The sequence below is a fragment of the Protopterus annectens genome, chromosome 3.part1 (assembly GCF_019279795.1).
Source record: "Protopterus annectens isolate FY-2018-M chromosome 3.part1, PAN1.0, whole genome shotgun sequence".
Lineage (NCBI taxonomy): Eukaryota > Metazoa > Chordata > Ceratodontiformes > Protopteridae > Protopterus > Protopterus annectens.
Genome location: NC_056732.1, coordinates 516,339,592 through 516,411,680, shown reverse-complemented (window position 1 = coordinate 516,411,680; position 72,089 = coordinate 516,339,592).

Genomic DNA, 72,089 nt, shown 5'->3' with positions numbered 1-72,089 from the left:
CAAGTTCTGGGGCCAAAAGGTGTGGAATGAGTTATAGTCTGGTAGTGCAGGGGAGCTTTCTGCTGCCTTGAATCAGGTCTCTGTTATGGCACAAATGTCGCTGTTCTCCATTTTAAGGAGTACTTCAAGTGAGTGCATTTTGAGATTTAGATTTCTAGTGTTAAGCAGCATGACCCTCAGATTACATTTGTTTGTAGCTGTTACGGTGGTAATTTTGTCTTTAGAACACCACCTAAAAAAGGCACTATAGGGGTGGCAAGAGCCTTGGCCAGTATGCAGAAGCCCAGGGGTGACAGATGCAGGCCATCTCTGGCAAAGCATCGAGGTCTGTCACTCATGTCATCACAGGCAAACAGATGCTGGACCCCCTTAGAATGACACCAGAAACTTAACCAATTGTTGAAATCAATCATTTTCTGCTTGTAATGTGGTATCATTCTAGGTGATGGTAGGATGCTACTCAGGGCTAAGGTCATACCCTCTCTCCATGTATCTTTTCATGTAGTCCAGGGAGGTATGTCTCAGGTCATTCACGCCCACATGTACAATGACAGAGTCATATTTGTACCTGTTGCTGAGGGACCTGAGTATGTGCGTTATGTGGTGGATCTTGGCACCTGACAGAGAGCTGACTGTTACTTTTTCCTTATTCAGCCTAGAGAGTGGGACATCAGTGTGCCTCACTACTGAGTCACCTATGACCAGTGTGTTGGGCATGCTGTGTTGCCTTAGGGGCTTTGGTTGAGTGGCACACTGTTTAGGAGAGTTATGTGTCTTGTGATTAGTGTTGTGTTGTGGTGGTCGAATGCGTTTCTGCCTTGCAGGTCTTTGCTGTTTGGGTAGATTTTTATTGACAGCATACACAAAGGTGGGTGTGTGGTTTATGCTTTTATGTAAAGGCAGTGCTGGTGTGTGTTTTGGAAGGCTATGTGTTCCATATGGTGTGGTGCAAGTGTTGACCTTTTCCTCTTGACCTGTTATTTTGGTCTTGGCTGGACAGTGCGTGGCTTCCAGTTTGGATATATAAGTGCATCTCTCACAAGTCTGAATGTTGGGAGGTAAGAGGAGAGGGTTGTCAGTGTACATGAGGCAGTTGCTACTTTGCAGTGTACATTGTAATGGATGACCCCAATGTTTTGGGAGAAGGAGCCTGTGGTGACACTGTGGTTGGTGCAGTCTGAGGCAGTAAGTCCTGAATCCATTGAACAGCATCCTGCACTGGCTGAAAATGTTTCTTTATTATTTTTAACACCAAGTCCCCAAGCCCATGGTCTGTGCAACTTGCCAGGCTGCCTCATGCCAGGGTGCCTACAGGACCAGTGCCACTTCCCTGGCATGGTGAGGACATCCCTGGACATGGAAGGAAAGTAGTTAGGCTGCTCCTAGTGATTCTGGACATCTAGAAAAAATAACAAAAATCAGAGATAAAGGAAAAAAGAAGACAAAGTAATGCACTATTAAAAAACAGAAAAAGAGGGAAGGTGGAGAGACAAACAAGAAATGCAGACAATGAACAGACTCATTATGTAATATATCAGTGGATTCTTTATTAACAGTGATTTCTTACTTTTATTAAAACTGTCTTCAGATAAGATAAATCTGGGAAATGGTACTTGGAACATGGGTACAACAATGGTACTTGGAACATGGGTACAGGAATGGTACTTGGAACATGGGTACAGCAATATATTGTTATGGTGTGGTCATGATTTTTGCATTCTCACAGTAATTTGATATAGTCGCATAACATAAGGAGTGGTTATACATTTGAAACTGCTGGCTGTAATAGACTGTGCTGCAATTGCTACTGAATGCACTTTAGCTCTTTTATTATTTTTGTGCATGAATTAGTTCAGCATTTATACTTACAAAATAAGTAAAATATAGAAACAATGTTATTTATTATTTAACTGTTTTAATGGAAATATTTTTGTTTTCATACTCACAAATATCCTCAGTCAGCTTCTTTAATTTCCTTTCCTTCTGGTTCTACTGTAAGATATCTTCTCTTCCACTGCATAGAGAATACATAGAGGATGGTTACTTAACTATCTCAGATGTATGTTTAAATCTTTCTTACAGTTCTGTTTATCAAGGCACTGGATTTTTTTTGGCACTTACATAATATCTGTGCCTATCTCTGTACAAATTTCTCTTGAGTCTTGATATACATTTTCTTTTATTAGGCAGAAGAACAGCAAAGCACAGATTGTCATGCATTCATTGTACCTTAGCTATCTGTCCTAATGCTTATTTCTTCTTCACTGCAATTTGAACTAGGACAGCATGATTTCCTTTCAATTGTGACATTGTTATGTCTATGTATAGCTTGTGTCTTTGGGGATGGGTATTTTCTGCAACCTCCGCATACATTCCTGTTGCTTTTCACTATGTCTTGAATACTTTACTTACAGTTTTAAGTAACATAATATTAATTTGTTCTAAGCAACACACTTTTGCCTTCCCCTCAAAACTGTACACAAGCTGTACACACATAAAAATGTAACAATTGAAAGGAAATTAGAACATCCTTCCAGTCCAACTTGTATTAAACAAAACATATTTGCTGTCACTGATGGATGCACTAGAAATATTTCATGGCAATGTGTGCTTTGATAATGTGCTGCTTAATAAATGTCATCATATAAGGGAATTAAGTTAAAATGTATACAGAAGTAATCAAACACTGAACTTCTTATTCTCTGTGCTGGTCATTCATTCACTTGTCCTCCATTCCCCATTTCTACCCTGCCTAGGGTATGGTGGTTAACTGAGTTCAGCCATCTTATACATGTAGTTAATATTTTGGAAGAAATGAATGTCTTATAAAATTATCATATTAAAATATTCTGTGGCCTAAACAAACTAAATATATTTTTTGTCCTAAAAATGATCTGTTTGTAGTACAAGCAATTATTAACCTAATACCTACACTATATTACATTATGTGGCAAAACAAATATGTTATTTTTCCTGTCTGCCTGCACACTTTGTGTGTGTGTGTGTGTGTGTGTGTGTGTGTGTGTGTGTGTGTGTGTGTGTGTGTGTGTGTGTGTGTGTGTGTGTGTGTGGACAGATGTATAGCTATAATTGTATAAATATGTGTAAGTTTATGTATGTTTCTGCATATTTACACGTTTATATGTGTCTTTTGCAGTTTTATTTATTTAGACGTACATATTATTTTACTGATACATATATGTTTGTCTTTATACACAAAAGCATGCCAGCACATAAACATGCCATATAGATAAATAAATATATATATATATATATATATATATATATATATATATATATATATATATATATATATAGAGAGAGAGAGAGATATGGTTCTGTTTACAGATATGCTTATACCTCCTCATACCTTTGGATTACATACAGATACCTATTTCCACTTATACATGCATTTCTTCTTGTATTTACCTGCATTTATGCATTATTTATATTAAGTTTTTTCAGTATTTTTGATAAGATTTAAAAAAAAAATCTGGCTGAGTGGGTAAAGCAGATGATGATGAGAAGGCCTGATTTCTATGGTAAGTATTTCAACATTTTGTAGGTCATTGTACCTGTGGCTGTAGTAAGGGCCAGAGAGGGTTAACTGTGACATGAATGACAGGTATTAATCCAACTCTTGCCGGATGTCAATTTTTGTTCTACCCTGTGCCACATACAGATGACTTGGTTTATTTCAGGTACGAATCCTTAAGAGGTAGGCAATAACTTTGGCCTCCTTGTCAGACCAGCTTGGATCTCGATCTCATGCCTCCATAGGTGCTGCCACTACCAAATTGAATAATGCAAGTGCTTTTTAAGTTGCTTATATGTGTTTTTGCTTCTTTTATATAATGTTATCTTTATTTGAACAATAATCCTGAAGGTAATGCATTAATAATTTCTTTAAGCATGCCTTTTCAGTTATGTATCAGTAAATTTTATTTTTCCTTTTTTTGTGCTTTACTGTATAAATAAATCTTCCTGTATATGCCATTAGCATGTCATATAAACAATAAAGTGATTTGAGGTGATAAAATGTGTCACATGATGTAGGATGGGCATGGATTAAGTATCACAATTATGCAAACTCATCTGAATTTGACTCCATTTTCCTTTTTCTATGCATAGGGACATTTGAGATATATTAGGCTTGTTCATGCATTCCCAAGAACAGCTTGGCTAAGTGCCTCTGTGTGTGGCTGGTCCATCACTGCCTGAGGACTACTTATATGAATTTCTTGACATACACATTCATGTATTATTATGAGTCATAGAAACAAGTGTAACCTAAGCCTAATTTCCATACAAAATGTATAAATGATCCTGAATTTACATGAATAGCTTTAATACTATCATATTAAGTTGCAATTACCAAAGATAGGCAACAAATAGTTTAGGAAAGTGAAACATTTTCAATTACAATAAAATAGCAATAATATTAGAAATTATTGGGAAGCAGTTCATTTTGATATTAGATAACAATGACTAGCAGGAGAATTTTGTGTTTCATTGATCTTAATGCTGGATGCAGATGATTCATGTCAATTTTGATGACATGACTGCCATTTACATATGGGAATCCATGACAACAACACTGGAAATGTATGGGGAAATAGTCATAATGGAAATATCTTTATGCTGGCATTTATAAATCTGTGCAACACAGGATATAAGTACACAATTTGAAGTGAGTAAAGTCTGATTTTTTGCATTTTCACCACTGTATTATGCTGTCAGGATACATGCTGCTTTACTGTGAGATTTGTTACTGATACTTATAAATGAAAACTGGCAGTATAAACAAGTCTGTTAGCAATGGCATAAGATGGCAGTGTAATGATAAGTGCTTTCAGTACTGTTATATATTTGTTGATGATGCTGTACTGGTTAATATAAGACAATTGTAACTGGCTGAAGTAGGACTTGCAGTGTGTGTGCATGCATGTGTATGAATACAGATGTTGTGTCACCATAAATGTTTTGTACTTAGAACTTTGATTTATTGATGATGAAAGCAGGAATGCTTTCATTGCTCTTTGGCTGATGAGTGGATCGAGTGCAGGATACTACTCTACTGACATTGACAAAGTCAAGGAAAGGGCATATGGTAGGACATGCCAGAACAAAGGCAAAGACAAGGCAGAATGCAATTTCCCATGACCTCACTGGGGTGAGGCGGGGCTCAAACACTTATTCCTTAACAACTAATGAGGAGTACCTTCTGTCTATTTATGGGAATGTCTATAAAGCAAATGACTGTGGTACTGTTATAATCAGAAGTGGTATATACACTGGCTAATACTCAAATCTGCAATATTAACAGTCAACTTGCTCAGGAAAAATGGCTTGACCATTATAACATATTTATATATAGAAATGAATGCTCAAGATTTCATGTAACACATGATGATTACTCTTAAGCGGTAAACCCTCCACTTCTGCATATAATAACATTCAACAGAATGTACATGTAGAGTCATCCATATCTCCTTACACAGCATGCATCAGTGTACGCCAGTACTTGAAAAGTAACATGTTTCAATTGATTCTTTAGAAGGTCAGCAGCATAAACAGTTCCACTATAGCACTAAATTTAGTAGACATCTGCAGTAGAATGACTGATGAGAAGTAATATATATTCAATTGATTCTTTATAGGGTCAGTGGCAGAAAAAAAAGTTCCACTATGCCACTAAATTTAGAGGATATCTGCAGCAGAATGACTGATTAATGAAACAGCCTGAAGAAAGTGATACATAGTCACCAAGTTTAGTGGCAGGATCACACACCTCACAACATGTTAGTAACTCTGCAGGAAGTGACACTAACTCACAAAGTCAAATACATGGTGACATTACATTACAGGTTATAAACAGAGAAAACCTATGCACCTCTACACCAGTATCTCCAGATCCAGCATAACACATTTTGGATGATAGCAGAAATTCAGGGGTTACAGTGTCCACAGTGACACCTTTTCAAAAGGTTGCAAAGCACAAGAGTATGTCACATTATATTGGGGGGGGGGGGTAGCATAATGATTAAGGTGTTTGCCTCACAAACACAAGGTACAGGGCTTGATTCTCACTTTTGTGGAAATTGGCTAGGCATAAAATGGCCCACAAGAGCAGTTAACTCAGTATGATTTATGAATCGACCTATCTATCTATCTATCTATCTATCTATCTATCTATCTATCTATCTATCTATATATATTGCAATAGATGGAGTACCCTCAACACTGGCAGACTAAATAACCCTGGTGTATGCAAAATTTAACTTTTAAAAATTTTAGAAAAACATTGTTTTTTGAAGGAAGGCAAGTACTTGAGACAAAAAAAAACATACAAGGTGAATTAGTGCAGTGAATCATTTTTGGTGCACTGTATATGGCGTTTTTTTTTTCTTTTCTCAATAGCAGGATGGGCATGGATTAAGTATAACAATTATGCTTGCCCTCCTTCAAAAAACAATGTTTTTCTTAGACTTTTAAAAGTTAAATTTTGCTTACACCGGGGTTATTTAGTGTGCCAATGTTGGGGGTATTCCATGTATTGGAAATAAGGGGGCAAAGTCCCACATTGGGGGGGGGGGTGCAGGAACGCTATTTTATGTTGTATTTTCTTATGTTGAATATTTTTAATAATTTGGGATTCAGTGAAATGGGCTTCAGTCAAATGGATTTTCAGTCAATTGCTTTTCGGTGAGATGGGCTTTCAGTCAATTAGTCTTCAGTCAAATTCTTTCAAAATTTTCATTTTCAGCTAAGTAGTGTTCAATCAAATGATAGTAAAGTGATAAAAGATATGTGATGAAAGAAATGTATGGGCTAGGGGTTGAGAAGTTTGGATAACAATGGATGTTAAGGATAGAAAAATGAGTGTATTTCAAATATAATAACTGTGAATGATAAGAAAGGATTTGTGAGGTACTGGAGCAAACCCAAAGTATGTTATTTCTGTTGGGATGAAAATAATTTAGCACAAGATCGTAATAAACAAATCTGTGGCCAATGTAGGGAGAGGGGGACAGACAACAATAAACTATAATCCTTTTTTTAATAAAATGTAAGGAACTTGGGCATTTCTGGTTTGACTGTCCCATATTAGAAAAGTAAAGAGTAGAGGAAGAAGAAAGCTTAGAAGAAAGACAAACAGTAGAAAATATTATTACAGAAGATGTTAAAAAACATTGTTGGTGTGGGGAAGGGAATGTTGAAGAAAGGTTAAATAATGAGGAAGTAGAGGTGATAAAAGAAGGTAAGCATAAATCTGCACCAGTATTAGATGCTATAAGTTATCTGTATTATAAGGAATGAATAAAGGAATGGTAAAAAATACTTTTTTTTATTTTAAATGAATGGACGAAGGAAGGTATAGTAGAAGAAGACATCTGTGATGGAGTAATACAATTTATATGGAAAAAAAATGCAAGAAAATTATAAAAATGGAGGCCTTTAACACAAAAGTATACTAACTGTAAAATATTTCTGAAAATACTACAAAAAATATGGTGAAAGTATTTGATGAGGTAATAGGAAAAAAGATTTATGGTATTAAAGAAGAGAAGCGAACAAAAAAGTAGACGAGATGATACTGAAAGAAAATAAAGTAAGACTGATAGCATGTGATGTAGCTAAAGCATTTGACTAAATCAATCATAGAGCAATGTGGCTGATTTTAGAGACCTATGGCATAAGAGAATAAAGGAAATGTTATGAAAATTCATGGATATAAAAATTTTGATAAATACAGAGATGGGAAAATTATTAACAGAGGAGTAAAGCAAGGTTTCCAGGTGAATGTGTACTTTGTTGTATTAGTAATGAATGCAGTGGTACAGTCATGTATGTATAAAATGAGAGAAGCAACATGGGATATGGAAGGAAATGTTATAATACCAGTATGTATGGCAAATATAAATTTAGTTAAAAAAAAAACAAACAAAAAAAAAACAAGAGATGGATAATTGAGGCTTAAATAAGAAATGAAAAGCTGTTAAAAAAGTTTGTTCAGTTCAATAAATGAAGTAAAGGGTTTGATGAGGTAAAAAAATAAATGGAATATATTTCACAAGAAAGTAAGTAAAGATTTTACGAGTAGTATTTGGTGATTATGAAAGTGTAATATGTCAAAAGAGAGAGATACTAGAACAAATAAAAATGTTAGCTTGCTCAACGTTTTTAGTTATCAGTTTAGGAAAAGACATATATGCTGAATATCTTTCATTTTAGGGAAAGTAGCATAGTTAGGGGAAATATATATATATATATATATATATATATATATATATATATATATATGTATCTCAAATGAAAAAAGAGTTATTAGAGTTTTTTGAACTTGGTAAGAAGAGAGATAAATTATAGTAAAAAGGTAAAAAGAAGAAGGTGTTTTGAATTAAAAAAAAGTCAGTGTTGCACTAAACATATAAAAATTTATTTTCAGCAAGACATTTGCTTTTGAGAAGAAAAATAGAAAAAAAAAGAAAAAAAGACAAAATGGAAGAAAAAGAATATGACAAAATGAAATTATGGAAGTTAAAAGTAAGTTAAGTTGATGGGAAAAGAAAATGGTATAATATGATTTTTAGAAAAAAACTGGGTAGTGTACATATGGAAGGAATTAAAACAAAATGAAAAAAAAAAAAAAGAAGAAAAAGTTTTGAAAGTTTTTATGAACCAGTGGACTTTTTTGTGGAGAATTTAATTAGACAAGTTTCTGGTGTGAGGGAATTTGATATATAAGGTGATGGAGAAAAGAAAATGCGTTGACTGTCATGGAAAAGAAACAACAAAACATTCCCCTGGATTTACGAAGCCCTTTATAGCATGCAGGATTAGTTTAAGAGCTATTTTCAGCAATATGGCCAATGTGCGATCCAGGAACGAGCTCCCGGGACGTGCACATGAGCTCTTAGGCTAATCCTGCATGGGCTGAGCTCCTGTATGCAAATTACCCTCATTTGAAGATGAAAACCATGCAAATGAGGGTAATTTGTGATCCAGGAAGCTGTCAGTGCAGGACGAGTGCAGTCTGCAGAAATGTACTCGGTTAGTAACCGAGTACATTTCTGCAAACCAGAACACGGAGCTATGACAGCTCCATATAAAGGCTGCATATTACTGAGGAAGCATGCCAATGGCCAAGTAGAAGGCTATTGGCATTGCAAAATGTTTAATAAATAAAAAAAACAACTTTTAATTTTTTTTCGCCAATCTCGCCTGGTTAAGTATAGGGCAAAAACGAGCAAACGGGATCGGGGGGAATCAATAAAATAAACCTAAAAATAAGCATTCTAACTAAAATCAGTATTCTGCCATGCAAGTCAATGGCAGTCAGAAGACAACCTGGCCAGTGCGTAATGGTTGCCAAGGGGGGGAGGCTCAGTGTGGGACATGTAGCTATGGATTAGCAGGCAATCCGATGCAAATGATGGAAGGGTTAGTGAATCTCAGATTTTCCCTGGGTGTGAGGCAGGTCCCAAGAGTGTAAGAGTATAAATAGCTGGGTGCAAGACTAGGATATAGGTGACATCATGGGAGGTATGTCAGGCATACTGTAAGTGGATTGAAGACCTGTGGCTTGGGATTGCTCCTAGTGTAGCACAGCTAAGCTAGGGGTATGTCTAAACCTGCCTAGCACTCTCTGGATTGTACAGGAAGAAAAAGGAAGTTAAACCAGGAAAAAGCAGCCCTTTGCACATTTGAGCACTCTGTTTGCATGGCACACACACGGGCCTAAACAGGGAGACAATAGGAAGGGAAAACAGCTGTATGAAGGTAATCAAGGAGACCTAGTTGAGCTTCCAGGTGAAATGTATCAGAATCAGCTAATCACACTGGAAGCAGACAAGCCCAGCTCAGAAGAGCACTATAAACCAAGCAAACACCTACCCCCTGTTTTTTTCCACACTCTACACCACCGGTGTATACAAGCGAGGAAATTATAAAACTAAGCCTACAAAATGAGAAGGGCTGCAGCAGGCAACATAGAACAACATGTGCAAGAGGCTGAGGGTGGTGAGGATGTCAATGCTGCCGAACAACCCACAGTGAGGAGACAGAGAAGAGTGTACAGACCCAGGGTAACCTACCAGGGGCTACATGAGCTGGAGATAGTGGAGCACTATAGGGTGGATAGAGACCTCCTACCGCAAATCATTGAGCTGTGCAGGCCACACCAGACACACCACACTAGCTGAGGGGAACCCATCCCGGTGGATACCAAGGTATGTGTAGACCTAGATATACTAGCCACAGGTACCTCCCAAACTACAACTGGGGATAACATGGGCATCTTACAGGCATCAGCATCCAGAGTATTCCACCAATTCCTGGATGCCATGTCAGTACATGCCAGTGAGCACGTATATTTCTTCAACACACGTGAGGTGTTGACCTGCAATATGCGTCTCTTCCATCAAATAGCTAACTACCCTGGGGTAGTGGGTACTATAGATTGCATACACTTACACATCAAAGCACCACTCGGTGAGCAGGGTAGGGCCTACATCAACCACAGGGGCATCACCTCCTTCAACTGCCAGGTTGTATGTGATGCCCAGGGCATTATACTGAATGTGTGTGCTGGCTGCCCTGGAAGCCATGACGATTCACACATATGGTGACTGACACAGCTGTACCACAGATTTGCCAATGTGGACATCCCCTACGGTCACCTAGTGGGGGATGCTGGGTACCCACTGGAGCCATGGTTGATGACACCCATCAGAAATACAAACACACCTGAGCAACAATGTCATAATGATGCACACACACAGGCCAGACATATAATAGAGTATGTATTTGGGATGCTCAGGTCATGGTTCCAGTGTCTGGACACATCCAGTGGAGTCCTGCAGTATTCACTGGCTACATGTACCCAAATAGTAATGGTATGTGCTATGCTACACAATATGATCCTGCGAAAACAGCTGCAGCAGGAACAGCATAGGGCAGGGCCACACAGCCCCCCACCAATGCCAAGGCCTGTGCAGGTACAGAATGACTCGGAGGAGAAACAACCTGAGCCTGCTCCAGTAGGCAGAAGGGGGCAGGCCCAGTATGCCCTGGCCTTGGCAAAGAGGCAACGCATAGCATAGGCACTGACACAGTGTGGCACCAAGGGATGACACCTCTCTCGGACTCGCACAGACAGTAAAAGGGATGCCAAACATGACACTACCTGTGCCTAACCATGTATAGGGAGTGTACTATGTGCATCCAACATAGGCAGCCCTCCAGCACCATCCACAATTCTAGCACACCCTCAAGGTAAGTCAATCAACCTACCAATTGTCAAATGGAGTAAAATGTGTTTTTACCTGTAGCTATGGTACGGATGTGAACATGCAAGGGAATTGGGCGGCTGGATGTCAAGGCAACAGAGAGTAGACACCTATAGTGGCAGCATGGGATCTGTAACATATACTGGAGTCACCATAATAGCCAGTACTACTGTCTGACTGGGTAGAGAGCAATGCTTTTTAGGCTACCCACACTCCATACAATACAATTACACTACTTTGGCAAGGCTGCTGATGTCACTCACCTAGAGGTACACCTCTGGGAACATGATAGCCCTGTATTCACTGTGGTGCATCCTGTAACTGCATACTGCTGTAGTGTGCTAAACTAGTTAGGTAGGTGTTTGAGCCCCAGCCCTGGCAACTGTGTGTGAGTGTGTGTGTGTCTGACTGGGTAGAGCACAATGCTTTTTAGGCTACCCACACTCCATACAATACAAATAAACTACTTTTCCAAGGCTGCTGATGTCACTCACCTAGATGTACACCTCTGGGAACATGATAGCCCAGTAATTGCTGTAGTGCATTCTGTAACTGCATACTGCTGTAGTGTGATTTAGAATGGTGGTAGTGTTCCATCTCCATCCATGCCAGTTCTGGATGTGATGTGTGTGTCTCACTGTCTGTGTATGGAGCAATGCATTATAGGCTACTCACCTGCAGTACATTACAAATGCCCTACTTTGGTAGTCGTGTTGATGTCATTAATTGTGAAATACACCTTTGGGGAAGATGTACTTCAGTAATGCCCATGGCACGTGATATAACTGCATAATGCTGTAGTGTAGTAAGCTAGTTAGGTAGGGATTCTACTCCCAGACATGACAGGTGTGTGTGTGTGTGTTTGTAACTCATATCCTGTGTAGAGGTAGTTGTGAGTCTGTGGGCAATGTGGAGGGGTTTTGCTAATTTAATTTATGGTGGCCCTACAATATATCACAATGTTAACCATACAGGGAAAACAGATGTAAATGGCTGACAGGCTGGGGTGCAAAGCCATATCCATACATGTGACATCAAGGCCTGCCAATCACAGTTAACAACCCCACTGTGCCTCCACATGACTCACAATGGACATACCATGCCTGACAACATGGCCTGCATGGACAGATGACACTGACATCAGAAAATGCTGTTAGCATGCTATCAATGTAGGTGCAGAGAAAATCTGCTGACCAGTACCACTCCCTGCCACATGTGGGCAAGACTGGCACCTCTGATGATAAGCTGTGTTCACAGCATGGGCAGACACCCCAGGTACAGTTCCACATGTCACTGTACATACATGTGAGAGGTGTGCACATCCTAGACACCATCCAAGTCATGGACTAGGGAACACAGACATGGCAAGTGATGCACAGCATTGGCCACACACAATAGTCACTCAGGTGACTGGAAGACGGATGCAATACCCACCTGTGCAGGAAAATGCAGATGTTACAGACCTGTGCCACAATGCAGACCATTGTCATGTCGGCTGATGCCAAGGTATACACATCGCCTACCCTTGTATAGCCTGCTGGCACTGTGGGCCACCACACACCTGTGCAGACATGCACCCATGCATGTCTGAACTGGACCCTGTGTGTTCATGTGTGTGTTGTATGGTGCGTATGTCCACATCCACATGCACTACTCCTCCCAGGGCACAGTGAAGCATGCCGCCTTATGTCTGACACCCCATCATACTCACTGCCCATATGACCTCCATATCACCCATGTGGTGCATGTGTTCCCTGCACATTGATGTGTTGTGGCAATCCCACTAGTGATGGGTTGCACTCCTGGCCCTGCCAAGTGTGTTAATGTGTGGGTGTCCCTGTGTGAGTGTGCCTGTGCTGATACTGGCACCTGTTCATGCTCGTGTATGTCACCTACTGTATATGTACCATATCCCTGTTGAAGATGTCACTCACCATCACATATATGTTCTGCGTGCTCCCTACCAGATAACCCATCTGGTGCATCCAATAACAGCATCGAACTGTGATAGCACTACATAGCTGTTGGGTGTTTGATACCCTGTGCTGGTAGGTGTGTGACACAAACATGCATAGATTCACCCTCCTACCCCTCCCTTTCATGTATTCACCTCTGTCTGCCTCCCCCACTCCCTCTCTGGTGGATGTGGAGGGCCACACCTGCATTGCTTAGGCAGCAGCATGTGTATTTAATGTGATGCTTATGATCAGCTGATGGCCTTTGCATGAATTGCAGCCCTTCCCTAGTTGATTGCATGTGGAACAGGTGTGGTAACATTCCCATAGCTAATTGCATGGAAATACACTCCAATACCTGGGAACATCCTGGTGGTGTTGGTCCTTGTCTGTCACTTTGAGCAGGAGCTAGAACTGTCATTTGGCAAACAGCATTCCAGATGGGTTGGGGATTTACCTCTAACAACATACACTGTGGGAAGAGGGCAACAAACATAAGGGGGATGTGCCTGACCTGACTATGAACTGCAAGTGTTACTATACTGCATATGGAGTAATGTTGGATTAACAGTGTTTGTCTGGATATGCCTGCCGTACATGTCGCAATACCTGCTATGTCAGTTCCATGTATATCAGGAATCCCCATCTGCAGCCTCATCTGCAGACTGGGCAGTGTTGTGCCTTTGGTGTCATGTGTTAGCCATGGTACATCTATCCATGGAATGCAGAAGGTAGTGTGAGGATTGCAGTCTGTTGATGGTGAAGGCTGTGACAGTTACTGACTACATATCCCTCATCAGACATATGTTGCAACATACCCCATCACAATGATAGATTACTGAGGGTATTACAGCAACATGTCTATATTGGCCCTGTGTATGTGCTGTCAGCCACACCTCTGTCAAACTTTGTACATATGTCATGCATGAAGTGGTGCATATGCGCTGTACACCGTAAATAGTGTCATCATATCTGATAAAATGCCAGTGATATATCAGAGTGCTACACATGTCATGCACAGTAGTGGTTACACTTAATGCCATACCCTGGAAATCCTGTGGATGTTTGTACAGTACTGAGGTCTGTGTAGTGAGGGTGAATGTTGGCAGTGTGTGTATTTTTAATATGTACTATGGCCTGTGTACAGACTGTGGTAGATGTCATAGTTCTAGCTCCCTTTCTATCTGTTGTGACATGCTGCCCCACTATATGGTACCATTGTACCATACATGTGTGTAGGGCCAGACACACATATGTCCCATACCACAGACAGCCATCAGACCGGACTGTGTAGCAGCTCAGTATATGTAGAGTCATTCTGTGATTGGCACATATGAGGATGGCGTAGGACAGATAGTCCATATACTGTACTATTATGCTAGCGGACCATATGTGGATGTGGCTGTGTTCACATTGGTTGTGGTTATGCACTGTCACACAGGTGTATCCTACCCTGTGCTGTGACATAGCTGTCAAGCCTGCTATATATGCAGGTACTGTACCATGATGACCTTAGGATGTCTATCGGTAGCCAATGGCACACATGTTATGAGCAGATGTCACCTTCCACTCACACCGTGTCTGTGTCAACAATCCCAATGGCAGTAGCAACTGTCTATTAATATAGCAGCTATACATACCAGACATCCCCTTGCACTACTACATTGAGTCTATAGGGGCTGGGGTACAGCTACACTCTATGGCCAGGACATATGGTGGGATGTTATGGACATGTACATATCCAGATAGCCATATATATATATATATATATATATATATATATATATATATATATATATATATATATATATATCTGAGCACACATCTGTAGTACTTCCAATTACCACTGTCATGGCAACTACCCACTATGAATCCCTACATCATGTGGGCATATTCCCTGTAATTCCCTGTGTGATGAACATCCTTCCTGTGTGTGGGCATCAATGTTACAGACAGCGGGTAGCAATACCTCTTACAGGAGAACCTGCACACTCAGGGCAGCCACATATATGTAGGAGGATCGGGACATACAGACAGACTGTGAGGAGAGTGGTGTAATGCTTTGCATAGTACTGGTGTTATAGTGTGTGTGTGTGTGTGTGTGTGTGTGTGTGTGTGTGTGTGTGTGTGTGTGTGTGTGTGTGTGTGTGTGTGTGTGTGTGTGTGTGTGTGTGTGTGTGTGTGTGTGTGTATATATATATATATATATATATATATATATATGTGTAGAAATATCCCAAGGAGCCAAAATCTGCACGTATAGCAGTACGCCCACAATCAACACAGCCAAAAGCTTAGAAGTAATGTTCACAGTCAACAAGCAGATTTAAAATCATATACCATTGCTGAATAAAATCCAAAGGGAATATAAATATTCTTCACTTCAACCATAAAACAAACTATCAGAAGACTGTAGTAAATTAAATCCACTAAACGGATAAAAGTTTCTTAGCTCCAGTTGTAACATAAACGATCAAAAAAGGTACTCTGTGGATACAAATTTATTGATAGTAAGCGCTTTCGCGGGCATCAACCCCGCTTCATCAGACAAATACAACATTTAAAAACAGTTTAAAATACAATTCAAATTATCATCATATCCAATTAAACCTTAGCTGCCAATCCATGTGACTTCCCAGTAAAGATACAAAGTATCGCAGCCATTTAAAGCAACAGTATAGCTTACTGGGTTTAGTCACATGTATCACTAAAAATATATGCAGTTACTAACATTTGCAACCAAAACGTTTAGAAAAATTACAAGTCTGCAATGCTACTTCATAGATAAACTTCACCAAAGGTCACAGGAACACAGCGGCTTAAAACTTCTTGAAGTATCCGTTATGCACGATATATCCAATTCATTCAAAAGAACAATAGTTCCACAAAACGTAAAAAAGGGGAACGTTCTTTATTAAAAGATCAGTGAGCGCTTTCACCCTGTAAGGGCTTCTTCAGACTGTACAAATTGATTGAGGGGCACAGCCCTTAAATAGTCAGTTTAATTAAAAACAATTAAGTAATTAAAATTCAATGCTGAAATGTTTTAAAAACAGAATTGCTGTTCATACACCCATTGGTAAGGTCACATCATGTCTAAAGTTGCGCTATAATATACAGCAGTTTTGTTTAACACTTGTAGAAATGTAAAAAATATGTCAACCATAACAAAACATCCTTCTATATTTCCAGAAATAATTTAAACATATTTATAATGTTTTTGCTTTACTTGTGATGCTTGTAGTAATGCCCATAGGCCACCAGATGGTACTATACACTAATGTCCTGGTGGACAAGCTACATTTCTACTGAAAGCTACTTCATAGATGGTAATAGTAATAACCTTATACCTAAAAGCTAAAACAGCGGTGTAATTGTATCACATCAAATAAGCATACCAAATACTAAACGGATATGCATATGCGAACTTCTTGAGCTCTAATGATTTTGACTCGCTCTCACATGCTTAAAAATAATATAGCAAGATTTAACGAACATATCCCTCAACCAAAATCATTCCCACCAAAATCTCATAAAATATTATAAAATACAGCAATGCGCTTATTATAAAGCGTATCGCTATCTAAGGGCATCTACTAACAATCACATACACTTTAACTTCTTGAGCGCTAATAATGTTCACTCGCTTTCACAAACTAAAAAATATAATAATAAAGCAGAATTAAAAAGCATATACACCAACCAGGATCATTCTCCCCCAAACGTCATAAAATACAACAATACGCTTGTTGTAAGGCGTTTTGCTATCTAAAAGCATCTACTGGCAATCGTAAACACTTTAGAAACAGATAGCTACGAGGGAATTCATTCACCTTTCTATAAGCTTCAAAACACTGCAACAATTTAATTGATTAGTATGCTAAAAATATATATGTTATAAAAGTTATAAATAATATATTAAAACATTGCACTGCACTTGTTAAGAAATGTTAATACCTAACATGTAACCACATTCGCTGGCAGTCGCTATTACAAAAAATAATGACTAACTAACAAATATTTATACAAACCAATCATATTATAATATATAGAATATCTCTATGTTATAAAACAACCTAATAAAAATTAAGTATGTATATGATATCATGCACCACTAGATAGCGTGCACTAAAGTCATACCTATAGATGGAAAAATATATTGATCATTACGCTGCAACATAGCATAAAACGTTGTTCATAAAAGTGCCAATACAGCGTTACTTGTAATGTGTGCATACAAATGTTATTAATAGCACCTCAACAGATCAAATACTCAAGGGTTTATAAGCATTACAACAAAATAATATAAATAAATAAGAAGCAAATTCAAACTGTCCAAAAATATCAGTATACAATAGTATAGTGAAAATATTAATGAGCTTATAAAATAAATATCTGCACATATCTCCACATACACATGTACATACACACACACACACACACACACACACATCCACATACATACCCAAACATAAAAACATGAAAATATGATATAGAAATAAATATATATATATATATATATATATATATATATATATATATATACATATACATATATACATATATACACATATACATGCATATATACATACATGTACATAAACACACACATATACATACACATATACACACATATACACACACATGTACATACACACATACATACATACACACATACATATATAGAAACATAAATAATACATAATAATGTGCAAATGCACATAAAAACTACAAAACATTACTGATAATACAACAAAAAAAAACAAAAATTCATCCAATGGATATAAAAGTATACATAGAATCACTAATATCATAACATAATTTACTCTATCATTTGATACGCCTACTTTTTAATGTGGGTTTCAATGAAATGGTCTCATTAAGCCCTTTTCTTATATATATATATATATATATATATATATATATATATATATATATATATATATATATATACTAGTTTACCTTGGACTGCAGTCTGTCTGCATAGTTAACTACTGTGGGCCTATCCTCTAGCTGGACAGAGGTGTGCCTCTCATGTGTTGTCTGTCCACTATACAGGTCCTGGGCAGTGTGTGTGTGTTGCATGCTAGCAGTACATGGCTATATCCATTTGTGTATCTGATGTCGTATTCCTGCATTAGGGTATGTTGCAACACATCCTGTAACACCAGCATGTTCCAGGGTGTGTAACTGCAATATTGCAGGTATGGCCCTGTGTTCCTGCCTTTGTCCTCCATATATATTGCAGCCTTTGTCCTGCTGTGATATGGGTAGGGGTTGTAAGGTAACGGCCTACCATTAACTACTGCTAGCATTCCTACTATCATCCCAGTCATAGTGTGGACACCCACAACATTTGTTGGCCAGGGACCATACATGTGACAGATACATTGACATTACCACAAGTAAAAAATGTCCCCCTAGGGCTTGACTACAGGGTGTAATTAGAGGCTGCTGACCTACATCTGATATTGTTTACTGTTACGTATCTTGCAGGCAAATCTGTTGTCAACTGTTGTACAAATTGAAGGGCTTAGCCTGGACACCATAGTGTGTTATATATCCACACAGTCTGCATCTACTGTTTTGTGTGGGCCTTGCATCCATCACTGGTTATATACATCAACATCCATGTGCTGTCAGTAATGGCATGCAGTATTGTATGGTGCATAAATAAAGGCTGTCTGTGTATACATACCTGTGTGTCGTGTCATGACCTTTGAATTGTGAGTGGGTATATGTGCAATGTAAGTATCCACTTTGTAGGGCTGGTTGCCACTCCACACATGTCACAGGTACTGGTTACAAGGCTTGTGGCTGGGGATATACATTGCACCCAGTACATCCACACTACTGCTACACATGTATGGCTACTAATACCTTTTGTCTGTGTATATGTGTATGTACCCATATATCCCATATATCCTATCTATCTATTTATATATATATATATATATATATATATATATATATATATATATATATATATACCTGCACATGAATGTCAATGTATGGATGTGTGTGCATATCTGTACTGTTGTAATGTGTCGCCCTTCAACATAGTGCATTCCCTGCAGTACAATGGTGTACCTGCATGATATGTTACAGATATTGGCCTGACATGTACAGGTGACATGGATAACTGTTGGAGCATTGTAGCTGTGTTTTGGTGGGTCCTGTTGTCAAGTACTGCATGTGCTGGAGATTGGATTGCACAGCATATCCGTTAGGGCGTGGGGGGGGGGTTACATAGCAGTAATTACCAGGTGTCCCTCATCTGTGCCCCAACCCCCATTAATTGTGCTCATGGTCTGTTATGTAGTACGGAGTGGGCCAGAAGTCCGTTCCCATGTGGAAATCATATACACATGTCTATCTGTATATATATATATATATATATATATATATATATATATATATATATATATATATATATATATATATATATATATATATATCTGCATAAGTATATATGTATTACAACCCCATATATAGCGGGATAGAACTGGACATTGATATAGCTCTAGCTATGTATATGTATCCATATATATATATATATATATATATATATATATATATATATATATCTATATCTATATAGAGCCGTCTATCTCTCTACATTTACAGATGTATAGCTGTCCATATGTCCATGCATGTTCGGCCTATATGTGTGGCCTGTACCTCATTCTCTTGGCAATTGACATGGATGACCGTAGGACTGAGGTCAGTCATTTGTGCTGACACGTACGTGTTTCAGACGTATTATCTCCAGCAATATATGTGTTCTACCACATATAACTGTGTAACCTGCAACATTTGAAGTGTATTAGAGCAGGATATGACAGATTTTCCTATATGTACCAACATTATGGTGCACTATGTCCGGGATTCACGCATTAAGAGGTTGTGTGGTGTGTTATTGCTACATTCCCTGTGCTGTTGACTGATTTTGCTGGATGATATGTATGTGGAATGAGTGAATATGCACATCTGTCATGGTTTAATGGTAAATCATGTAGTGTATGATGTGCAGCATCCCAGGTGTGGGCCTTCCAGAGGGTGTATATTGTCTTTCAGGGCAGAACACCAGCTGTCGGATACAGAGTGAGTTAGGGACATTTGAGTGGTCGTACACGGGTGTGCGTGGGTTTGCACAGAGCTAAGCAATGCTAAGCTCGGGTTGCGTTTCCTTACACTCAGCTAGCATCTACTTAGCTCAATCTATGTAGGCCAAGGAATAAATGAAAAACGAACCAAACCAGCAAAAATGTGTTCCAGGCAGCTCAGCAGAATAAATCAATTTGTAGTTCACCAAACAAATAGTTTAATTTCACGAACTAATAAACAGATAAAAACAAGTTCCAAACAAGCGCTTTCGCTCTGAATATTCTGAGCGAAAGCGCTTGTTTGGAACTTGTTTTTATCTGTTTATTCGTTCGTGAAATCAATCTATGTAGGCAATGATTACCCCCATGCAAATATACGTACACACATATACAACTGCATATCCATGCGTACTACTGCTGTTATGCGCATACACATGCTTACTAGTGCCTTAGTCGTTATGACACTTCACATGTGCATTTATGGCAGTACTCCTGTACAAATATAAATGTTACTTAGTAGGTTATACAGCACCATGATGTTAACATATGGATATCGCATGGAATATAGGATGTGCTGCAGTAGGACTCAACCCGGGAATGTGTGAGCGTTAGGCGGATGCTCTGGCCACTACACTATTGCTGTTTAGCTTTGTTTGCATATGTCTACCATAATGACATACCCATGTTCCCTTCTCCCGGCCCCCGAGCTCCACGTACAGAGCATCCATCCATTCCCCAGGTGCTAGCCCTGCCATACCACACCTCCACACATTTCCCCCTCTGTACATTTCGGTACACCTCCAGTATACTGTCCCCACCCAAGCGTCTGCAGGCTCTTCATCCATTTAGTCCATGTATGTACCAGCCTTCCCTTGATCCTCCTCCAATACTGGTGGTGACATCGATGTGACCCACAACTGTTGGTTCATCCCGCCAGGGATGGACCTGTTGTTGTATCAAGAGTAGACCTAGCTGGTTTACAGTGCTTCTCCTACTGGTAGCATCCTGCCAGGGTATTGTGTAGCAGCAGTTTGCTCACACACCTGGCCAGCCACATCTCCTGGTTCCATGGAACCAACACCCCAGGTGTGACATACTGTGCATGTAGCACACTCACGCACCTCCACAGTGTGCACCATATATCATTATTCCCTTCGGTATTATGCAGGTCTACTGTTCTCACAGTATGATTGGACAGGCACTATTCTGTGCTGCACATAGACTGCTCATAATACTGTGGTTGAGCAATGGACACGTGTTCTGGTATTAATCTACATACTTATATACATTTTCTATACTGTTGGATGCCTATGCTGGATGATGTGTTTGTGATTACAGCAGCTGAATGTGTATCCACCACGTCTTAGTGGAACTCACGTCTACTACAGTGTGCAGGGTTGGGGGGTTTTATCCTGGCAGTGCAGATTATTTTGTTAATGGCAACAACAACAGCTGTTGGCTAGAGGGTGACTAAGGCACTGTAGAACATTTGTAGGCAGGTATGCGCTTGTTTGCATGAAGCACAGCATTACTGCCTTCTGGTTGTGGCATCTTGCACTCAGTTAGCTTCTACATTGCTTCACCAGTGTGGTACTCGCATACCGGCGGCCGAACAGGCTTACACCCACTTGCTCCCGCATACACACGCGCAACATTGTGCATTTTGTTCACATCTGTCAAACGGGACACTAGGACTGTATGCTTGTCCATTGTCAGCAGTGGCCTGGGGTGTAGAGCACTACATTGACCCCAGCTACGTATCCCAATTAATACTGGGGTGTTCACATTCATAGAGGGTAACATACATAACATAGCTACGTCCCTCATTAATCATGCTTAGTTTATGTTAAACTGTCGGTATTATCCATGCTTTGGTCAGGTTTACATGTCAGGTATGACTGTTGGCAAAGGTCAGTTTAAGGTGAGGTAGGATTCCTATTTCACAGGTCTGGATAGGTTACATGCAGGTATTCGGGGTAGGTGTAGTTATTCCATACCTGTGTGGTACAGTAGAGGCGAATAGCTAAGGAGTAAGCAGGTAGGTAGTGGGGGTGACATTGTAACTGTATTGTAGCTCATAGGTATAATTGGATGGGGAGGAATAGGGGCGGTATGTCAGATGTTGGGATTTGTATGCGAGGCAGGTCAAGAGGTGTCAGTATCACAAGTTGATGTAGTGGTATAGAGTGTGAGGTGGGGGGGTTCGCAAGGTGGTGAGCCTGTGTTGCTCCAGGTATGCTTGTGGTGTTCCTTCCTGTGTTAGTTACATATGTCCTGTGGGACAGCTGTGATACTACATGTGGGTTGGGGCTCAAGATACTGGCAATATAGTGGGGGAAGAGGATGTCACTATGTATACCCATAGACATTAATAGAAGGGACATACATGTCTTTGTTTCAAGATTAGACTTGGCGGGTCTCTCCCACTGGTAGTATCCTGCCTGTAGTCCAGGAAGCAGTGGTGTGTTTACTTTTATTGGGTGTCATTATGTTTCACTGGTCTAGCTGAAGGGGGAGGGTTGATGCTACGTGTTACACATTTGTTGATTGGACCCCTCACCCCCATATGCACGGCCTGTGAACATATGTAATTCATAACTGCTGTATCATATCCTAGCTATATACATGTGTATATTTACACACACACATATATATATATATATATATATATATATATATATATATATATATATATATATATATATATATATATATATATATATATATATATATATATATATATACATTACTATATACAGATATATCTGTATATGTATGCATACATGTATATGTTTATATATTGCTGTATATATATATATATCTAACAACATATGGGTATATGGGTGTCTGCATATGTATATATCTATATGTGGGTATGTATATGTATTCTGTCTCTGTATGTATACATTTTACTTAGCCACCTGCGACAGTTGCGATGCATTTTATGTGGGTCTCACAACACGTAGATTTAAAGATCGTGTGTATAACCACATTTATGATATACGGAAAAAGAATGATAATAATGTATTGGCTCGACACTGTCAGGAGTTTGTGACTTATGGTTTTAGTTTTAGAGTGCTTCAGATTTTGTATCCTAACAAACGTGAAGGTGACACATTAGGAACCCTTGAATTATATGAATTAAGATGGATCTTGACACTTAGGGCACATTTAGAACCTGGTCTTAACACTTCAGTTAGTATAAGACCAGCCCTTTTATGAAATTGTGTCATTTCGTCAGTTAGAATTGGGAATTGATCTTGACACTTAGGGCACATTTAGAATCTGGTCTTAATACACTAGTTAGTATAGGACCAGCTCTTCTATGAAATTGTGTCATTTCGTTAGTTAGAATTGGGATATATATTAGTTATTTTTATGTTTTACATGGCATGATGTATTTATGATGATTTATTGTATACAAATGAGTTGCTTTTAGAGTAATTAATATGTTTTGTTCTGCTGGAATGATGTGACTTCTAATTTGTATTTCCTGTCTTGTTTTATTCCTCCCTCCCTCTCCCCTCTTTTTTTCTTTTTTTCTTTTTCCCTTTTTCTCTAACACCACCATAACCCTCCCCCCCCTTCCCCCCCCTTCCCTCCCTCATTTTTCCTTCCCCTTTTTCTTTTTTTCTTCCTCTTTCCCCCCCTTTTCCTTTCCCTTTTCTTTCCTTTTTCTTTTTATTTCTTACTCTTTCTTCTTCTTTTCTCATTTTTCTAGTTAGCGTTCCTAGTAGATTGTGATGGGTGATGATGTTTATTTTTATTTTTGGTAATGGTACACATACTAACTAAACATTTTAGGTCTTAATATTTTTATATTTAAATAGTTTTAGTAGTTTTTGATTAGATTAGATTTTTGTCTTTATATATATTCTTGTATGGTATGACTATGTTATATGCCAATTTGAGACTGATGTAAAAAGCCAGTATTTGCTGTCTTTAGGTAAAAGAGTTTTTACCATCTCCAATTTGCATAATTAATTGGGCTTTTACCCGCCAAAATGGCTCATTAAGTAGGGTGTGTTTTGAATATATATACTGATGCATTTTTATAATTATTACAACCTGATGAAGCGCACTTGTTAGTGCGTGAAAGCGCTCGTTTTACTCAAAATAAAAAAGTCTTTTTATCATCGTGGTGGCTCCAGTAATTTGTTGGAATGTATACATTTGTACTACGGAGAGGGAGAGGTATATCTCCATGTAGCTATGGGTGGATATACAGACACATACCTTTACATATATACATCTACATCTGGTTATTCCATTCCTTGCCATGCAGATTAGACTTTACTGCAGTGGGACTCATAGCAGGTGTGGCTGCTCGTTGGGTGACACCTCTGCCCAATGAACACTTTTGCTTACATCCCTGGGGCTGTCCGTATAGACCCACTTCAGCTGACACCTGCACATCTAGACCTTAACTAACTACCCATAGTTCCCCCACCCGCACCTCCTCTACAGCACCCATCCTTACTCTGGGTGCAGGTCGGGCATGAACACACCACTACACGCTGTCCACTCTCCACTTCACGAGACCCAAGTCGTACGTTGTCTTGACCCATGGGTCATCAGGCTTTTCCACCCTTGTATTCTGGGTATGTACACACCCAGGCCAGAATGGTCATCACATCGGCTTCCTTGCATGATATGTCAATTTTTGGGGCATCCCGCAAGGGACGCTCCTGTCTGTGTTCCAAGTTTAGATTTCACAGGTGCACTGTGTACCCCCTGGTTGTATCCTGCCTGTGGTCTGGGGAGCAGTGGACTATTTACATTGTTTGTGGGTTTGTGTGAATGTTTCCACTGTCTGGCTGGGGGGGGGGGTAATGCTACGTGTTACATGTTTTTTGCTTGGGCCCCTCACTTCCATTGGCATAGCCTGTGAACACATGTCATTCTTGTGTGCTGTTTCCTATCATAGCTGTATATCTGTGTATATCTATGCACACACACACACACACACACACACACACACACACACACACACACACACACATATATATATATATATATATATATATATATATATATATATATATATATATATATATGTCTGCATACATATATATATATAGATATATATATAGATATAGATATATATGTATGTATATATATATATATATATATATATATATATATATATATATATGGATATGTCTGCATACACACACACACACACACACACACACACACACACACACACACACATATATATATATATATATATATATATGTATGCATACATATTGCTGTATATATATATATATATATATATATATGTATGTATATATATATATATATATATATATATATATATATATATATATATATACATATATACATATATACATATATATAAATCCATGTGGGTATATGGGATGTATGACCTTAATCTTGCTTATCTATGATGGCTTAGTGGTTAATTACTGTGACTATAGTATACAGGGTTCTGATTTTGAGCCTTGCAGAGGCAGTTTATTTTGTTGCTGGGCAGAACATGGACCATTGGATACAGAGTGATTAAGACACTTTAAAGCAGTTGTGAGTGGGTTTGCATGGGTTTGCACGATGGTAAGCACTGCTAACCTCCGGTTACGGTTTCTGATACTCAGCTTCTACTTTGCTTAATCTGTGTAGGCATTGCTTACCCCCACGCAAACGCACTTAAACATGCTTACTACAGCTTATTTTTGCTTAAACCTGCTTACTAGTGCCTTATTCATTATGACACTAACACTTCACGTGTGCATTTAATGCAATACTCCAGTTCACATTTAAATGGTTTTATGTAGGTTATACGGCAAAGAGATGTAAAAATATGTTCATACACAGATTTCACATTGAAAATGACATGTGCTACAGTGGGACTCGAACTGGGAATGCATGTTTGTTAAGAGGATGCTCTAACCACTACACTATTGCTGTGCTGCTTCATTTGCATATATATTCCTTGTTATCCTCTTCAGCCTTTTCAGCTGCTTTAACCTTAGCTAAGCGATGGGCAAACCCGCGCACCTATGGTTAGCTGTACTCGGGGCTTTAAAAAAATAAATAAAAGGGTCTCTTCATTTTATTTGAATGTACTGTTGTTGCTGTTGAACACATGGGGACTGTTGGTGGGGATATGTGGACACTTATGAGCGGTCTCGCTCATTTATTTACATGTTCTTCTGTTCTACTTTGCAGGCTCGTGTTTATTCTGAGAGCTCTGCTCTCAGGCACACTCTCTGCACTCATCCACACTCCGTGTAGCATTAGGAGTTCAGGCAGCGCACCTTCATTAATATGCATGGTGCGCTGCTGTCCTCCTCTTAATCTGCCGCTTCTATGCAGGTCTAGATTAGTCCTGCATGGAAGTTTAGTAAATCCGGGGCATTGTTTTTGTATTGCAAACAGAATACAAAATTGTGGGAAATTTAAAAAAAAATGAATATAGATAGGAAGGGTTTAAATGTATATATAAAAATATAAAATTTTCTGGGAAATATGGTAAAGTAAATAAATGTGATACTGATAAATGTGATAAAGTTCTCTTTATGGCAATATGAGTGCTATGAACAAAGATGTGAGAATTTGTTGTATAGCCAGAAAATGGAAGAGGATGATGCATTAGCTATAATAAGAAGATGGCTGTTGTACAAATGATGTGTGGATAGAGGGTAAATATAAAATAAAAAAGAATAAAATAAATGGAACTATTTTGTTAAGTTTTGTGTTAATAACTTACAAGTTATTTTAAGTATGAATGTGAAACGATGAGTGTACAAAATAATTGATTTAAATTTTTATGCTATTAAATGAATGTAAATGTTAATGAAGTACCCCTATTCTTTTTGAAGTTCCATAATCACAATTTACAGACCATTAGATTGTCATGGAGATGAGTGCTAAAAGCTAAGGAGAATTCCCAGAGTTAAAATGAGAATATTATGGGCCAGATTCCAAAAGAGTTGTCTCAGTGTATGTCTGCCCTAAGTGTAAGTGGCTTACTTTGGTATAAGGCCTGTCTGTAAACAGGCATACTACAGAGACCAAATTCTAAAACACCTGTTTTCAACCTGCTCTCAGTGCAAGTGGTCACTTACACTGAGAGCAAGTCTTCTGGAATTGGGGCTTTTGTCTTGTTATGCTGCTTTGACTGTTTAATGGAAAAGAGCATTCTGATTCTGCAGCTATTTCTTTGAGTAAAATAATTGTTCAATAGAATACTAGCACAGATTGCTGCCATGACAATGATGCCAGAAGTTAAAGGTTTGATTATGTGCATGTTTTCAGGTTACACTACAGCTGCTCTGTAATAACAATTAGATATGATCACTTCATCAAAGGCAGTTCCATAAAAGTCTTATATAAAAGTGATGCAGGTTAACTTGATTACACCTGTAAGGACTACGTCTTGATCTTAAAAACTGCCTGTGAGTTGGTTCTCTTCAAAAAACTGAACAATCTATAGATAAATATGCTGGTTGAGACCTTATGGTCCTTCCCCTAGGTTTTTAGAGACTGAGATATATATATTTATACGTATTGGGAAACATTCCCTTTGTGACCTTAATTTTGAGATTTCTGTTTATGCAGAAAGTTTTCTTGCAAAATGTGATGTTAAAAAAAACTTTATCAGCTATGGGCATCATATGACTTTATTCCACTAAATGTAGTATCAGGCAGGTATTTAAATGTAATTCAGCATCATGGATACAGATGCATCATAATTAAAGCTTAATGGTTTTATCTACTTATTGTCTTTTGTTTTGTCAAAATGTTTATGATATCAAAAAGTATATGATAATAAAATTGTTTGGAACTGGACTTGGGAAAAGTCTGAAAGTGGTGTTTTAGTAAATTTGCTAAGTGTTCCTCATATTAATGGTTTCAAAGCATATGCATGTTATAAAGGTCAACCACAAACTTGTTTCTTTTGTGGTTCCCCAGGACACTTTATATCATCCTGATTGAAATGTAAATGTACTCAATGTGGAGAGATGAGTCATTCTGCTCAACACTTTAAGCTATATTGTAGGAGATGTAAAAATGATGGGTATTATTGGTCTGGTTGTTCTTTTTTAACAGATGATACCTTGAAATAAATAAGAGATGTCTACATTAGCTGATAGATGTACAGACACTATCTTATTTATTAAAGTTACTGATCCTCTTGGTTCTGCACTATTAGACAATACTGTAGTAAACTCTGCTATTTTTAATGAATCACATGTGACTGCTTTACGCAAAGTATGTTCAAACTCAGAGAGTTTGCTTGAATTAGAAATGGAAGTATGCAGAATACCTTGGGTTTTTATTTGCACGAACAGCCTATATTACCTAATGGTGATTCTGATAGGGATGATATCCCAGATGAAAATGATAGTGGTGGAGACTTAGATGATGATGTTTATACAGATATGGAAAACCAAGCTAGCTTGGTAAGAAAAAGAGTACAGAAGAGACAGTTACACCTGGGTAAGAATGGAGTTTCAAAAAAGGGTAAAGGATAATTACTGTTTGTAGCCTTAATGTTAAATAGTATTATTAATGAAGCTGGAAGACTAGGGATTTTATAAATATATAAATCAATGCATGCATATGTCATATGTTTATTAGATATTAAATATTAAATCATTTGGAAAAACACAGATAGAAGATGTTTAGGGTCAGTGTGTTCTATGGTCCTTTGGAGTGTACTAATGTTGTGGTATTGCTGTCATATAAAATAGACTGTGACTTTTAGATGCTGTTGTTGTTGTAGTACCTACAAGGTTGCTTACTGTACACTTTCATTCTAGTTTAGGAGTAATGCAGCTTACATGTGTATATGATCCTACAGCCATAAAGGATAGAGAAAAGCTTTTGGAAATGTTAAAACTTTATATATTGCTTTCTATGCCAGCAGTGATAGTTGGAGATTCATTTGTTAGCTTATACAGTCTAACAGGAAGGTAAAAAGGATGCTAAAATACTTCATGAAGTATTACACTTTGGGAGATTTACTTTACGACCTTATCTGGGGCTTACATATAAATAGGGGCATTTACTTCATATGACCTAAATTTCATTTGACTGAAATTCATTTGACTGAGACCAAAACACTGAAAGTTCAAAAGACTGAAACTCATTTGACTGAAACTTATAACACTGACACATTAAAATAAAAGGTATATGCCCTTTTCCCCACTGTAGTGCAATCCTAGAGTTAGTATATATAGTTAGGGGGGTAAAGCCCCCACATACTTTATACATTTTAAACCATACACATGGATATTTATAACTGCAATGAATAACTCTTTGCAGAAAACAATATTTACCTAAACTATGTGGGGGGGGGCTGTGCCCCCCTCACCCCCTAACTATATATACTAACTCCAGGATCACACTACAGTGAGGAAAAGGGCATATACATTTTACTTTAATGTGTTAGTGTTATGAGTTTCAGTCAAATAAGATTTCAGTCTTTTGAACTTTCAGTGTTTTGGTCTCAGTCAAATGAATTTCAGTCAAATGAAATTTAGGTCATATGACGTAGACCCAAATAGAGTCATTTGTTTACTAAAATTGATTATTTTGCTTTTATAGAAGATTTACTATTACGTAAGTATAAACCACTAGACTTTCATATCTCAGATCATAGTGCACTTTTTTCAAGTGAGTTTTAGTAAGCAGTTTAATATAAAAATTAACTGGCCCTATCTTAGGCACTCTTGCATGAAAAAAGGAAAGTACCTTATTATGGGAAAAAGTGCTTGACTTTACTTGATTTTGTCCTTCCTAGACAGCATGGTGGGTTACTATTAAAGATAAATATAAACACTTATATTGCACAATAGATTTAGAATCAAAACACATTGAATTACCAACTATTTTTGCATAACTATCATGCTTTATTACAAGCTGATGATGTCAAGCTTTCTGAATTAGGTAGGCAAATGACTTGCTCAGCAGATGATAGAATAGCTCTGTTATTATACCAACAAAATATTTTGTAAATGTAAGAAAACAAAAGTGTCTCATTTTTTTGAGTAAAATTGTTAAAAAAAGACATGTCAAGTTACATGTTTTAAAGGGTAGATTGTTTGTTATTAACTTCTAAAAGTGATATTATGCAACATGTTACAGATTATGTTACAAAAATGTATGATAAATACTAAGCAATATCTCATGACTGGGCAATTCCACCATTGGAGGTAGATATTAAACAAAGACTTAAAAAATCATTTACCTTAGAGGAATTGAATGGACTATTAAAACATTTCTGAGGACACCTTTCCTGGGGCTAATTAACGTTCTTTTAGATTTGTTTACTGATATGTCACATTCTCGGAAGACAATTATCTTCTCTGTGTTCAGCCTGGTGAGTGGGGCATCAGTATATAGTACAATGGAGTCAACTATAGCTAGAGGCATGTGTAGTGTGTTCACTTGCTTTATGAGCTTTGTATTTGGAGGTCCACTGAGTATGGCCGTATGTGTGACGTTAGATGTTGCTTTTGTTGAATGATTTTGAGTTTGCTGAGGATATTCTTTGCAGGTGGAAGGTCTGGGAGGTACTTGAAGTTTGGGGAGGGTGCATTTAATTGCCTCAGTATAATTTGGTCTATGCGTGTGATATGCACTATGTGTGGTAGATGAAGTGTGTTATTTTGACAACCTGGTTTATATTATGCGTGCTTGAACACAAGATTTTTGCCTCCAGAGATATTATGTATTACATCTCTCACATACTATATCTGTTTCTTTTTGGATCAAGTAGATGTCAGTAAACATGAAGCAATTGTTACTTAGTTTCAACATATACACATCCACCAGGCTGGCTTTGGTGAAGCTAGGAAATTGCAAGTCCATATTGTCAGGTTCTTAAATTGGTAAGCTGCAAGGATATGGTACATAAGGGATTAATAGCGTCTATATCACGTTATCGAAATTTTACTACATCGGATCACTAAAGGTTGGCCTCTAGTGATCGATGTAGTAAAACATCGAATAACGTTAAAGAAAAAACAAACAAAAAATGAAAACTAACTAGCATAGGCAGGGGGGGCAAGCCCCCCCTGCACCCCCCCACACCCCCCTACTTAAATATTCCAATTCTGAGACTGCACTACATTGAGGTAAATGGAAATCTCCCCCTACAGAGATTTCTGTTTGCCTGCACGAGGTTCTGCACCTGATGTTGTGCTGCCAACAATATCAGCTTCGATATTGTCGGCTTTCAACATTGTGAAGTAGACCCGATTAATAGAGGTTTGTTAAGGGTGCTTTTAAGGTTAGCCACTTTGACTAAGTTATATAATACTAAATTTGACTGGAAGGTACTCAAAGTGCAGACCAGTTGCTCTGTGCTTGTTTATGTGCAACGTAGTTGCTCTACACTAACTGAGTTACTGACCACAATTTTATGCGTTGTTTGATAGTGACCTGACCAACTCGATTTTAGACAAATAAGAAACATAGCAAAAAAAGCAGTACTTAGTGATAAAAGAAACTACTACTGCCATTTGCAACAAACTAACCTACATAACCCACAAAAGTTCTGGACTGGAATAAATAGTCTCCTAAAACCTGGCCACTCGAACACTCCAAACCCATCAGGCACCTCCCAAGATAACCCCAAACAAACTACAAATGCCTTCAATACCTTCTTTACTGAAACTGTCCAGTCTCTCTCAAATCAGCTCTTCCCTGACTTCTCCTGTCTGACCACCACCTCCAACACATCTATTCCCACATTTCAACTACAACCCGTACCCTCCTCACTGATCTGTTCTCTTCTTCATAAACTTAAGCCCTCTTCTCCATCAGAAGTCCTTCTTCCTGCTCAATATCTAAAACTTGCTGCTAATGATTTAACCTATCCCATCGCTATCCTGATTAACAGAACCATTGTTGAAGGCTACATTCCTTTACTCTGGAAAATATCTCATATTATTCCCCTCCATAAAGGTGGAAACTCAACTGAGCTCTCCAACTACCGACCCGTAGCCTTGCTCTCTCCTCTTGCTAAAATCATGGAAAAATGTGTCCAGAAACAACTTCTGAATCACCGCTTAACTAACAGTCTGCTAGCTAACTGTCAACATGGCTTCAGACCCTACCATAACACCACCTCTGCCCTCTTCTCCTTCACAGATGACATCAATAAAAATAGGAACAATAATATACTTATCTCCATCTTATTTATCGATCTATCCAAAGCCTTCAATATGGTCAATCATGACATACTGTTAAACTTACTTAAATCATTTGCACTAGACACAAACTCAATTAAGTGGTTCCACTCTTATCTGCACAATAGACAACAGGCTGTGCACTGGCACAATAACTTGTCCAACAGCCTCCCCATTACTCTAGGTGTCCCCCAAGGCTCAACACTTGGCCCTTTTCTGTTCTCAATTTTCATTAATGATCTGCATACTCATATTTCTCCTGCCACCTGTATACAATATGCAGATGACTCTACTTTAATCTTTTCTGCCTCAACCCACTCTGAATTGCATTCCCTCACCCAAAGGATTTTCCAAACCATAGAGACATGGTTCCTAAAGCGATGCTTAATTATGAACCCCCCCCAAAAAAACAAATGATTACTTTTTTCCCCTACCCGAAAATCCCCTCCAATGAACTTCACTGTCATGTCGAATAATGGCACCAACTTATCACCCGATCCAACTACCAGACTCCTCGGAGTTGAGATAGACAACAATCTGACCTTTGACACACACATTAACAACCCAATAAAATTAGTTAACAGAAAACTAGACTCCCTCTATAGAATTAAACCATTTCTTACTCCTCTTGCCAGAACTTCCATTGCTCATTCTCATCTCATTTCCACCCTGCTGTATGCCTCACCTATCTACACTTCTTTGTCCAAAACTAACCTCAGCAAACTGTCAGTTGCTTACAACAATATTGCCAGATTTGTCGTTTACTCTACCTTTAGAACTCATCACTGCCAAAACTTAAGGCAACTAGGTTGGATCGAAATACAACATCTAATCCTATTTCACCAGCTCTCCTTAGCCCACAAAAACTCCCATACTCACTTCCCTTATCACTCCTTACTGTAATCTCAAAAGCCTTCGTTCCTCCAACAAGCTACTTATATCCACCTTTAAACCCAATAACACAGCTGGCAAATCTTTGTTCTCAAACGCAGTAGGGAAAACCTGGAACACTCTGCCACAAAATCTTACAGCAATCTCCTTTCTTCCCTGCTTTAAATCCCAACTGAAAACTCACTTCAAGACCCACTGGCTCTGCCCCTGTACCAACCCTGACTAATTCTCTTTCAGTATTTAAGCACCCTCAACCTTTTTGCTTTATGAAAACCTTTTTATCATAACATACGTTTTACTTCTTTTCTTCTGACTTATAGTTTATATCTAATGTATCTGGATGTATATACTATTATATAGGCTTAAATGTTTTGTACCTGTCCTTATAATGTTTGTATGTTGGAGCTTTTCTCCCCGGGCCTCTGCTGAAAATTGACATATATCCAGTTGGACTAGCCCGGTCAACAAATGTAAAATAAAATAAATAAAATAAAATAGTGAAAAATGGCTTTCTAGTTGTTTGTGTCTATAAAGGGTACTGATAACTGCTGCTGCAAGGTGAGCATTTTCATGCAAATGTTTTGAATTTGTACAGGTACTAAAAACAAGGAAAGCTGACTAATAAACCCTTTAGCTAGTAAAATGACTACACTCAGGGCTCTCTAGTGTGTTTCCCAACTCTGATAGACCAGGTTACCACCTACTGCTGCCAAATGGATATTCCCCAGTCTTCTTACTGCAAAAACACAGAAAAATGTTTCTTGGAGTGCAAAAATATACAGCCAACTGCTAGCTAGATAACTAATTCACAGCAAACAATTTGAACAGAAAGAGCAGTGATTGGCAAAAACATTTTTCCAAAATAAATCACAAAGATAGACAAATAATTGAAGAGATCAGCAGCAATGTTCTGCAAACAGCTTTTTCAAATGAAATTTCTTTAAAAAATCACTTAGATTTGGCTGGATGGAACCAACTGCAAGAAAAAAAAAATGTTAAAGGCACAGGCAAGGACCCCATGCACTGCAGAGATCTGTGGAAATGAACACAGAGTCACACAAATGTGCCAAATTTATATGTGCTCTAAAAGCAAAGAAAGATGACCAATAAACCCTTTGGCCAATAAAGCAACTACACTCAGGGCTTTCCAGTGTGCTTCCCAACTTGGATAGAGCAGGCTACCACCTACGGCTACTAAATGGATATCCATTCACCTGTACTCTTAATGCTAAAACACACATGCACAAAAAAAAATACTTTCTGGAGTGTAACAATACACTTAAAAAGCCAACAACTAACTAGATAACTAATTCACAGCAAGCAGTTTCAGCAGAATGAGCAGTAAGTGGCAAAACACTTTTTTCCAAAATAAATCATAAAGATAAACAATAAATAATTCAAGATATCAGCACTAATGTACTGTACACAGTTTTTTGTTAAGAACATTTTTATTACTGTAGCATCTTTACAATATATACACAGAAAGGAGGACATTCAACATCACATATTGTTTTACAATGACATAATACATTGAACTATCAAGATAATCTTAAACAGTTAACACATTAAGATACTTGGTATTTCAACAGTACCATTTCAAGGTTATTCCTACCACTAAAAGTCTTAGTATGCTTTATAGAGCTTATTCTGATCACAGTTTTACATAGTATTGCTGTTACATTTAAAAATTATTTGAACACAGTAATTTGAGTTTGTTTTCCAATTTTTTGTAGTAACTATTCTAGCAACTGCCAAGAGAGCACAAAGCATGTTTTGCTCTTTGGCTTTTACAGATATAGGAAGTGGAACATTCATATCAAACTATAACCCTTAAAAAACCTCTCTCTTCCAACTACACATTTAATTTTTCACAGTCCAGAAACATGTGTATTCGATCAGCTTTTACATCTTTACTACATCTCCAACAAAATGAAGAAGTCATTTTACAAAACTTAGAGACTTTATAGGAGTGAAAAACATTCTATGTATATATTTCCACATAAAAAAACTTTCCAGTATAAACTTGAAAAAGTTTGACTAACGGATTTAAATAAAGTTTTATTCTTACTATCTGTTGAGTCACTCAAACTACTGCTATCTAAAAGAATTTTGCATCAAAATTATTATTATTTGTAATTAACATATAACTCAGACAAGCTTCCTTTGTAGGTGGATCTACCTTTGATAATAGCATTCATATATTCATATATTTATATTTTCATATAGTCATATGGAGGAGTAGTTTTCTGTTCGTCTTCACTCATATTTTCCAAATTCATTTAATTTCTTACTGATGGATAATATTAACTGGTTAGCAGATTCATCCAGCTTATATTCTTTCATTAAATATTCTGGCAACTTAACTTTTCCTTTTTTAAAGCAATAACACTAATCCATTCCTTTGTAATAAATTCATTTTAACATTGTTCTGAGTTTCCTTAAATATAGACATGTGCAATGGGAAAGCACACAGATTTCCATTTTGATATTAATGGAGTTTTAAAAACATATTTCTTAACTGGTTTAAGAATTGATTTCATATATGCAGAGTCTAAACACTGAAATTAATTGCCTTCTAGGGTAAATTTTGTTAACAAAAAAATGTCGCTTTTTCCTATAGAAGAAGCCATAATTTAAAAGAGATTTTGAATTAGGTTTCCAGACCACAATATTCATTGACAGGGCATAGAGGTATGTTCCCATCTGGGCATTGAAAGGTATGTTCTAAATTAAAAATCTGATGGCTACTAAGATTAATGGGAGGAAATTTATTGTTAATGATTTTTAATTGTGAGTCAAGGGGGGTTGTTTATATTATTGGGTGTAATTGCAGGTTCTCTGTATGGTATGTTGGTCAGACAAAATTTAAAGTTAAAGTTCACATTTTGGAACATCTGGGTGATATAGGAAACAAAAATTTGAAGAGCCCGGTGGCAGAGCACTTTAGTAAAATGTATGGTGACTTAGATGTGGGTTTCTTTTTCTGTGTATTGGCACAACCCTTTTGACTCCCCTCTGTATTACTAATGGACAGAGGCAGGTCATAAATGCTTTATTCCATGCAAGGGTCCCCCTCCAACCCCTCCAATTATCTATGGTATGATCACAGTTATTCTCATTAGGGATCATATATAGTTACTGACCATGGGATGAGTAAGGTCAATCTATATCAAATGGGATATGTCATTTTGAAGCACAAAAAGGGACCTTGGCTAAGCTTAAAATGGCCCACAGGGCCAGCTAGCCTAGTACTTACCTATGACCCTGTGAACCTATAAGAAGAATTCTCCATGGTCACACCAAACTCTTGTTACACCCAGGTGTTTACCTTAACATATATCACAGCGACTGTCTTCCTGTTTTTTTGGTATTATCAGTCAAGTACATACAATCATGCTATCATTGCATGGAAGACCACATTCTTTTACTTAACATTTTTGCTCACCACTAGTGTCCACCAATGGGCTATCACCATGATAATTACCAACTCCATTTTGGACAAAAAATTCTTGTCTGTTCTTCATTTGTTGAGATCCTGAATAAGGTCCATTTATACTCCATGCTTCCAACCTCAATGGCTACATGGGAGAAACTGTAAATCTCCCTTGCAGGAGAACAGGAGATACTCACAAGTTAATTATTACTGAATCTTTACAAAGCTCACAGATATTATAGGTTCTGCATTTATGATGAAAGTGATCCAATTGCCAGTGATAACTGTGCTTTTGTTTTTTTTTAAGAGCTTGATTATCATGTACTGCTCCTGTGAATCTTTAAATCACAGCGTCTTTGGCTACTCTTATGCTGTCTGGCATCAGTTATCACTTATGGATCAAGATTATATTTGCAATAGTATTTGCAATGTTTTCAGATGTAATCCTTTGCGAAAATACTTCTTAGTTAAATTGAAATAATTGGGACACTTTAGTTGTGAAACTGCAATATTTGGGACTGCTCATGTATCTTCTTTAATTCAATATAACAAAATGAAAATGCATTTGTATGTCAATAATGTAGCTTACAACACACATATGGAAAATTCATATTTCAAAACATCCATTTTGTTAAGTGTATTACTGTACTGGAAGGGTTATTTTGTTATGTGATAAGACCATAGCTAGGTGCAGGATGACAATTAATCTATGCCACAAAGCCACAAAAAATCTAAATTAAAATAAAAACAACAATATATAGTCACAGACTCAGGTAATACACCACTTTAATTAAGAACAGGACTTAGCGCTTCAGCTATAAGCCTTCTACGAGTACAAAAACATACAACTTCCATCCATCTTATATACTTAAAAAAATAAGCACTTAACACATTGAATAATTCATCAATTATATCATATATTTCCAATTGCATTTTTGTTTAACCCATTGGGTTCCAAAGTATTATATATTAGAATAAAAAATTTTCTTTTTTCAACAATTTAACTTTATTTTTCACATTTTCCCCTAAAAATATCTCAACTTTCTCCAAAACACAACTCATCAATCCATCTGGTTTGGCATTATGTTTGGACATAAAGTGCTGTCCCAAAGGGCTGTCTAGCTTTTGATTTATTATATCCCTAATATGTTCCTGCCTGCATATTTTAAATGCTCTGCCCATCTCCCCTATATAGTAAAGGTTACAACTACATTTTAGGGCATAAACTACCCCTTCTGTTTTACATGTATATACATTCTTGGGTGTAAATCTTATATTATTTATTTTTGGAAATGCTTGCACTATATATCTACAGATTGAGCAATTATTGCAAACTATTGCTCCTGCTTTAATTTCTATAGGGTATATCAACCTGGTATCTGGTACCATAAAGCAGTTATGTACTATCATGTCTGCTAAATTTCTTCCTCTCCTATATGAAACCTTAATATGTTTCTTCAACAACTGTTTCAAATCCTTATCAACTGTTACTATTCCGCAATATTTTTTAAACTCCTTAACTATACTCTCTGTCAAAATATTGAAAGTAGTAACAAAATATACTTCCCTTTTTTCTGTTCTTCATCTCCTTTCTATTCTTCTTTCTTTATTTTCTACCAAATTCCCCAGGGCTCTCTCTCTTACTTTACTCACTTTATGGTACCTTTCTTCCAGTACCTTTTTCTGGCTTTTTTCACTATTTTTCTATCATATCCCCTCTCTTTAAACATGTTCTCTGCCAGTGATAATTCTTTTTCAATCTAGATTGCATATCCTATTTATTCTAAGGAATTCATTGTATGGCAAAACTGAAATTAGGTGTTTCTGATGAGAACTGGTGCTATATAAAAATTAACGATTCTGGTCAAATTTCCTATGAACTGCAGTCTCCAAACAATTGATATCTATATCTAAAAATGTAACCTGTTTCCCTATTTGGATACCATCAAATCTGAAACCAAAATCATTCCTTTGTAAATCATTTACAAACAAATGGACCTCTTCCATTACATAGAAAGATGAGGTCATCAATGAACCTGAAATATAGCATCACCTGTGATTTATAAAACTTTTGAGTATATATATATATATATATATATATATATATATATATATATATATAAAACACTCATGAATATATATATATATATATATATATATATATATATATATATATATATATATATATATATCTTGAGTTTCAAATTTTGCCATAACAATGTTGGCATACATGGGGGCAAAAGCTGCCCCCATTGCCGACCCTTGTAACTGATGGCAAACCTCACCATTAAATAAAAAAATAATTATTTTGTAGACAAAAAGCTACCAATTCTATCATAAAATGTGCTAATGGTGAGTCACCTAAATAGCTAAAAAGTGCATTTATACAATCTCTGTATTTGATGTTTTACCCACGGATGTCTTTGTTTGGCCACTTCCCTTGTGACCAAACCACACCAACCGTGGATAAATCCAGCATTACCCACACTCAGAAGTGGGTTATTGCTATTATACAATGACATTATTTAAGAAAAAAAAATTACTTTTCTTAAATAATGGCTTTGTATAATGCCTCCTTGCTGCCCTTCCGCAGCTGTCTGGTATTCTGTGGCAGTTCTGATGTACTGCGCATGCGTATGCTTATGCAGTACATCAGAGCTGTGGGCAAAAGCAACGGAGAAAGCAAGATCTCCATTGCTTTTTACAAACTGTCTCGCTATGTTAAAGGAATTTAACATAGCGAGACAGCTTTAAAAAAAAGCAACAGAGAATCTCCGTAGCTTTTTTAAAGCTGTCTCGCTATGTTAAACCCATTTAACATAGCGAGATTTGAAAGCAGCGGAGAAAGCAAGATCTCCGCTTTTTAAAGTGTCTCGCTATGTTAAAGGAGTTTAACATAGCGAGACAGTGTGTAAAAAGCAACGGAGATCTTGCGTTCTCCGTTGCTTTAAAAAAAAAGTTATACTAATGGAAAAAGTCTGGGCGACCGGACCTTTTTCCATTACTATAACACTGATTTACAGCGTGCATACTGACCAATCAGCGTGCATGTTTTAGAATATTAATGGGGGGGTCGTTGTATAATAGTATATAAACTTTTCACATCAAGGCTTAGCCAGTACATTTTTTTATCGCAAACCTTATTTCTTATTTTACATAAAAAATCCTGGCTATCCTTGATATATGATGGTAAAGCAAACACGTAGGTCTTAAAATATTCATGTAATAAAACACATACATTTTTTAAAAAATAATTTTCAGCTGAGACTATAGGTCTTCCACTCAAGTTATCTATCCCTTTATGTATTTTAGGCAGGCAGCAGAACAATGTTATACATGTATTTTCTATATTCAACTTCTTAGTTAAATCTTCACTAGTAAAATATCCTAAACACTGGCCTTTCAAAAGCAAAGCTTCATATTCTTTCATAGCTTTAAAATAATGCTCAGTATCACATTTCCTATAAACTTTTTCATTATTCAAATGAGTTAAGGCCATTTCCATATATTGCACATAATTTAATATAACAATTTGATTCCCCTTATCTGATCATTTCACTACTAACCTTTTATCCCCACACAGTGCTTTAAAAGCCAACCATTGTTCTTTAGTCAAATTGTATTGTATATTTTATCTCTAACAAAATTATTATGCAGATTTTCCCCCACAAAGATTAACGTGGATACATAACTTTGTATAGTTGCATTTAAAAATGGCGGTATAAACAAAGACTTTCTCTTAATCATTTCAGTATTCAAGTTACTATAAGCATTCATTTCATCATGGCAGGAATCCTTTTCATCCAAACATAAATCATTTTCATTAGAAACATGAATAAAAAGAATCATTCAAATCATCTGTTTCATACTCTATATCACTATTACATTTATTAAATAAAAAATAAGATGTAATTTCCTACTAAGCTGAAACAATTCTCCTTTTATCACATGCACCCTCGGCAAAGCCATAAGGATGAACATTACTCCCAGATTTAAAATGGAAATAGCCATTTCCAACACCTCTAAACCAGACAGATTAAGCACTAAACTTTTAACAGCAATACTATCAGTTCCATTTTGTTTTTTTTTATTTTATTTGGTGCAGTTACCATTGTTCTTATATCCTCAGTCTTTTCTATTTCTTTTCTTCCCTCGGTGTTGATTACCAGTCTCTCTCCAAAGGCGGTTATTAAATCCTGCAGGATCTTGTGTGTCTGGTAACGGTGGATATTCCTCACCTTTGTATTCTCCCTCCATATTACCATCTGTTTTTTCCGATGTGTTAAAAGAAACAGAGGCTGAGGCAGAAGTATTTTTATGACTTACACTCCTGCCACGTGACTGTACCAGCCTATTATGTCTGCGTTTCCATAGAAATGCTGTTTCATTATTGTAGTCTTTAATATCTAGATTAATCTTGTTACTTTTCCTATCAACCAGCTCCTTTTCAAAATCAAGCAGTTTATTATTAATTTTTCTTAGTAGCTCATCAACCCTTGAGCTACTAAGACATTTTTGTAAATTAGCGCTCACCGCCATTGCCTCCTCCTTTAGCTTTCGCTGCTTAAGGACTATATATTGTTGTTTTTATGACACTTAATCTATGACTGGCTTTATGCTTTTCCCCCAGTCAGGTGCATGGTTACCATCCAAATACCAGCACCCTCCTGTCCCTTATCAGATCCTCTTTAGTATACATTCACAATAGAATGCTGACAATATGTTAAATATACCTTCCCCTAGTGGATATACAGAGAATTACTATATGTCCTAATGAGGTTTTGTAACACTTCTGAGATTCATGACAATCTATGGACAATGAGATTCAAATGAGAAACTTAGATTAGTTTACTATGCACATGAACTTTCAACTTTTACTTAATAAATGTCATAGCACTTCACAAATCATATCAAATGATAAGATTGGGAAACTTTTTATTATTTTACCTAGAATGAACATGCTAGAACCAATATTGTTAGCAATAAATAATGCTTTAGTGTGCTTAGTTCTGTGACCCAGTAAGAAATGTACATTGAAATAGCTGTAAACTTATTCCAAACATCTACACATTTACGTGGAGACAAAAGTCACAGACCTGTGTCCAACTCTTAAATATTGAGGTGTTTATTCATGCAGCAAGAGTCTTATTGAAGTACAACAAAATATCAGTGATCCAATTTTAAATATAGTGAACCACAAACATAGAAAGCCTTTTCTGGTTTAGAATCTGAGTTTCTCTAAATGCAGATGAAAGGTCAATACATGTTGATCCAATGCAAAGCAACAGATGAAAACTGATGAAAAACCTCTAGATGGTGCCAGAGTTACATTTAGCAAAGAAAGTGGGGGGGGGTCCAGCTTGTTACATTAGTCATTCAGCTGAGATTAACTAGAACGCCAGCTATGTCTAAATATATTTAGTATGTCTTTTCTACACTGTTTAGTAAAAGACCAACTGTTATATTTTGCTATATAACTTATATCAAAGCAAAGTCAAACACTGGATCTGGGACAAAAGCCAGAACAATTTATTTCAAAACCCAAAACCACATAATAGTAATCATAGGAATGTGAGTTCAAAAATGTACAAACTTAACTTTTATTTGTAGGTCCCAAGTTCCCTGCACCTGCCCTGATCCAACATGCACGCCCCTTGCTAAATGACATAATCAGCACCTAGATCTTCCCAGTGAGAAGAGAGAATACTTGCAGCTGGCAGAAGTTTATTTCCCTTTCTCTATCATGTGGCAAATATGCACAGGAAAATGGCATTTTTAGATATAGTGGCTGTTAAGAAAAAAAGACTGAGAACTTGAGACAAGAGAACTTTGCATGGACATTATTTAATATCCTTCCTTTACATTTTATATTTATATTTACATATGGTAGTTTCTCTTCACAAAGCAGGAAAGGATTGGAGTGTAATGACAGAATAATTGTCATTAATATGGAGATGATAAAAAATAAACCAATACACTGGAAGCTAGTGTTTAAACGTTGATATGGAAAGGGGTTGTGGATGGATGGATGGATAGATGGATGAATGGACCTGCTCCCTTTTTCTGTAAAATTGCTTTCATTATAATCTTGGGATTCTGCCACTTTAGGGTGCACATCCCGGTAATTTCTGTCTTTGTCATTGGATCACTAGGAATCTAACCCTTCTATGGTAGAATGATACAGCTAGGTTAGATTACGACATAATATGATGTGCATCATTTTATTGTAACATGAAGGGGCTTATTACACTGAATATGCTGGTTTCCTTAATTCAGTACATAATTTTCTGAATGGTGAACTTTATAACTGACACATAATGGCAATTGCTATTTTATCATGTTTAACCTAAAGAACTGCATTTGTGAGAAACATTACTATAGGATAAAATAATGGTGTTTAATACAAGAGTGGTTTATACGCAGGCTGCTTGAAAAATTGCTTTTCATACCTTTCAGACTTCAAACGTATTAATGCTATCATGTGCCACACTTCAGACTTCAGGTACATGAACATTCATATAACACACCAACACAACACACACACACACACACACACACACACACACACACACACACACACACACACACACACACACACACACACGACTGAATACTCTTTACTCAAAATAAATAAAATTATGCAGTGTAGTTTGGTGGTAAATGTCTATCTACCTCCAACACAGATGTCTTAAAAGTAGTTGCAGAATTCCACTGGCAAAAATAAAATTAGCTTGAGCTCTTTTCAAAAATGTGGTCCACCTGCACAGTCGAGATGTAAGGAAGCATCTGAGGAAGTTTTTCTTTCTGCTTTCTTCTTCTTTTTCTTTTAGAGTTTTTAGCTGGGAGAGGGTTGAGCCCAATAAGGAAATGCCCTAATAAAATAATGCATCTAGGAATTGCTAATGCGTACACATTTGATGGTCAGATGTATTTCCATTTTCTACAGTTTTAGTAATATTTTACTATATACCGCATGATTTACAAGTACATTTTTAAATGTAACTTTGATTTATTGTAATACAGTTTCTTCTTATCATACATAAACTAAAGCAGTTCTCATAGATCACATTCTGCTGTATTATGTAATTAAAGTTTGAAGAATGCATTTTGAATTTGTTAACAGCAGAAGCAGTGATAAAACATATGGGACAGACTGAAAGCTTCACATAGTATCTTCATTTATTCAACAGCTCTGACATCAGTGAAACAAAAAAAATATTCTGGTTGCACTATAAAGAGTCATTCAAATGCACACAAAGGTGGATAAATCAGGGTCAGCAGTAAGAAAGACATGACACTCATTAATAATATTTAAGTGGCATATAGAAGAACAACAATACTCATTTTAAGAATCTGTTGGAGTCTTGCAAAATCATAGCAGCATGCTGTAAAAGAGCATGGGTTATAGATTTAGCTGTGATTGCAGCTACTGTAACTTGGTCATGACCTCATATGGCGAAATCAGTCGTGGCTACCATAACTTGGCTTGTGTCTTTCGGCTTTTCCTGGTTAGGGGTCACCACAGTGGAACTCTGGTCTGCTAATGATTGGTAGTTGATTTTTACATGCTGAGTTACCAGCCCTGACACACAACCTTCAATGAAGGTACGCCCATTCATGCATGTCTCTATGCAGAAAATGCTCTAGCTGAGAATCAAACCGGACAGCGCCTTATTGTGAGGCGACAACGCTACCGCAGCACCACCACCACAGCTACCATAATTTGGTCATGACCTCATATGGTGAAATCAGTCCAACTGTCAATAAATTCAGGCATTATCCTTTGCAATCTGTTGCATACTGGTTCTGCAACAATTTATATAATTAACTCTTAACTGTTGCTATCCATAGTAACAGCAAGTTACTATGGATTTCATGTGAAACTCAGTTTTGTTTATGGTTCCTGGCACCTGATAATGTTTGTTTCTTTCGGCTTTTCCCAGTTAGGGCTTGCCACAGCGGAACTCTGGTCCACTAATGACTGGCAGTAGATTTTTGACGTGCTGGCTTGCCAGGCCTAACACACAACCTTCAATGAAGGAACGCCCATTCACGCATGTCGCCAGACAGAAGATGCTCTAACTGAGAATGGAACGGGCAACGTCTAACTGTGAGGCGACAATGCTACCGCAGCACCACCACCGCAGTATCTTAAATATTTATATGGTAATTTTATGTGCATAGATGTGTGTGTGTGGGTGGGTGTGTGTGTGTGTGTGTGTGTGTGTGTGTGTGTGTGTGTGTGTGTGTGTGTGTGTGTGTGTGTGTGAGAGTGTGTGTGCGCGTGTGTGTATGCGTGTGTGTGTGTGTGTGTGTGTCTGTGTGTGTGTGTGTGCGTGCATGTGTGTGTGTGTGTGTGTGTGTGTGTGTGTGTGTGTGTGTGTGTGTGTGTGTGTGTGTGTGTGTGTGTGTGTGTGTTTGTGTGTGTGATGTGTGTGTGTGTTTGTGTGTATATGGGTGTGTGTTAGTGTGTGTGATGTGTGTAGCTAGCTATATTTTAATCTGTGGAATGGTCTCTTTGTTTTTTTATGTGGCTTATCTGCTAACACGTTTTCATCATCTTTCACTATAGCACTGTAGCTATGCTGTATATTAACACTTAGTCCTCTGATAATTTAATGATGAAACTCATTCATCATCGGGAAAAGTGACCTGCACTGCAAAACTTATTACTGCCCTAATGTCCAGCAAGGGAATCCACTCCATTAAAAGATTCTAATTACTTACAAATAAGTCAAATAATAATGCAGGAGACTCAGACTGCTCTCAATACATTGCTAAACTCTGGAATAGTATCCCACAGAAATAAAACTCTCCGACAAAATAGTTTTAAACCACTGCCTAAACAACATCTTAATCAATCCTGGTGCTGCACATGCTCATCACAAGGTTAAGAGTTTGTGTTCACCATATAATACTTTCTAAATACTCTCCTTAAACAGAATGCTCTCAACCTCTCACTGAAATGTCAAAACAATGTTTATACATAACTGCTGCCTGTACAATCCACTAAGTTGCAAGTGGGCTTTTTCTTTAGTAACTTCAACCTCTGTAAAATCTTAGAATGTATAAATGTAACTACTGTCTGTGTATAACAGCAAATAGAAATGTAACCACTTTGTGTTTAACTGGAACTCAGTATAATGCAATGTAAGTAAATGGAGCTTTTCTCCCTGGTGTTATCTATACTGACTGAAAAAGGTTGCTTCAGAAGAGAGAGTTTGTAGCCAGTAAGGAAGCATTTTTTTTCTTTGCAATTTCTCTGTGCCTCTGCTGTTGACAAAATTGTTTCCACCCATCATAAAATTTTTGTTCTGCCCAATGTAGCCATTATACTGTAATTCACTTGAATATTACTATATATTGTATTCTTTGTCACTGCTGATGCTTGGAGCGTTTCTCCCCGGGCCTCTACTGAAAATGGACATATATCCAGTTAGACTAGCCCGGTCAACAAATGTAAAATAAAATAAAAAAATAATAAGTTACAAAGCCATTTGCCCTCAACAGACAAAAACAACCAAATGTCAAGTTACGTAATTCATGATGATTTCCAAAAGTATAATATGACAACAGAAATCATCTCTGCATTAAAGGTCTATAAAAAGAAACAGGTAATAATGTGTTCACACGCTGCTAGGGAAAGGTTTTTGCTCTTTTCCTCTGTTGTGTCGTCTCGGAGTTGGCATACATAATTACTAGGGGCTGTATACTCAGATATGAAAAGTATGCGCTGTTATAAAGATTAACACAGATCCAGTATGCTCACATTTTATTGCCACATATTTTATGAAAGATTTCGTCATTCCAAGACAGCAGAGGACTGGAGTTGACATACACTAGACATACCCAGTTTGAAATCAAGTTCATTTTAATCTGTGTACATCTTTCTATGGATAAATAATTAACCACTGACTATAATACTGCGTCATGATGCAAAATAGGAAATGTATTTCTTTTTATGAATTTACTTGTTTTTGTTTTAACAAGCAAATTTAATAAAAATGCCCAAAATGATTATATGCCTAAAGTGTTCAAAATTAAAGAAGCCTAAAAAATTTCTTATTTGATTTTTGATGTCCAGATTAATACATAACATCATAACAGTTCATCTCAGGTGATGACACAGGAACTTGACTCTTATTAGATAATCTGCTCTGAGTTATGTAATATCCAACCGAAGAAGTTTCTATAACCTGGCAAATTAGTCTGCAGTATGTTCCAGTTTTTATTTACTTTGAAAATAAAATAGGTGGAAGAGGGAATGCCTTTTCAGGGTACCTCTCAGGACAGAGAATTATGTGTAAAATGATTATGTTGTAAGCTTACAGTGTAAGCTAACTGCATTAGCATATAAGTTTTCTAGATCTAATGAGTTTCCTTTATTATGTGCAGTAAAAAGAATATACATTTTATTTTATAGGCTCATCCTGTTTACACTCTTAACTTTCATTCGCTCTGTAGTACTTTAATGATTGTTGATATAATCGTTTGTGTTACAACTTTATCCTATGCAAGCTATTTATAGAAGTGCATGCGGAACATGTCTGTAAACAGGCTCAATGACAAAGTGTGTCCGTTGTTCCATGCTTTCCCTCATGGAAATGCTTTTAACCTCACAGATACATACTGGCACTTTCTCAGAAGTTCCAGCAGAGGGAGGTGTGACTATTCTGGGTATTTCTCCAGGATTTTTTTCACATGCTAGATTTGTTAAACTATGCTAGACATCTGGCAGAATGCAACACTGCCAGTTTTCGTATTGATGCAAATTTGGATATATCTAGTACTTCAGGATGGTTACTTTTGTTCTGTTTTCATAAGTTATGACATCTACGTATGAGTAAAACATTTGATGAAACTGTAATCAGTGTTCTGGTCCTAATTCACACTGTCAGAAAATATTACATGTTTCTATGGCTACGCTGGTCAATAGCAACACTGTCTGCTTACAAAAAATAAGAGGAACTACGCCCCTATGTTGATGTATACTTGCAGTCAGTGGTTTTGGCTCATTTTTCTAAGGTAACATGATTCAGCTAAGCTTAGTAAAACTCAAAAAAAGAGTCATGCATCAGGAGAAACAGAGATGGAAAACTGGATTGCATAACATCTGTAGACGGCACTTCATGTGCTGTGTCATGTGAAAGGAATCCAGTGGTTTCCAGGAAAATATTCTGTTGTTATAATTAAAAGTATTTTGCTGTAAATTTTTTTTTTAATTTTTAATTTATTGGAAACCAGATTTTCTTCTTAGTAAAGATAGTCATATTGTTAGGCTTTATTTGTTTTCATTGTACAGACTAGACACGCAGTAATTTTTTCAGCATTATGAGACTGGCCATGCTATTTTTTTTTCTGAAGTTAAGAGCAGGGTTATGATTTCAGGACACACACACACATCTATCTATCTATCTATCTATCTATCTATCTATCTATCTATCTATCTATATACCTCTATATATGTGTGTGCATAACTATAAAAATATAGGTATATATATATATATATATATATATATATATATATATATATATATATATACACACACACACACACACACACACACACACACACACACACACACACACACACACACACACACACACACACACACACACATATCTGTGCCTGGTCTGCAAGGCCATGCAACTTATCATCATGGAACTCATAAACAAAGACATTGGTAACCTCCAAACTCTGGATCCCACCCAGTTCGGGATTGTGAAAGGCAGATCATGTCTCCTGAACCTGATTGACTTCTTTGAGGCAGTCATCAAAGCACTGGATGAGGGTAAGATGGTTCACACAGCCTATCTTGACCTCGCCAAGGATTTGGACACCATCCCCTATTCTGGAATTATAGCTAAACTCACTAAACTATGTATAAATCCCTATGTCACAAGATGGGTTGCCAACTGGCTCACTGACAGAACCCACACTGTAAAAGTTGCAGACTCCAAATCTGACCTCAAAGCATTGACAAGTGGAGTACCACAGGGTTCCGTCTTGGGACCTCTCCTGTTTGATATCTACATCTCTGAAGTACAGGCTAACACAGAAGACCTCTGGCTAATGAAGTTCACAGATGACTGCAAACTAGGAGCCATAGTCAAGTCCCCAAATGATGTGGACATCCTACAGAAGAATCTCACTGAGACAGATGCCTGGTGTCAGAGCCATGGCCTCAAGCTCAATGCCAAAAAGTGCAGTGTCATCCCCTTTGGTAAAAACTCTGTAGCCATGAACTACTACATAGGCAGCAATCTACTTAACACTGAATGTGTGATAAGAGACCTTGGGACCCAGGTGGACAGTAGTCTCTCCTTTGACAGTCACATCACCACAGTAGTCAGGAAGTCCTTCTACATGGCACACCTCATCATAAAAGTGTTCTCATCCAGGAAAAAAGAGGTTATTGTTCCCCTCTACTCAACACTCATTAGACCCATTATGGAGTACAATACCCCTTTTGGAATGTACCTCACAAGACATCTGCAGCAGCTGGAAAGGCCACAGAAGTACCTCACAAAGAGGATTACTGGCCTCAAACAAATGCCCTACACTGACCGCCTCAAAAAACTCCAGCTTTACTCCATAGCATATCGCCTGCTTCGAGGTGATCTCTGCCTAACATATAAAGCTATATCAAACCCGGAGCTGTTGGACATGCTACACCTAAAGAAATCTCAATCCCTCCGAGCAACATGCTCTAAGGACTGAAACCTTGTCACCACAATAAACAGGACACGCTGGAGGGATAGATTCCTGTCCCAGAGACTTCCTATACTCTGGAACAAGCTACCCATCTATGTCAAGCAAAGTTCTTCATTAGCACTCTTCAAGAAAAATCTTGATGAGTGGATGGGAAATAGGAAATACACCCCGGGGATCACTTCTGTGTCTCTGCTCGACAGTGGCACAGGAAAATAACTTTCTTGGGTGGCGTAAGCCATGGAATCTTGTTGGCTAGGCTTATGTAGGCCCTTGGACCGATAGCCTAGTACCTACCTATGAACCTATATACATATATATATATATATATATATATATATATATATATATATATATATATATATATATATTAGATATGTAGATATGTATATACGCTAGAGTTTTCACTGTGCTATACCTTAAACCTCCTGTAGTGGATGCCCATGGAGTATATGCAGAAGACCCCTTCAGGACATCAAGTGCTTCAGCTAAATATTTTCCAAATGTCCATGATTTTTTTTAATTCTTTTAAGTCTTGGTCACATTCAGGTTTTTAGTGAATGGTTGGTCTGTGTGTCCTTTTTACCCTTTGGTTTACACACACACACACACACACACACACACACACACACACACACATATATATATATATATATATATATATATATATATATATATAGATATATAGTTGCATGATAGCAGCTTTTTAGGATCAGCAGTTGTTACATGACACACCATGTAGGGCTTGCCTGAAAACATCACAGTAGTTTTCACAATCCTACAATCAGAGCCTCAGAAAAGCACATGCCACTGAATGCAGCACAACAGCTAATACAGTTCTCTGAATTTTTCTTATTGGGGAATTAGTTATTTTCCACATGATATGACAGCTTCAGAGCTTAGTTTAGATGGACTTATAGGGATTTTCTTCTTTTTCTTCTTATGTAAATGAAAAATACTGCAAACAGTAAGTATATATATATATATATATATATATATATATATATATATATATATATATATATATATACATACATATACAAAGATGTGCATCTGGAATGTTTTTCCCTGGGCCTCTGCTGAAAATTGGCTTTGTTCCAAGTCAAACTTTCCCTGTAAACAAATAAAAATAAAATAAAATAAAATATTATATATAGACATAGATATTTGTTCATTGAAGTACTGTTTCAGCAAAGTGGCTTCACTGAAACAACAGTCATCAATATTTGATTCAATTAACGAATCATAAATACACATTCATCCATACCTCTCAACTGTCCAGATTTTAGCCTTATATTTTTGGCCTGTTCCTCAGAAAATGTGTGTTTCTTTGGCAAATCAGTGAGGACTAAGGTCACTGAATAAGTTTTAGTTTCAGATTTCATATTCTTCAGAAAATACATGCTAACACAAATCATGTTATAGGTTCATAGGCAAGTAGTAGGCTTGCTGCCCTTGTGGGCCATTTAGGCTTAGCAAGTATGCCTTTTGGTACTTGAATTCACCAATCCCATTTGGTGTTAGATTAGCTTTACCCATCCTGTAGTCAATAGTCGTATATTATTCCTAGTGATAGTAACTAGGATCATACCATAGATAGTTTGAGGGAGTCCATGCATGGAATAAAGCATTTAGGAGCTGCATATGTCCATTGCTACTACAAAGGGCAGACTTGGGGTACATTTTCTGTTTCCCATCCATAGATCCAGATTGTGCTTGAATATTGACTGGAATGAATTTTATGTGGATGGGAAGTCTCTTCAACAGCAGCGGTATCCTCTGAGAGATAAACCTGCCCCTCCAAATCATTATACTAAGAGGTTTTTATGTTTATAAAAGCAACATTTGAAATCTTTTCTTATTTGTTGCCCCCCCCCCCCGTTATTTTAGGCTTTGTTCACATTTTTTGCACTAACAGGTGGAGAGGTGTGCCCTCATATGAAAACTTTGTACTTCTGGGTGTTTTACTAGCATATGCTACTGAATTTCAGATAGTAAACTGAAGCTCTGTGATCTGGGAATAATCTGGTAGACCACAGTGCTGAAAGAACAATGCAGAGTCAAACAGATGATGAAGTTCATTCAAATTTTTTTTTTTTTGCAAAAAATACTATTGGAGAAATAACCTTCTAACTCAAATACCAGCTATTTAAAGAGGCAATTGCCACTGATGCAAGAAGACCAGTTAGCATAATGGTTAAGGTCTGCTCCTCCCATGGACAGGGTGCAAGGTTTGATTCTGGCCAATCAAGTTTGCATGTTCTCCCTGTGTTTTGCTGGAGTTCCTACCACCTTCAAAAAACATGCTGAGTGTTTCCATCTCAAACTCACCAATGAATGGAGCTGTGGGCAGCAGCAGAGACTCTACATGGTGCCTTATAGGAGAAAGAGTTGTGCAGACTGATGTTTGGGCATCTACTATGATGCACAATATCATCAAAACAGAAGAATATGGATTACAGACTGCATACCATCGCAGGGTTAGCCACTAATGTTGCCAAATGGGCATGGGTATTTGCCAGTGGTAACTGGGTTGATAATCTGACCTATGCTAGGGACCCATGCTAATGGTGGGAGGGGGTGTATGTGCCCCCTATTGGCCAGTGTGTGCCCCAGCAGCCTTGGGTCATTAAGCTACTGGCTGGCCATTGTCTAATCACCCAGCCTGAGTGAAAGCTTGATATAAAACCAATCAACCTGCCCAAATAGGTTCACTGACAGGACACAGCTTGAAAGTGGATGATATGATGATACGGAGGAGGCATCCTGTGTATCTAAGAGAAAAGATGGAAGGGCAGTGTAACAAAGTCACTTGACTTGGGTTCCAGATAACAGGCTAGAAATGGTGTGAGAATTGTGGTGAGAGAGAGAGAGAGACGCTTCAGAAAGTAGTGAGGGATATCATCAGAATTAGTGATAGACTCATAGCAGTTGGACTCCAATATAATGAAATGCACCATAGCAAAGTTGTGATAGTGAGGAAAAGAGTGCATTCAGACAGTTGGAGGACCAACTAGATAAAGCAGAGCAACATAATGGGGTACTTGAATGCACATAGCGGGACAGACAGAACAGGATATGAGGACTGCTGGGTCCACATGTGTATGACAAAAGGAATAAAGATGGAGAGGCCATTCTAGACTTTCTGTCTACCAAATGGCTTGATAGTAACCAACACATGCTTCAGAAAGAGAGACAGTCATAACATCACATACAAGAAAGGTAGACCTCATCCTAGTAAGGAGAGGGCACTAAGGCAATATCGGTGATTGCAATGCTAAGTCATCCCCAATGAAACAGTAGGCCAAGAACATAAACCACTGGTTGCCCCAATCAGCTGCAAACAGTGGTCAGAGAAGGATCTCAGGTCAACAGAGACCAGGCTGAAGACCTTGAAGTTGACTGGAGAGAAAGTGCTCAGGGCTATAGCAGCCCAAGAAGAGGAGGAAATTGGTGGAAATGAAGAAGAATGGCAGTGCCTCAAAACAGCAGGTGAGAGGTATGTGGCCAAGCCAGCTATGGAAATAAGGCACATAAGGAAAGCTGGTGGTGGAATGCAGAAGTCCAGGAAGTCATCAAAAGAGTGCAGGAAAGAGAGGGGGATAGGAAAGACTGACCAGACTAGGAAGGAATACTGTTTAGCTAGAACATTGGAGGCACTCTACCAACTTCTGGAAAGTGACTCAATCTGGCACAAAGAAACTGTATCAAGTTGTAAGGCAAAGGCAGAAATATAAAGCAGATAGTCAGACACCCTTCATAAGGGATGCCAGCAGCAACCTGCTCACCAGTCCACAGGACATCAAAGGCAGATGGAAGGAGTATTTCTAGCAGCTTCTCAATGAAGAAAACCCCACAGAAGCTATACTGCCCCAGACACAGCCTACGATGAGGAACCCACCCTAGAAAAAGTAAGAACAGCAATAATGCAAATGAAGTCCGGGAAAGCAGCAGGCTCAGATGAGGTCACAGCAGATATGATAAAGATGCTGGGTGAGATATGGGAGAAGTGGCTCCTGAGGATACTCGTAGTAATGTGGAGAGAAAGACATATCCCAGATGACTGGAGAATAAACATACTCATGCCAGTGTACAGTGTACAAGAACAAAGCCATCCATAGCTATGGATAGTACAGAGATAGCAAACTCCTGTCACATTGCATGAAAATTCTGGAGAGGGTGATTGATAAACAGATATGCAGAGTAGTAGAATATAAAATGGGAGGTGAGCAGTTTGTATTCAGATCAGAATGCAACACAAGTAACCCAGTGTTTGCAGTGAGACAGATAGTTGAGAAGAAGCTAGAAATGAGGAAAGAGTCCAACTAGGCATTCCTAGACTTGGAGAAAGCATATGACAAGGTCTCAAGAAAGCTGATTTAGGCAGTACTGTGGTTATTCGAAGTCCGAGAAACATTGATGGAATTTGTACAAGCACCCAATGACTCAAGTATGAACAGTGTTCTGTCTCACAGAGGGGTTCATAGTGGGAGTGGGTGTGCATCAGGGTTCACCTCTGAGCCCACTGCTGTTCATACTAGTGAATAAGCTCTATATACCACTTGCTGTGAAGTATCATCTATAGTAATCACTATGGCAAATTGCTGCAATAACTGGTACAGGTAGCCTGATTTCTTATGCTATTACTTCCTGAATGTGCAGTAGTCAGGAGTCACCACTCCATACAGCTGCAATATAAACATCAGAATATATCAAACTACAACTGATGAAATGCAATATTCTAAGCAATCACAATTTGTAGTCATAGTCTTTGCAATACCTATTAGTATAATACTGTCTAATGTCTTCCTGTCCAGTAGTGATAATTTATTCATCATCATCAGCCCCATATTTCCCCATTTTTTTCTACATGGGGTCAGGGTATCATGTTAACTGTCATCAACTCCATTGATTCAGTGCCACACTCCTTCCTTCAACATTCATGCCTGACTGTTGCAGATTTTATTTCACACAATCCATCCTCCTCTTTGCTGGATGTCCTCGCTTCATCCTACCTTCTTCCTGTCTGTCCCAAATCTTCCTCACCAGATTGCCTTCTGCTTTTCTGCAGATGTGTCCAAACCACCGTAATCTGTTCTCTTTGATCTTTTCTGCAATTGGAGCTACTTTGGCTTCTGCTTTTATGTCCTCATTTCTTCGGCTATCCCACAGTGTGCATTCTACCACCCTTCTCAGGCACTTCATTTCCATCACCTCTAGCTTTTTCATCTGTTTTGCCTTTACTGCCCATGTTTCTGTACCATACAGTAGTACTTGTTGCACCACTGTCTTGTACACCTTACTTTTCAGCTTTTTTGACATTCTTCTGTCATAGACTACACCTGATACTCTATGCCAGTTGGCTGCAGCCCCTCTGATTCTAGCTTTGACCTCTTCATTCACACTACCCTTCTCCTCAACTACTCATATGCTTTCTCCAAGTCTAGGAATGCCCAGTTGGACTCCCTCCTCATCTCTAGCTTCTTCTCAACTATCTGTCTCACTGCAAACATCTGGTCATTTGTACTGCATCCTGATCTGAATCCAAACTGGTCATCTCCCATCCTACAATCTACTACTCTGAGTATCCATTTATCAATCACCCTCTCCAGAACTTTCATGCAATGTGATAGGAGTTTGATGCCTCTTTACTGCCCACAATTGTGGATATCCCCTTTGTTCTTGTACACTGGCATGAGTATGCTTATTCTCCAGTCATCTGGGATATGCCTTTCTCTCCACATTACTATTAATACCCTCAGGAGCCATTTCTCCCCTGTCTCACCCAGCATCTTTATTATATCTGCTGTGACCTTATCTGAACCCGCTGCTTTCCCTGACTTCATTTTCCTCAGTGCTTTTCTTATTTTTTCTAGAGTGGGTTCCTCTTCTTCTCTCATCGTAGGTTGTTTCTGGGGCAGTACAGCTTCTATGGTGGTTTCTTCATTCAGAAGTGCTGCAAATACTCATTCCATCTGCTTCTGATGTCCTGTGGGCTGGTGAGCAGGTTGTTGCTGGCATCCCTTATGAAGGGTGTCTGACTATCTTCTTTTTCTGTCTTTGCCTTGCAACCTGATATAGTTTTTTTGTGCCACTTACTGAGTCACTTTCCAGAAGTTGGTAGAATGCCTCCGATGCCCTATTCTTTGCTATTGCAACTTCTTTCTTAGCTTCTTTGTTAGCCAACCAGTCGTCCTTCCTAGCCTGGTCAGTCTTTTCTAACCCCCACTTCTTTCTGCACCCCTTTTTTCTTGTGATGACTTCCTGGACGTCTGCATTCCACCACCAGCTTTCCTTATGCACCTTATTTCCATACCTGGTTTGGCCACATATCTTTTCTGTAGTCCTAACACATGCTGTTTTAGGTGCTGCTGTTCTTGTTCTGCTCCACCTGTTTCCTCCCCTTCTTGAGGTGCTAGAGCCCTGAGTAATTCCTTGAACTGTTGTACTTTCTCTCCAGTCAACTTCCAGGTCTTCAGCCTTGTCTATGTTGATCTTAGAACCTTCTCTAACCACTGCTTGCAGCTGATTGTGGCAACTGGTGGTTTATGCTGAGGGCTGACTGTTTCACTGGGGATGACTTTGCAATCATAGATTCTACCCCAGTGCCTTTTCCATACTAGGAGGAAGTCTACCTGAGTTGCATGTTGGCTACTGTTGTATGTGATCTTGTGACTGTCTCTCCTTCTGAACCATGTGTTGGCTACTATCAAGCCATTTGCCAGACAGAAGACTAGAATGGCTTCTCCTTCTTTATTCCTGTTGCCCCACCCATGTGGACCCAGACAGTTCTCATATCCTGTTCTGTCTGTCCAAATATGTGCATTCAAGTCACCCATTATCAACACCAATTCATGTTGTCCTGCTTTATCTAGTTGGTCCTGCAACTGCTGTCTCTATGCACTCTTTTCCTCTTTATCACAACCCTGCTGTGGGGCACAGGCTGAGATTATGACTACTGCCCTGTCATTACACTGGAGTCTGATTGCCATGAGTCTGTCATTAATTCTGATGATATCCCTCACTGCCTTCTGAAGACTCTCTCTCAGCACAATTCCTACACCATTTCTAGCCCGTCCCCCTCCTGAGTAGTACAGTCTGGATCCCAAGCCAAGTGGCTTTGCTGCACTGCCTTCCATCTCATCTGTTTGATACATAGGATATCCAACCTCCTCTGTATCACATTTCAGTCACCTCCAAGCTGCATCCTGTCAGTGAATCTATATTAAGCATAGCAATTCACAGTTCATGTTTTGCAGGTTGGTTTTCCATCCAGCTTTCGCTCAACAGAGCTATTCCAGATAACCCAGGCTAATCAACTAGACACCAGCCGGCCAGCAGCTTATTGACCCAGGGCTGCTGGGATTTATGGTGGGCACACATTGGCCCTCCCACCATTAGCAAGGGTCCCTGGCGTAAGTCAGAGTAGGCTGGGTCCTCAACCCACCTATCACCAGTAACTACCCATGCCCATTTTGGAGACATTAGTCAACATGACCAAATCACCTAGAGCCATATTTTAACCTTTGAGTGGCTAGCTTGCCACGGCATGCAGTCTGTGATCTATATTCTCCTATCTTGAGGATGCTGCTCGCCACAGTAGATGCAGAAAGCGGATGGTCTGTACAAAACTTCCCCCTACAGGGCACCATGTAGAGCCTGTGCTGCTGCCGACAGCTCCATTCACTGGTGAGTTTGAGATGGAAACAATCAGCATGTTTTTTGGACATGGGAGAAACCCCATGGAGACACAGGGAGAATGTGCAAACTCCATGTGTGGAATGTGCAATTGTGATAATTTATTATATTGTCAATATTTTAATTATTACTGTATGTGCATTACTTTTGTACTGCGGTGGTGGTGCTGCGGTAGCATTGTCGTCTCACAGTTAGACGTTGCCCGTTTGATCCTCAGTTAGAATGTCTTCTGTGTGGTGACATGCATGAATGGGCATTCCTTTGTGGAAGGTTGTGCGTTAGGCCTGGCAAGCCAGCACGTAAAACTCTACTGCCAATCATTAGCGGACCGGAGTTCCGCTGTGGCGATCCCTAACTGGGAAAAGCTGAAAGACACAAACAAACTGTATATGCATTACTTTTACTGTCATTCAAACTCTGTGTTTCATTGTTATGTCTTGCACAGGGACCTAAGGAACACAATTTCATTCAGTTTGCACTGCTATGTATATCTGATCGACAATAAAGTTTACTTTGACTTTGACTTGAAGGACTACATTAGCAAACAGATCAGAGGTGACAGTCGATCAACATAGTAGCTGTATACAGACGATGTGGCACTACAGGCAGACTCTGAGCAAAAACATCAGCAAAGGATAGGAGAATGGAATGCAAAACTGAAGGCACATGGGATGAAACTAAGCATAGATAAGACAGTGGTAATGGCAAGAAATTGGGGAAATCAAAAGAAGCTCAGAACTGAGATGAAGCTGAGAACAGAGATAGAAGGGAAGATAGTAGAACAGGTTAATAGCTTGACGTATCTGGGAGGGGTGGTTGAGGGGAAGAGAAGTCTGAATGAAGAGATCAAAGCTAGAATCAGAGGGGCTGCAGCCAACTGGCATAGAGTCTCAGGTGTAGTGAATGACAGAAGAATGCCAAAGAAGCTGAAAAGTAAGATGTAGAAGACAGTGGTGTGACCAGTACTACTGTATGGTACAGAAATGTGGGCAGCAAAGACAGAGAAGATGAGGAAGCTAGAGGTGATGGAAATGAAGTGCCTGAGATGGGTGATAGGATGCACACTGAGGGATAGACAAAGAAATGAGGACATAAGAGACGAAGCCAAAGTAGCTCCAATTGCAGAAAAGATCAGAGAACAGATTACAGTGGTTTGGGGACATGTGCCGAAAAGCAGAAGACAATCTGTTGAAGAAGATTTGGGACAGACAGGAAGAAAGTAAGAGGAAATGAGGATGTCCAGCAAAGAGGATGATGGATTGTGTGAGAGAGGATCTGCGACAGCCAGGCATGAGTGTTGAATAAGGCAGAAGTGTGGCATTGAATCAAGAAAGATGGCAACAGTTAGCACTCTACCCCGACCCCATGTAGAAAATGGGGAAAAGGGGGGTGATGATGATGATGATGATGCCATCAGTGTAAATGCTTAGACAGCTTGTGGAAATTAAATAGAAACTCTGTCATCAATATATACTATCATCTATATCTTTAACAAATATCAAATATCAGAATTATTGTTCAACCCTTCTAGCTGTAGTCAAATAAGCATAAAATATAGAATTTTCAGCCCATTTAACAAACTTAATATCTCATTATCAAAGTAAAATGTTTAAATAAGCTGAATGTCCACAATTCCAAAACATATTACATCAAAACTGTGATGTATAGAAAAACATCCACATAAAGGTGTCAAAGGTGTCATGCATATGGCAAGCTAGAACTGCTTCCCCTCCCCCTGGATAGGCAAGCCTGCAATGACTACTCACTTCTATCCTTCTTGGTCATCTTCTACAGGTACCAAGTCCACTAATCTAATTAGGGCAATCTGCTAAGCAATATATTTTGAACATATATAATACTCCTTTTCTGTTAGCACACAAAAAAGTATTTCCTAGGAAATGACTAAGTTGCATATGTACACTTTCATCAAAACGTTTTAGCTCACAGATGTAGTATGGAAGAAAAGTACTATTTGTTTTTTGTTCACAAGCCAATTTACATTATTTTAGTCAGCTTTCTTGGCTGAAGACTCATCAGTTCCTGCTGCTATAGAAGTGTACAGAACAGCAGAATGCAGATCCGAGCAATCTCACTGGTGCCTTTCTGCCCACTCCCTCTAGTTTGCCAAGGATTTTATCAAGTGTTAGTGTGTGTGGAATAAGCAAGTCTAGTTTACATTCTAGGCACACACTTCTGAAAAAGTTTGCACTAGTTTTATAGTTTTTTTTTATGGAAGTCTTGTGACTAAAAAACACCTCTTTAGAGCCAAAAAATTACAATATGGTATTGTTGAAAATAGTTTCAGTGAGTGGCTCTAATAACCATAACATATCCAGGCTTTTTAATTGGTTCAGGAAGTAATTAAGAAAAAACCCTCCAGCATTTGCATCAGTTAGACTGGCATTTACAGAATCAATAGCTATATCAGTGATTCTGAATAAAGTGTAATTTATACTTAATGGAATTTTACCAGCTAATAAAACTTAACTAACAAGGATAGAATATTTTTTCTTTCCATCAGACTGTCAGACTGACATAGTTAATGGTTATTGTGGTATCCATAACATCTATACAAAGTCAAGAATATGAAATAAAAATATATTTTTGAATATAACATCTAATAACTCAAAGAGGTTGGTAAGCATCAAAAATATTAACAAGACATCAGTCCTAAGGACTGTACTTGTATATAGTAACTCAATATTAAGAGAAAGAATGACACGACTAGTACTGCATTCAAATTTGCTTGAATGGCGCAAAATATCAGTTGTTCCGCTTAAATGAGGACACTTTTGCACAAATGGCTGAAGAGAATAGAACTCAAGACAGTAACTTGTCTCACAGAAAGAACCCAGATTAATACCATAGAACAGCGAAGAAAATCTGATGTATTTTATGGATGATTGTCAGTACCTGAAAAGAACACTCTATCATTTAGCAGCAATATGTACTATTATGCCTCCTCCCATGCAATATGCGCACCTCTCAACCTCTTAATACAAGAATTCTGGGAAAAAATGATGAGGAGACAAAGGCCAAAATCAGGGACTGATATTAAATATTGCATTTATACTCTTATAAAGCTGATAGAACAACATGATTTGTATTAATATGCATTTTCTGAAGGATATATAGGCTGAAACTCAAATGGCTGTCATTAGTTAATGACTTAAATCTTTAATAATTTGCCAGAAAACCACGGGTTTTATTAAGAACAGATCAAAAATATGAAGCAAAAATTTGGACATTCTGGAAAATTTTATACAGTTGAGAGGCGTGGTGATATACAACAAATCCAGAAAATATTTTTTAAAAAAGTAGGCCTAGATTCATGAATACATACACTTCACACTAAGCGAATGTGTGTGTGCATCGCTTCATTAAACAGCTCAGCGCACCATAACTGACTTCAGAACAAGACTAAGCAGCAGAAAATGCTAATTAAGTCATAAGTAGGTGAAACTGAAATGCGTGCTAGTAAAGCAGTTTTAAGATGGTAGAGTGATTCAGGAACATATAAAACATGTGTACATGCCTCATTCCCTCTTTGACTCATTTCCAATACTCTTTGGAATACAGCCAAAATTATGCTTAGAAGAAAGTATTCGGAATTGCTGCTGCAACCATTAACCTGCATGTGCAACAGGTTTTAATACAAGGTACAGCTGCTGCCAGACCTCGTCCAAGAAGAATAATGGACTTCAGACCACATTTGACTTATAATGGACTTCATGATACAGAAATTGGGTGAACAGGCATATCTTAGAGGAAGTATGCAACCTCTGCAGCTCTCATATGTGCCCACAGGCAAATCATGGAGAACCCATACCACTGTAAATATTAGGGGTGTACCAGGCCTCCACATCAAGAATATTACATCAATTTCTAAATGCAGTGCTACCACATGTAAGGGACCATATCTAATTTCCATATAACTCAGATGAGAGAGGTACAACCATGCAAAATTTCTTTTCCATAGCATATTTCCCTGAGGTTCTGGGGGGCCATAGACTGCAGACATATCCAAACAAAAACACCACCTGGTGAACTGAGAAAGAAGTACATCAACAGGAAAGGATGCCACTCTGTCAACTGTAAGGTTGTCTGTAATGGCCAAGGGATTACCTACAATGTATGTGCAGGTAAACCTGGCAGCACGCATGACTCACAATCTGCTAACAAGTGACTGGAAATGTGGAGATTAGTTTAGCTGGGGTAGTAACTGGCTGCAAGAGGGCAGATTTGTTTAATGCATCTTCAAGGGATGTTCTAGTTCTTATTTCTCAGTGTAAGTTAAAAATAACCATTCATAATAGTGTTTCAACATCAGGAAAAATGACCTCAACCATTTTAAAAAAACTTTAAACTACATTGGATGTAGTGGGTTGGGATTATAACAGGCACTGACTATCAACTTGAAATGATCACCTATTAAACTTGACCAAATAAATAGTTAATATAATCCTCTGTAACACTGGGTGAGCAATCAGAAGGTGTGAATGAGTTATTGGTCTGGCTTCTAACAACAATACGCTCTACAGAGGAAAGCAGCTCTTACTGTGACCAAGATGACCAGTGATTAATTAGCAGCACTAGCACTAAAGGAGCTATGCAGGGAAGGGGAAAAGTGATAGAGCGTTGCCTGCTCACTTCTGCTGGAGTTGGAAAAGGTCGCACACACATGGGATTGGTGCAATATCTGTGGCAGAGACTATGGAAAACCTCACTAATGTTTAGTGTAGGCTATGTAAAAGGACTCAATGGCACAAATACAGACAGTATAGGTGCCAAACCAGGGATACATTTCTTGTTCCCATCCAGCTGTCCAGGTTGCACTTGAATTGGGTTAGGGAGTTAGGTTATGAGTTGTCATAAATGTAGTATATCGGCTGTAAAACCCAACACTCATGTAACCCAGGATGCTCAGACCCTGCCTAGATTCAGTAAGAATACCAGGAACTTCCTTTCTAACTAGTACATGGGGAATTTCCCCTAGGTCCATCTGATAAAATCAGAAATGGTTCCCCTTCATGTCTGTAGCAGATGTAGGCACAACCTCAGCTGACATATGAGTAGGCAGCCCTGTGTTGGCCTCCAATTGGCTCACAGCAGAGGGAGCTCATGCTTACAATGGACGATCCTCAGGCTCTTTAGCTAACCTGATGGAGATGTCTGGTGGAGTTTGGACAGCAGAAGCAGATTCAATTCTCACCTTCTTAGGCTTCTTTTAAAGTGTTGGCTGTACATCAGGGTGGGCCTACTCAGAAACCATGGTACCCTGGGCCAAAAGCTTCAAATGCTGATTCTCTAAATAAATAGAAAGGGATGACAAACAACTGTGAACAGCCTTTGAAACGACTGCCTGACAAATCTCAAACTGGGTATGGTCCTAAGCACCCAAAGAAAAAAAAGGCACTTGTGTCTGTCTTTATGAGGAATCTGCCTCCAAGAGTCATATTTTCCCTTCCTGGATAATAAGGAAAAAAATACTGTCACAAAAGGAAATAAAAAAGAAGGGGAAATACCCCAGTGAGGCCCTTATGTTATCAAAGCTCAGTTGCTAAACAAATCTGGTGACCAAATTCATAAAAAAAGCATTTGGACTGATGGCAAAGTAGTTCTGAGGCTTAGGCGCTCATACATCACTTATGTACCTTACATCTTGGACATAGGACATATATCTGAAGTTTGGCACCTGGAAGAAGATACAGCTTTCTTATGCTGTCTGGATGTTTGGCTAGCCTTGGCAGGATTTCCCATCTGTAAAGAATACTGCAACAGTGATAAAGAGGGACATTATCAAGGACATCCTGCTCTAAATGAGAGAAGCCATTTATTTTAACTTGGAAGGACTGGCTACAGAAGTAGCTGCTCAGCCATTTGAATGACACAAGAAACCATAGTAGGAGCAGTTCTGATAAATTTGGACTGTTTGATGAAGACTTTTTGATCAGACTGTATGAATATGACTGTGATTAGCTTACCCTCATCCGTATTCTGTAGGATGGTATTCATAAGACGGCTGCAGTGAATGTGCTATATCACTTCCTAAAGCAATGCTGTTGCTTGCTTAGGAGGCCACAGGGAACCTGAAAATGGTTAATCTCCCAGGCCCCTGCATGTAAATGTTTTATCTCCCAACCCCCTGCTTACACTCATCAAGAGTATCAAAACTTGTCAGAGATTTGAGATGTATGGCTAGGCTTAAAAAGGCCTCTGTGGTCATTAGCCTAGTAAACACCTATGAACCTATGAACCTATATGGCATGCCTTTGACCTGTATGCAAGGTTTGCTAGGGGTGAATTTCTAAAAGGACATCTAGTGGGGATGCAGGTTATGCACTGGAACCTTGGCTCATAACACACATGAGAAACCTACACAAACCTACTGAACAAGGATACAGTGATGCCCTTGCTTAAACCAGGAATATTATCAATCATTTATTTGGCTTGCTCAAATCAATGTTCTAATGCATAAACACTTCTGATGGTGTCCTGTAGTATGACCCAGCCACCTCAGCCAAAATACTCAGTCTCTGCCATGTTGCAGAATACAATTGTCAGGAAACAGCTGTAACAAAGACAACAAGGTCAAGGACCGCAGTTCCCAGCAACCCAGGCAGGGCCAGCAGACACAGACAAAAAGTCTGAAGAAGAACCAGCAGCTGGGGTTGATCCCTGGAAGATGTAGGTGTGTACAATATATTATAGCCTTAGTTAAAAGGCTGAGGATAGCACACACATTCAGAACATAAGCAAAAGCCTGAGAAGCTAAGCACATACAAACATTAATAGTCTTGCATGAAAAATTATCAACCTTTACATACCCATGTAATGGCTGTATTCTGTGAGCATCACACAAAGTCAACCTCAGAGGACACAACTTGTAGCAGCACCATTAACCAAAGTAAGTGATGAACCTGTAAAGAAGTGATAGAAATGATTACTATCATATGCACATATTATTCATCGTTAACATAAAACATGGCTCAACTGTACAGGAATGTCAGTAGCAACTCATGAGTGATATGCAAGAAATATCAAACAACCCAGTACTGTACAGCATGCATTAAAGTTGCCTTTTGCCAAGAGCTGTAATGCAAGGTCCTGTTATATGAATATGCACATGTACTATATAAGTATAACCCACCCCCCTCCCAAAAAAAAAAAAAAAAAGACAAGGTAATGACAAATCTGACAGCGTTGAAAAAATGTGTAATTTCTTAATAGATAGCAGCATTAACAATGAATTCAGTGTGGGAAAGGAAAATGCTACCATTTGGGATAAGCTTTGATGATGTGTACATTACTACTACTGATATAAAAATGTCATCATGTGTTCTCAACCTCAGAGAAATGTTGCTATGAAAATAAATAACTTTAGAAGAAGACACATCGGATATAAGCTGTACTAACACAAATAGATAAACTTCAGACAACACACAATGTTATCTGAAATATAAGCCATCACAACTGTTTAAATAATTTATTTGTAAAGAAAAATCACATACTTTGACATGACTTGTATGTAAGTCAAAAATCTTAATGCAGTGGCAACAATCAAACATCATCGTCTCAAGCTGATGAATGCAGTCTCCTCTACTATGATACAAGTACTGTAGCAGAAGGTTGTGCTTATTTAGTACAGATTAATCCCTCTGGGCACTGTGAATATGTAAATCAGATGTCAACTCATTATCATTCTTTAATATTAATAAATTAATAATCTTAATATATTTCAGTACTAACCCATAATACTGAGCAATAAGTTTAAGAGGTTTTTGTGTAGTCCAAAATAACAGCCAGTGCATAGCTTGTTACTTCCTTCCACTGAAACAGGACACATTATTTGCTTTACTTTCATTTTCAGACTACTCCCTCCTTCTTTTCTTCCTTTGCTACAATATCTTACAGCTGATATGACTGTCATACATCCTTTTCTATCTGACTGTGCATGTTGCTACAGTTGATGCTTGTCTATAAGCTGAGTATGTTTGTATTTCCTTTGCTACAATATCTTACAGCTGATGTGACTCTCATACATCCTTTTCTATCTGACTGTGCATGTTGCTACAGTTGATGCTTGTCTATAAGCTGAGTATGTTTGTAGGGAGAGACTGTAACACATGTCCCATAAAACCTCAACATCCCCACCAAACCTTTATGTTTGGCTGTTGTGTGGATGTCTTACTCTAGGTGTTTGTGAGTAAGGTCAGGTCTGTAGCAGGTATCTGGACATACTGCTGCATATGTAGCAGGCCACAGCTGCTGCATTCAGACCAGGAGTCAGACTAGGGATTGTGAAGACATTGGGGAGAGCAAGCAGTTACTGTCAGTGAGGGTGCAGTGTCAGCTGTTGTGTCCCAGCATAGCCTAGTTGAGGGTATCCACAACAGTCCAGGTGAGGCATGTGCCTGTGGTGCATATATTACATAATAGTGCCATCCAGAGAGTGGTAGTCAACATTTACTACACATATTCATAATTGTGAGATGTGTCCCACCCTGCAGGCCTTTAAAGTGCTACTGTAGGTGGCAGTGACTGCAGTAGGATAAACCAGTTTCACAGGACATTGCAGGGATCAATTATTCCTATGTAGTATTGACATGCCTGTAGTTATCGTGCCACAGATTGGGCTGTGTGCCAGGACTGTTGGTGTCTAAATGTGACAGATGCTAGAAATGTTACAGATAGAGCTACCAAGCCATTATTTTGGCATTTGCATTTATAAGACATATGTGCAAGCATACGCTGTGTAACACAGGATTTGCATGGACATGTGTGTTCTGATGGGTATGACATTAACACAGAGCTGTTTGTCATGGTTTTGTAACCCCAATCTGCACTGCCTTGCCAGTATGCGGGCACACAGGGTAGGTTTTATTAGGACACTGCCATAAATAGGGGGCACAACTGTGGGTATTCAGCAACAGTCTGTGCAGATGTCAGCTCCACCTGATATTGTAGGCCTCTCTTACATCCAGCAGCATTTATTTGTCTGTGTACTGGTTCTATGTCTATGTCAGAGGCCCAAGTACAGTGTGATTTGGGCCACTATATATAGGAGTACTGTATGACTGGCAATTAGGATATGTTTGTAAAAGCTATTGTGATGGTCTAGAGGTCAGTTGGTGTACTGGTATGTTCCTCTGACTGCAATTCAGAGTGTTGTGGGCTCAAACATTGACAGTGATGTCTCTTTTTCCTTAAAGTCACATCCCTGTAGTGCCTGATATCTTGACAAAAGTATCAATACTTCCCTACAGCTGTTTGGTGTAGTGGTGTGTTGCTGTGACTCTAGTTCAGAAGGTCCTGGGCTCAATTATCTCCATGTTTGTCTTTTTTTCCTGTTACATGACTGTAATGCATGATATCTTTACAAAAGCATTACTAATTTTTTAGAGATGGTTTGGCTTAGTGGTGCATTCCTCTGACTCTAGTGCATAAGGTCCTGCATTCAACAATTGGCTGTGATATTTTTTCCCTAATGTTCAATGATACTAATGCATAATATCTTTGAAAAGGCATTGCTAACTCCCACAGTTGATTTGGTGTAGTGGTGCATTGCTCTGACTCAAGGGCCTACATCTGAAAATTGGCTGCGCTTTTTTTTCTGTAATGCATGATGTATTTGAAAAAGCATTGCTAGTTAACCCAGTTGATTTGACATAGTGGTGCTTTCCTCTGACTCTAGTGCACGGAGTCCTGGGTTTGAGACTGGGTGGTGCTTAGTTTTCCCCCTAATGTTAATTGACCATAATGCATGATATATTTACAAAAGCATTAGCAAATCTCACAGCTCATTTGGTGTAGTGGTATGTTGTTGTGATTCTAGTGCACAGGGTCCTGGGTTTGAAACCTGGTAGGGCTGGTTCTCTTGTTGCTGAGCAGAACAGTGGCTGAATGAGATAGAGTGATTAAAGCAGGTTTGCATGGTTTTGCGTGATGTTAAGTGGTGCCAAGAGGCACTTAGGTTCCCTTAGCTTCACTTATTGGCGCTTACTCCTGCTTAAACCCATGCTAATTCCAAAAAAAGAAAGTTAAAAAGGGGTGATAGAAAAGTGGTGAAATGGGGGCAAGTAGGGGGAAAAACACTATGAAAGGCAGCTAGGATGTGCAGGATGGGTGTAGCAAAGGACCATAGCTCCCAGTTTCTTCTGTAGCAACAGCTGTGACTGATGTGGATAATTTGGAATTTAGAGCTTCACACCCCACGGGGAGGGGTGTGGATGACATACATTTGTTGAGTAATACAAGGGTAAATTGATTGACGTCAGTGTATGTGGGGGTGAAATGGAAAGCTATGTATGGGATGTGATTTTTTTGGGGGGAGATTTTTGGGGGAGAGATGCCCCTTTTTTAAAGGTGAGAGTAGGATGTTGGGAAAAGGTTGTAAGTAAGTTTGGGGGAGATAAGTTGGGTAGGAGAGGTTGCTTTTGCAGACAGACAAGACAGTATACAGGGGAGGTGTATGACACATGAGGGGGCTAAACACTTTGGATGAGGAGGGTGGTTGGGAATCAGGTGCCCACGTGGCCCCAGATAGAAACAGTGGGACTGAGGTCCTCACCCATGGTCAGTCAACTCTGCTCCTTCACAGCTCTGAAGGTGGCTGTGCTGGGGGCTGGACAATGGGGCCACCCTGCCCCTCAAGGTGCACCAGTCTGCCCTTAATCTGGTGCAGTCGATCATCCAAATCATGCTGGATGACCCTGCACACCATACCTCGGACCTGGTGTCAGGTGACAGGGTCATCTCATGCCCACGCCCAAGAGGGGGAACGAGCCCTGTCTCCTGAGGTGGTTCAACCTAAGGGTGGTGCAGGACCAGCGGAAGAGGCAACCTGAGGTTGGGTTCCAGACATGCTGGAGCCCAGTGCCGTGGTCAGATGAGGTGGGACAGGCGGAGCTGCTGGGATCTGCCTTTCCAAAAGTGCTATGGTGTTGAGATTTGACAAAATGTTTTGGTTAGTCATGAACAAAACTTTTCAACATTAGTTATAACGGCATGCATCGGTGTTCCAATTAACCCAGAACCTTATAACTTAAAAAACTGCATGGCAAACAGAACACATGCATAAATGGAATAACAGTAAGTATTGTAACAGCATGCCAGTTATATTTACGGCAACAGGCCACCAACAATGGCATTTGAGCATAGTATGTTAGCATGCAACCATTTAAATATATGAAAAATAACAGAACAAAAGTCCTGACATTAGGTTTTGAGAACAACATAAGCGTAGGTTAGAAATAATAGTTATTGATGCAGATAAGGGGTGGGTGGAGAGGAAAAACAGTCCATTACCAACTGTATAGGCTCATATTTGTCACGACAGTACTGCTAAGTACTGTACAGGTCTGCCATCACTTTACATCTATCTGGGACCTATAGCTACTGTAGCACATACAGACCTGTTAATCTGTCAACCAAGAATGCTATGGAGCAAGCTGTGACAATTCTAGGTACATGAGTAGAGAGGACTCGTACATGTCATGGTTACATATATGACTTAATAAGTTGTACCCTGCACTCATGTTATGTGACGGTGCTAATGGTATACTTCTGCTGGATTTTTATCTGTGTGCAAGGTTATTGGCAATAGTGATCACTAGTCATGATGTGTGGCACTTGAGAGGCATGTATTGGGAAGAGTGCATAGTCTATATATCTATCCTGCTGTCATTTGTGGGCATGGAGCTGGGCACTGGAACATTTGTACACAGTTTATTACTATACCCTTCATACAGCTAATACAAACATTTCTTTACCTGTCAGCCCTCTGGAGAAAATATCTGTTAACACTATCTGAATGTTTCTACAAATAGTCAGGATTACATGTGTGTAACTATAAACACATGTTAGTACCAGTCCCTGGATTCAAACTGTGGTCTGTGTATGCAAAACTAAACAACATATCAATTTCTTACCACACAGCTACTGGGCCACTTCTGCCTACTGCTTCACTGATTTGTGCCTAAAACTCACTTGGTTACTCACTCTGACCTTGTAATATACGTAGAGTTTCACAGAAGACTATAGTGACAGTTGAGCATACATGCCTAAGATTCATGCATGATAGTGTACTGTGTATTAATAGTTTGAATGCAGGTTTACACCTTTAAACCCTAGTGGATGTGATTATGTGTGATCTGTAGAGACCACAACAGGCTGCTGGGTTGCATGCCCAACCCATACACATTTGCACATCATTATATATTTGCAGTCCCCACCTATTACGGTCTCAAACTTGCTTGCATTAGCATACCTACATTCAGAAATACATGTAGCTGAAATGCAAAGGTTAATACAAGACAATGCTGCAGGGAATACACTATAATATATGACACATTACTATTCAAGGTTCAGATCTTAGTGCAGAACATAAATCACTTTGCATTGTATCGTGTTTCACAGCTCTACATCTACAGTTTGCCATAACAGATGCCTAGCAGATACACCGCACTGGATTCATGCTATCATAGCCATATTTGCTGTGTAGCACCTGTACATTTGTATTTCTTCAACAACAGACCAGATTAAACACAACAGTTTTTTGGCATAAGCTTTATTGTGGGTAACATGTAACAGTGGTTTATTAAATTATAACTTCTACATTCAGTTACACTGTATATCCTGTAGATGAAGAATGTATGTCACAGTAGCAAGCACAGTATAGCTTATTAACAGATTCATTCCTACACAGTTTTACTAAAGTATTGGCTTCCTTTCATCAGTAGTAGCTTGTTCACTGCCTTCATCTGTATTACACAGTACCTGGCATTAGTTACTTATATGAATGTTGGTCTAACAACACATTTATTCAGTACATTTAGAACACACTATACCTAATGGCAGTAAACAATTACACTTTGTTATTTATTGGACTATATATATATATATATATATATATATATATATATATATATATATATATATATATATATATATATATGTTGCAAAATATATCTGTACTCAAAACACTGTCAGTGCAGCCTCACCAGTCATCCTCTATGGGCCTCCACATTACGAGCCCTGTCATCTGCAGCTGTGGGGAGAGAACACACCATTTTGCATACCTGTCTATTATATATTCTTACTATAATTTGATAAATCACCAGTTGCTATACTTACAAACTTCTAGAGCATTCCCTTCCCAAGTATCTTAGATCCATTAAGCCAGGAGCACCCCCTTCCTCCATTTCAGGTCATTATAATGATGATAGACCTGCTCACCAGTGTGAGGGATGCCAGTGGCATTTGTGAGCTCACATGCCAGATGGTCCCAGTTCTCAGACTTGTCTTCTGAGCCCTGGTACTGGCTTTGCAGCAGTCTGTTGCCATGGTTCTTTACAAGCAGCCCAGGCATGACCCTGGACTCCAACATTCTCCAGCACTGCACCTGAAAATACACACCTTCACCAGCACCTGCCAGTTCCTACAGTGATCAAACTCTAACAGGTTCTGCTTGTATTCCCACTTGTGCAGTTTAAATAAGGCCATATTCCCACCCCTTGCCATCATTGGAGCATTTTCAAAAATGCTGAGCAAAGCTCAGCAGTGTGCAAACCTACTAAGCTGAGTTGAGCAGTGCTTAAAGTGGTAAATGCTGAGCAGTGCTTAATGGTGCACAAATCTGCTTAGCTGAGCTGAATATTGCTTATAAAGGGACTTCTTAGCAATGCTCAAACCAGCTAAGCAGAGCTAAGTATTGCTAAGCATTGCTCAGACAGGTCCTGTTTAAGCATTGCTTAGCTTGGTTTAGCAGTGTTTAGCAAAACTGAGCTAAGAGCAAATAAAAGTTTTCACTTAAAAAGTCAGAATTACATATTAATTACTCATTACTAATACATTATTAAGTGTTTTTATTTTACTTTTCATCACCTCCCCTTATGTGCTTTCATTACATTACCTTGGGGTGTGACTGTACTGTATGGGACACTTGAGTTTAAATGGAGGTTTTCACCTCATATCACCACTGTCACTAGGATTTTGGACCACCTACACTACCCTTGTTAACAAATATTAATTACTACATTATTAAATAAAATAAAAAAAATATATAAAAATATTTTCCCATGTAAAAGCTGAAGGGCCTGTTTTGGTATTTGAACTGTTCAATCACTGCATGGGAAGTCATGACTCCAACCACTCACCTCTGAAAATTTCGGCTATACATTTCTATATAGCTCTTCATTACATTTAAGCACTGCTGAGAAAAGCACCTCACAGCACAAACCTGCTCAGCTATGCTTAAACTTTACATAAAAAGAAATAAAAAAGTCTATTACTTTTAACTGAAACATCACACTTCAATTATGAAATAAGTGTCTGAGGACACTTTCTTTATTGTTTTGCTGTCATATGGCACCTTCACAATTCAGTGGATGTGTTACGGGTACTGTAACACACACCCTATATGACATTACTTTATTTTCAGGCTGCAGTTAGAAAATAATGACAGGCATTTGATTTTCAAGTTACATACTGTTCAGGAAATCCATGCTAATGCAAAATCTGCCATTCTATCAACTTTTTAAGTTTGTAAGAGCAATATTTAAAACTGTCCCTATTTTTGGCCTTTTGTTCCACTTTTACTAATGGCTTTGTCCAGACTTTTTGATCTAAGAGGTTGAGAGGTATGTGCCCGAGGACACTTTTATATTGTACAGTGCCATATGGCACTTTCACAATGCTGGGGGGTGTTATAGTATCTGTAACACACCCCCTGCATGGCATTTTCTTCCCATTCATCTTTTAACTGTCTGAGTACACTTTCTTTATTTTTATTTATTTTAAAGTGCTGTACGGCACGTTCACAATGCAGGGAGTGTGTTAC